General features: G+C 30.3%; 7 protein-coding genes across 13 annotated transcripts; 2 read left to right on the forward strand and 5 right to left on the reverse strand.

Moving 5' to 3' along the window:
* The first annotated feature begins 4979 nt into the window (after positions 1 to 4979).
* LOC101507882 (uncharacterized) lies at positions 4980 to 8599 on the forward strand. Of its 2 annotated transcripts, none has more exons than XM_073364416.1 (6): positions 4980 to 5125; positions 5227 to 5422; positions 5543 to 5672; positions 6765 to 6965; positions 7078 to 7245; positions 7863 to 8599. In XM_073364416.1, exons 2-6 carry the CDS (start codon positions 5289 to 5291, stop codon positions 8307 to 8309), a joined length of 1080 nt encoding a protein of 359 aa, XP_073220517.1. In that variant the 5' UTR covers positions 4980 to 5125; positions 5227 to 5288; the 3' UTR covers positions 8310 to 8599. The 2 variants fall into 2 exon arrangements, with proteins under 2 accessions (XP_073220517.1, XP_073220518.1); XM_073364417.1 differs by having other exon boundaries at positions 5243 to 5422.
* A 567-nt stretch (positions 8600 to 9166) lies between these two features.
* On the reverse strand, positions 9167 to 12509 carry LOC101508195 (nudix hydrolase 20, chloroplastic-like). Its single transcript, XM_004512891.4, has 8 exons — positions 12126 to 12509; positions 11953 to 12017; positions 11589 to 11763; positions 11404 to 11484; positions 10981 to 11106; positions 10737 to 10816; positions 9885 to 10121; positions 9167 to 9440 (listed from the first exon to the last, which is right to left on the reverse strand). Exons 1-8 carry the CDS (start codon positions 12348 to 12350, stop codon positions 9371 to 9373), a joined length of 1059 nt encoding a protein of 352 aa, XP_004512948.1. The 5' UTR covers positions 12351 to 12509; the 3' UTR covers positions 9167 to 9370.
* Positions 12510 to 16092: 3583 nt separating this feature from the next.
* On the reverse strand, positions 16093 to 19647 carry LOC101508520 (strigolactone esterase D14). The gene is made up of 2 exons (XM_004512892.4): positions 19172 to 19647; positions 16093 to 17001 (listed from the first exon to the last, which is right to left on the reverse strand). Exons 1-2 carry the CDS (start codon positions 19588 to 19590, stop codon positions 16563 to 16565), a joined length of 858 nt encoding a protein of 285 aa, XP_004512949.1. The 5' UTR covers positions 19591 to 19647; the 3' UTR covers positions 16093 to 16562.
* A 5558-nt stretch (positions 19648 to 25205) lies between these two features.
* LOC101508833 (fe-S cluster assembly factor HCF101, chloroplastic) lies at positions 25206 to 32261 on the reverse strand. Its single transcript, XM_004512894.4, has 15 exons — positions 32105 to 32261; positions 31841 to 31993; positions 30456 to 30598; positions 30323 to 30373; positions 29922 to 30077; positions 29332 to 29475; positions 29103 to 29245; positions 28788 to 28857; positions 28241 to 28336; positions 27514 to 27603; positions 27321 to 27374; positions 26950 to 27073; positions 26741 to 26865; positions 26288 to 26410; positions 25206 to 25613 (listed from the first exon to the last, which is right to left on the reverse strand). The coding sequence occupies exons 1-15, from the start codon at positions 32181 to 32183 to the stop codon at positions 25560 to 25562; spliced, it is 1605 nt and encodes a 534-aa protein (XP_004512951.1). The 5' UTR covers positions 32184 to 32261; the 3' UTR covers positions 25206 to 25559.
* A 1576-nt stretch (positions 32262 to 33837) lies between these two features.
* Positions 33838 to 42207, reverse strand: LOC101509374 (VIN3-like protein 1). The gene is made up of 4 exons (XM_004512895.4): positions 41956 to 42207; positions 37058 to 37667; positions 36382 to 36686; positions 33838 to 35782 (listed from the first exon to the last, which is right to left on the reverse strand). The coding sequence occupies exons 2-4, from the start codon at positions 37501 to 37503 to the stop codon at positions 34578 to 34580; spliced, it is 1956 nt and encodes a 651-aa protein (XP_004512952.1). The 5' UTR covers positions 37504 to 37667; positions 41956 to 42207; the 3' UTR covers positions 33838 to 34577.
* A 3512-nt stretch (positions 42208 to 45719) lies between these two features.
* LOC101509903 (uncharacterized protein At5g01610) lies at positions 45720 to 49267 on the reverse strand. Of its 2 annotated transcripts, XM_004512899.4 has the most exons (3): positions 48703 to 49267; positions 46142 to 46165; positions 45720 to 45960 (listed from the first exon to the last, which is right to left on the reverse strand). In XM_004512899.4, exon 1 carries the CDS (start codon positions 49178 to 49180, stop codon positions 48710 to 48712), a length of 471 nt encoding a protein of 156 aa, XP_004512956.1. In that variant the 5' UTR covers positions 49181 to 49267; the 3' UTR covers positions 45720 to 45960; positions 46142 to 46165; positions 48703 to 48709. The 2 variants fall into 2 exon arrangements, with proteins under 2 accessions (XP_004512956.1, XP_004512954.1); XM_004512897.4 differs by lacking the exon at positions 46142 to 46165 and having other exon boundaries at positions 48703 to 49264.
* An 11836-nt stretch (positions 49268 to 61103) lies between these two features.
* Positions 61104 to 70103, forward strand: LOC101510668 (uncharacterized). 5 transcript variants are annotated; one of them, XR_190309.4, is made up of 16 exons: positions 61105 to 61318; positions 61498 to 61667; positions 63522 to 63583; positions 64058 to 64145; positions 64249 to 64310; positions 64403 to 64499; positions 64633 to 65016; positions 65729 to 66044; positions 66116 to 66354; positions 66445 to 66609; positions 66706 to 66810; positions 67021 to 67104; positions 67617 to 67827; positions 67924 to 67969; positions 68354 to 68553; positions 68670 to 70103. XR_190309.4 is itself a non-coding variant. In XM_027337286.2 (15 exons), the coding sequence occupies exons 2-15, from the start codon at positions 61569 to 61571 to the stop codon at positions 68484 to 68486; spliced, it is 2082 nt and encodes a 693-aa protein (XP_027193087.1). In that variant the 5' UTR covers positions 61104 to 61318; positions 61498 to 61568; the 3' UTR covers positions 68487 to 70103. The 5 variants fall into 5 exon arrangements, 4 of the variants coding, with proteins under 4 accessions (XP_027193087.1, XP_004512957.1, XP_004512959.1 ...); XM_027337286.2 differs by having other exon boundaries at positions 61104 to 61318; positions 66706 to 66807; positions 67623 to 67827; positions 68354 to 70103; XM_004512900.4 differs by having other exon boundaries at positions 68354 to 70103.
* Positions 70104 to 72089: the final 1986 nt, after the last annotated feature.

The following is a 72089-nucleotide window of genomic DNA, read 5'->3' on the forward strand; positions in this document are numbered from 1 at the left end:
TTACTTTCATCATTGCTTGAGAGTTTGTAGTCCAACACCAACTTGAAATCATCCATATTTTTTGGCTTAACAAATGGGGGGAATTTGTCTTCACTATTGTTACTTGGATCACTATCTTTATCTATATATAATTCTTTTGTATAGTATTCATCCTCATATTTTACTGTTGATAGCGATTTCTGTAAATGTATTGAATTGTTGCAAATAATACTAAAAAGGTAAAACTGAGATTCGAACACAAATGTTGTGTTATATTAACGGATTATGTTCTAGTTATTTAATTGAACAAAATATTACGATTTAGTTAAATAATTATCGAATTGACAAGAGTAAAAATATTGAACTTTATAATGATAAAAGAGTTAGGGACGCGTTTCACTTCAAATTCAAAATTTAACTACTAATTTGATCCCAATTGTTGAAATCTTTTATTGAATTGTTACCAAATTCTCTTAATTATTCTTGTTCTAATTTCATAGTGACAAAACTTTTAATCCCAAGATAATCCCTAATTCTTTAGTGAATTTAAAATTAGCATTAAGCATAAATGAGCAAGAATTTTAGTATCATAATATGTCCTCTACAAATATCTCAACTGGTTTCATGCATCTGCATATATTCCTAAAGCACAAAGCCATGAATATTTCATCTTTAGCATTTTAACAGTCTAGTTCCATTTCAAAATGAAAATGATAAATTAATTTAGAGATGATCAATCGATAAATAGCATTAAGCACAAATATGAGGAAAAATAATTCAATTAACCAAATAGGAAATGAAACGGTAAAGGTTTTCATCTTAACAATAGAGAGGTTAGCTACTCATTCTGAACAAATTGAAGTACATGAGATGAAAGTATTACACATGAAAGATCAAGAATTGAAGTCTAAATCCAATTTTCTAGGTTGAAGTCTTCAATTTCAAGCTCTCTTGGTGCCTCAAAATGCTAGAACCCTATTACCGATGTAAAATTTTGCTTCAATCTTGCATGTCACATAACGACATTGCTTGATGAGATGCTCAAGTCGCCAGATAAAGATATGCAGTCTCTGAATTCAATGTTGAAAATTCGAATTTTCGTATAACCAATATGATTCGTCACCAAGCAAAAACCTAACAGTGGCAAACAACATATTAATTTAAGATTAACTCGCACAACGAGCTAGTCTGGTCACCAAGTGATATTTGGGAATGATGGACACCCTTCCAAATTTTAGTTAGCTTTCTTGGCAATATGGGATATTCTTTATGCAAGATTATGTAGAATTCAAGCTCTCATAAATGTCTCCAAATTGGTGTTAGCTCTCCTACATACTCAATATCCAATCATTTGAATACTATGAGTTCCAAAAGTGAACGTCCAAAAATTCCTAATTATTATTCATCTTCAAAATATCTACCTAGTATCAAATCAAACACTACTACAACAATGTTTCTAGTTAGAGAGAAAATACATCATTTTTACTCACTTACTCAATGGCAATGAAAATAACAAAATTAATCTAAACTATGACTTAATTAACTAAAAACTATATTTCAATGAGTGAAAATGACAAATAATCAATTGTCCTTATCTTTCTCTTTTTTCCAATTAGAAGTTCATCTTTGCCAGATTTTTTTGATTCAATATATTTGCCACATGAAACACAATCTTCCTCCTCAGTATGGGCCTCAGACTCTGTTAGGTTAACACTTACTATACCTTTTTTTTCCGACCACCTTTATTCTTCTTCTTTGCACCATCAGTTTTTTCAATTTGGGCCTCATTTGTTACACTAGTTTAGGCCCTAAAAAAATACCATATGGCCTCATTTGTTACACTAGTTTGGATCTAAAAAAGTACACAAGTTTAAGACTCAACCTCAAAAACAGATTGGGCCTCATCAAACTCGTTTAACAAATTAACTCCAAACTCATTTGTGCCTCATCAATATCATCATTTACAATTAACTCATCATCAAAATCTTCAAATGTCAAGTTTAAAGTACTATCAACACTATCTACACATTCTTGCTCTTCATAAATAGTTTCCTTCTCATCACCATGTTGTTTCTCATAATCATTTAAATTGTCAAAAATTTCAGGTTGGGAAACAGGATGGACTAGATACAAATGGCATTCCCTTTAGTCCCGGCCAAATCCACCATTTCAATGGCACCAATCATTCAACAACTTCAATTCACTACTAAACTCATACAACATCCCAACATTATAAGGATAACCAATCGTCTTAGTCAACCTAAGAATCTCAAAGTAGCTCAATCTATCAACATCAAACTTCCATGATGGAAATTAACGTAAAAAAACATCCATTGTACAACCTGTCAAACACAACCCAACACTCATTTGACTAAAAACCATATATGTTTTAAAAATAGCAAACACGAGTATTGATATCTCCACAAACAATACATAAGGGACCACTTATAGTTATCCTTTACACACCACACATTAAATATGAGTTAACCTTCACCACTACTCCCCAAGTTAAAACAAACACGTACTACGACCACATGAAAACAATGACTAGAAGAGAAGGGGAAAAATTCCATAAATGATCATCAATAAGCTAAGATAAAAAGTTCCTTAGTAAGAATGATGCTTGATGTCATCGAATGCTCCGAAACTCCTTTTCAACGGAACCCTAATTCCTCCTTCTATGAGAATCGCCACATAAACCTACACTATTTTCCTAATTGTATTTCTATGCACAAATGAATAACCCTAATTTCTTTATTTGAGAAAAAAAAATTATCATAGGAAAAAAGTGTAATGGTTAACCACCTAGTCCCATTAATGCTACACATAAAAACTAACACACACATGATATTTTTTAACAAAGTACTTAAAAAATGTATTATTGTTAATGGAGAATAACTTTAAAGTTTGCATTGCACACAAAAAGTAACATAAAGAGAGAAAAAAACATATATTCGTGAACTAGGATAAACTTAAAGGATCAAAAGGCCAAAAATAATAGGATTTAATGGGCATGTGTTGTCCATGTAAATTTTACACTAATTGTCAACATAAGTTGTGGATTTGGTGGTTATTTTATAATGATAGTTACAATTATTAAGTGTCGGTGTAAATTTGATTTACACAAACAATGCACAATCTTTTTTCTAAAACAAATACTCTCTCCGTCTCACAATGAATGTCACTTTAGTAAAAAGAATTTGTCTTAAAATAAATGTCATTCTCAAATTTTAATACAACATTGATTATTTTTGTTCCTATATTATCCTTCAATTATTATCATGTACACAACTTCCAAAGTATTATTGTAATTTATATTAATGATAGTGAAAAATATACCGATAGTAAAGAAAACTAATTTGGTAAAATAACTTTTATCGTTCTTCCAATTATTATATTTCTTAATATGTGTGCAAAAATATTAAACGACTTGTATTGTGAGACGAATGAAGTACTAAACTAGTGGATTGTTATGAATTACGATTTTAAAAGACAATTTGCATAAAAAAGAGATCATGTGGGTTTTAAAATACTATCAAGATTTGTAATTTGGATTTTAAATAGTTTTTATTATAAGAACTTATAGGATTTGAAAAGATTTTAGGGATTTATAAGATTTCACAAGACTCGGTGAATTTTAAGCAATCATTGAAGAGAAATGATTACAATACACTCTAATACAATATTCTCAATACACGTTTTTTTATTTGTTAAAATTAAAATTACTTCCATAAAATTCAATTTCACATATTTAAAGTCAAGACAATCATCATTATTCTACCAACATAATCTCCAATGATGTATGTAGAGAGTAACAATTTATTTGCATTTTGATGATCGTTACACTTATATGCAACATTTTCATTGCTATCATCTCTATTACAATGTTTTAAGCATGTACGAAGTAGATTAATAATTTATTTTTATTTTAAGAACTATTATCATAATATATAATATCTTGAATATTAGTTATACTAGTATTCATTGTGCATTGAGAATGTTACCAACTCATTTTTATTTTGAAAGTCATTATGTTGATACACATTACATTGTATATTATATATTACACACTAAAATTGAAATATCATACACTTTAAACTAGAGCTTAAAATTAATGTAATTTAAAAAATTCACGTTCCACTAATTTTTTTACTTATTATATATACAATATACATATTACATGAGTAAAATAATATAAAGTGAATCGTTATATTAATACTTACAAGATAACATAACAACTAATTTACTGTCTATAAAAAAGATTGTTTACTTAATAAAAAATAAACAAAATTATTTTGATTCTTTGATATTGTCTTTATAATGATTCTTTAAAGTATCATTCGAAAATGTGTTAAGAGAAAACACACACACGCACACACACACATATATTTGTAGAAATGAAAAAACGTGAAAAACAATAATCTTACTAGTGTCATGAAAACACATCAATGAAGAAAGGAGAGAGATAAGGAAAGAAGAGAAATATGTAAATGCATTCAAGCACTAAAGAGGAAAGGTGACACCAGAGGAGAAAGATAGTGGCATGGACGTGTTTCGTGGTCAGGGGAAACATGGTATGAGGATCAGGGGATTGATGTAGGTTTGCTAGATGAGTCGAATATGGTTATTAGAATTAGAATCATAATCATTTGAGTCTGGTTTGGTTTGTTCGTCGTTGTAGAGTTAAATTGAGTTGAGTGTTAAGGGATGTCCTAAAATCAAAGTCATTTGAGTCTGGTTAGATTGTTAACCATTGCAAAGTAAATCGAGTTAAGTGTTGTTGATAGGAGATGAAGATCCCAAATAAATAAATAAAATAAAAAAAATAAAAAATTTATATAAATCTAAACGTTATGGAAAAATACTTCTTCATACTAAAAATTCACTTAAGTATTTGATAAAATCTTACGAGATCCATTTTAAAAAATAATTCATCTAAATTTAAAAGTTTTTGAACAACTCAAATTTAAATTTTATATTTTAAATTATATAATCAAAATTAAAAATCAGCATTTTGTAGAAAAATAAGAAACTATCTCCATTCCCGCAAACCCTAGCTACCCGCCACCGCTTCGACCTCCCCGCCGCGCGATCAGAGCAATTTCTCTCTCTCTCTCTCTCTCTCTCTCTCTCTCTCTCCTCTGCGGTAAGAACTTTTCCGAGCGTTCTCTTTACAAATTCCATTCAGTACCTCTATTTTTAACCTGAATTTTCAATTCATCTGAACAATCAATTCTAATTTCAAAGCGAAACAACATATCAGAAAATTCCAAGTATCAAAGAAGATAAAAAGAGATTAAAATCTAGAAATGTCGAGATCGTTGGTTCAACCTGTAGGTCAAAAGAGATTAACAAATGTCGCAGTTGTTCGTCTCAAAAAGCATGGAATGCGCTTCGAAATCGCTTGTTACCCTAACACCGTCCTTTCGTGGCGTTCCGGCGTGTATGTTTAATAATAATCTCTTATTTCTTTCATCAATTCTATTTTATTTACACCTAATTTTTCAATTTTCAATTATGATTATGTAATGTTTATAACCAATTAATTGATGATGATTAACAGAGAAAAGGATATTGATGAAGTGTTGCAGTCCCACACCGTTTATTCCAACGTTTCCAAAGGTGTTCTTGCTAAGTCTAAGGATTTAAATGCTGCTTTTGGTACAGATGATCATTCCAGTATATGCTTAGAGGTTATTGCAACAACTTAATCAATTCAACACTAGTTGTTTATACAGTCATACATATTTTTTAATATGCATAGGAAATGAATTATTTGCATAAATGATGCAAATAATTATTAACTCAACGTTGAAATTAGTTTTAGTGTGTGTTTGGTTTTGCGGTTACTGAAATTGATTTTGAATGAATTGATTTTGTATAATTGATTTTAGGTTAAAGTGAGTTGAATGTAATGTGATTCATGTTTGCATATATTTAGGTAAAAGTTAGTTGGATGAAAAATTTCAGTGTAAAAATCATGTTTGGACTTAAAAGCTACAAATCTTAGCTAAGCTTCAAGCTATAATCAAATATGGAAACAAAGTCTATTCTACTCGATAACACCCAAACAAGTCAAAATCAATTTTGCACCTCCAAAATTGATTTTGACTCCCCCAAAAGTGGAACAAAACATGCACTTAATGTTTCTCTCATGCATTTGGGTTGGGTTATGAATAGCTTATTTGGATAAGTATTGTCATATTGTTTGAGAGAACTTATGAAAATAGTAGCTTACAATATTGTCTATAAGCTTATCTCATCTTTTCTTAATGAGCTATTTAGGATAGCTTGTGGAAACCTCATACAACTTTATATGATAATAGTTTAATCACAGTTTGTCTTTGATTATAGAAATCGTTTATACATCAGCATATATATGATAAATGTTTAATAAGTAAGTGCTTACTTAATTTGTTTACCCAAATACACCCTAAGTGAGTGTGTTTGGAAGAGTTTGTTTACAACTTATTTGAGTTTATCTAATATATAAACACGTGTAAGTATAATTTACGACATATTCATAAGATGTGTTCAGTTTATTTTAGTAAGCTCTTTTCAGTATAGATTTTGAAAACAACTTATGACTTGTATGACAACAGTTTAACCACATTACTTTTTCATTATTGAAGAATCACATGTCTAATTATTTGAATTGTTATGTTCGTTGAAGTTAGAAATTAATTCTAAACTGTTTGTTGAAGGTATATGTGTATAATACTTAGTTCTTTTACTGTTTGTTGAAGACATGTATGTGAATGTTATGAAATGGTTTTCTGTTGCAGATTTTAAAGAAAGGGGAACTTCAGGTTGCTGGCAAAGAGAGGGAGTCAATGCTGTCTAGTCAGTTTAGGGACATTGCCACCATTGTAATGCACAAGACTTTTAATCCCGAAACTAAGCGCCCTTACACTATCAGCATGATTGAGCGTCTCATGAAGGATATCCATTTTGCAGTTGATCCAAACAGCACATCAAAGAAGCAGGTCTCTCTTCCAGTCATTTTAAATAATTCTATATAAATATAATGATTGTCTCATACAACTGTTATGGCAATTTGATGATAATTCAACTAATGAAATGAAAGTTATATTATAGGCTCTGGAGTTGATTCAGGAGCTTCAGAAGCACTTCCCTATAAAACGGTGTCCATTGAGGGTACGTGCTGCTGCCTCTGAGGAGCAAGTACCTGCCCTTTTAGAAAAGCTGAGTGAGTGGAAGGCAGCTGTTATTTCTAAAGAAGGAACTGGTGCTCAGTTATCTGTTGTAAGTTCTTTGTGTTGTTTAGTTAGTTGTGAACTACTTTATTTCAGGGTTCCACTTCATTTTCGGTTTAGCAAGACTGGGTTTTCTGTTCTAGAAGCATTGTTAATATGTTATGGTTGATGATTTAAAGGGCAACTTTCTTTTACTGCATTTTATCTGATTATTGTATAAAAGTTTGAGAAAATGCTCATTGGTAAAAATAAAACTAGAATTAACACGACCAAATATTCATTTGTTGCTGTTAACTGATCATGTCTGATGATATTAGACATGCATTTTCTGTTTTATGTAAGTTGTGGCCAAAGTTCAATCTGCATAACAAAGAAAAGTACAAAATAATCTATGCAGAATTCAGATTCATTAATGGATTTCACCCCTCATTGCAACAAAATAACCCATAAAAGTGCTTATGAAAAGTCCATTTCTAATAATGTTCCATGATTCTTTCATTTCAAATGTTATTATTACTGGTGTTCCCTGTTTACAGTCAACAGTTGAAAATGTAAAAGTTGTGTCTGGTATGTCTGCATATATGTATATCAGCTTATGTATATGGTTAATATTGATTCTGCTAACATGTTCAGGGGAAATGATATTGATTTCTAATTGGGTTACAGGTTTTTGAATTGGAACCTGGTCTATATAAGGATTGTCATGACTTTGTTATGAATAAGATGCATGGAAGATTTGAAGTTCTTGCCCACTCTCTTTATGTGGATGGGGATACCCAAGTGGATCAATATAATGATCACGAAGATTTGCCTGCACCATTGCCCAAATCAACTCCTGAATCAGTGCTAGAGCTGAATGATAAACTTCAAAAGCAAACAATTTCGTCTGTAACTAGGCCTACTGAGGCACATCAACCAAAGCAAAACAAATGCAACACGTGTGATGTTTCTTTTGAAGATGCTAAGTTGTACAGGGAACACCACAAGAGTGAGTGGCACAAGCACAATATGAAGCGTAAAACAAGGCAACTCCCTCCACTCACTGAAGAAGAGTGCATGGCAGATTTGGAATTGGTTGAATCAAAATCTGATTTGAAGGACTATTCATTTTGAGTTGGCAATCAGTGTGTTAAAGATTTTTCTGGTAATCACTTTATGCCATGTTTTGCGTGTACACTTGTGCCTTGTTTGTTGCATAGTCTTGGTTCTTGTAAAATGATCACATGGAAATCCTTAAAATTTGAACTTAGTCTGGTTATTGTAAAATTTTGACATGGAAATCCTTAAAATTGAAATTACCTCAAATATACTCCATTACAAGTGACAAATATTAGTGATGTAATGCACAATTGTATATGAAACCAAAGAGGGTTGTTCTGCTTAATCAAGTTGATTGTGGTTTATGAGAATCAAGCAGCTTGTCTCCCATGTACTGTTTATAGGTATAATTGAATTAAATTTTATTCAATTTATGTATATTTATTTGGGTTTTAGAATAGATTATTCTCAAGGGAATCGGTTGTCATTCATGCACAGTTTAAATGAACAAACTGTGCATTTCGTCATTGAACTATCATTCTGTCTCCAAATTAGTCATTATACTTTAAAAGCTTCCAACCAACCAATCCCTAAACTATTAAACTGATTTCCATAAAGCTTTATAAAATTATCATTTTTATACTAATAAAATGGACATAATTTAAATTCATCAATTACTGATCAAAACACTTGAATTTTATCAAAATCAAATTTGACATGGGTTAAACTCAGATTTTAACACCTTCCTGTCACGAGCTTTTTGGTATACAAAACAAGTACAGTGGGGGTGGTGAATCCTAATTTTTTCTAACTTCACGTTACACATGAATTTGTCTTTTGGACCACAATTTACTGTTTTATTGAAATGTTTGCAACTGTAATATCCGACTGCAGAAATTCCAATTTACACTTCATGAAATATATGTCAACGATTTTGCAGGAAATAATTATTTGAACACAAATACTGTTCCAATGAAATTCCATTTCAACAACTCTTGGAAACAAAAAGTGAAAAATAAATAAGTAAATGCAATCTAACTGCATCAATATAGATTATAGAGAAAGAATAACAATAACCAAGATACTCGACAAAATAAGAATGTTTGGTTCAATGAATAGTCACGATGCTTTGTGTATCAGGAGCAATCTCCTATTCTTAAGCTTCTTAAGAGATCCAAATATCCATGATTTTCAGGAACTATGTATCTGCAATATCAGAACATATAATCGTTAAGGTTTCACTTTGCACCCTGCCGCGAATATGAAAACAAATGCAAAAGAAATTCACTTTTGTTACTTTGTATGATGTACTATTTGCAATATATGTTTCCTATATACATACTCACAAAGCCGTGAAATTTCAATTCCACTATAAACAAAGGAATACATCATGAGTTTCCATAATAGCACATGTGTTGTCAATCGCTGATCGTGAAAAAAGTCGGTTTATTTAAATTTTGCTACACAACAATGCTATAGTGCTGCTATAGCTTTTTTTGACAACATTTGTACTAAATAGTGTATCACAGCTATTTAACAGCGTTGAGTAGCACACTATTCAAAAATGTATTTTCATAAGTAGCAAATACCATATAGCTCTAAAAATAGGGAGGAAAATGTATGAAATGATGTTGACAAAGAAGGAAATACCCATGTCGAAACAGGAAGTCAATGATCACGATAGCGCAATTTGGTTTGAAGAATTGTGTCTTGCGTATGACTTCTGCAACTTGCTTAACAGGGATTAACTTGAAGCTTTCAACTTCTCCATCTTCATTTTTTGGCACAAAACTTTGAGGAAGTATCAAATCATAGCAGAATAGAACATCTCTCTTGTATCTATACCCGTCGATGTCCATATATGAAACAACACCAACAGGTTTAGCTCTGCAAGAACAGCAAAGAAGAGACATTTAAATGAGTTTTTTATATGGATTTGGACTTAGCCCAATAGGATTCTAAAGTGTTAGTTAGTTAGTTATGATTGTTCCTAAATTCTAGGGAAATCTGTTATAAGAGAGAGGGGAGGAGAGTAGGGAAGGCATTCAGAAAGTTGTTAGAAAAATAGTTAGGAGAAGAAACTCTCTGGTTATGAGCAGTTATACTCTGGATTAGGAGTTGTTGAACTTTGGTTTATCTTTTTCTGTTTTCCACCATTGTAGAGCTCTAAGCTCAACCTTTTACAATCAATAATGTACATTTTGTTTTCTTGAACTCACGAGTTCTATCAGTTTTCATTTCAGTAAATTGGTTGGAAAATAATGGTCTATTGAATAGCTCCTATGAAGAAGTTCAGTTAGCTCCTATGAAGTACTAACACAGACACATTGACACTGGTAATAATTTGAAAAAATTGAATATAACTACACAAGTCAGTGTAACACCAAACACACCTTCAATTTGAAGTGTCAGTGCTAGATAGATTAGTTCACCATCCTAGAAGAAAAATCAAAATTTGTGCACTAAAGGAGAAGGATGAGGGTGTGGTAGTTGTAAACTTACTTAATAGAGATGGACCTTGGAATTCCAGCTTCCTCTTCACATTCCTTTATAACATTTTCCTGACAATCAATTCCGTGCGGCTGCAACAATAGCAATAAAATCAGAAACTCGAGATGATAATACATATTAACCTAATAAAGAAAACACTTGATAGTAAACTGTTCTAATCTGCTGATATTAATTTCATCACTTCAGTTATTGCACATTATCAACACTGCAAACAGTTAAAAATGAAAGTACAAACCAGTCCTCCTGCAACTAGATGATCAAGCATTCCAGGATATGTGGATTTCAACTGACTTCTCTTCCCTATCCATAGGTGCTTCTGCCCATCTACCTCAACATAGCCATTCATATGGACTCCATAAGCCTATTCTTCAATCAGAAGAAAAAAGAAGGTTAACGATGATAAGTTATAACAAACAAGAGCTTTAAGAAATCAAGTGGTTGAACTCAAGTGGTTAACAAGCTTCAGTTAAGGTCAAATTGATTAGGAGAACTTGAGTTCCAACCCTCCCAAGAACAATCTTTGACCAGACTTTACTTACCATCTATCTAAACTCTAGATTGCCAAGGCCCTTTTCATCTAGAAACCGGAAGGCTAAGACAAAAAATTGAGCTTTAAGGATACAATGTGGATTAATCAGAGTATACTTTTTTCACATACCTTAATGCCAAAATAAGGAGCCGCCGCACGTTCTAGCGAAAAGAAAACGGGTTTGTCAAAAGATGATTTCACAGGGTATAGCTGTTAAAACAAAAACAAAAACATAGGTTATGTACTTAGGTATTATAAAAACATAGAATAGAATGATGAAATATAACATATTGTAAACTTATCATAACTAATACCTCATTCCGTATACCTGGAATATGTTCCTCTCCCAAGTGCTCTATTACATAACCAACCGCACTGGTTCTTTCCTCAGCTGTCTTAAGTAATGGATGCAACGAAACACAGTGACCAAAAGGTCCTTCTTTGGGAAAAACAAACACATCGCTAAAGCCTCTCAAATGATCAACAAACCTGAACAAATTCATAGTTTAACAAATAAACATGCAATTATCATTGGCCTAGATGCAAATGCAGCAAAACACCAAAGATTTTATTCAGCTATAATCTAACAAGGTTAATAAATGAAACATTTATGAATAACCAAACACGAAATGGCACAAGCATCTTATAAGAAAATTGAAGAATTGGAGTAAATTATACCTATTGTGAATGAATCCAGCATTGTGGCCCTCAATGACAAATGGAAGGAATTCAGATTGTTTGTCCTACAAGCAATTCCAAACTCAAAATCAATTATACGTAATCAATTAATTCAAAATCAATTTTTGTCACCGCAAAACCAAACAGAATTGAGAGATAAGTGAAAAACTCACAAAACCACGATTGCAGAGTTGAAGTTTGTGGAAGTAACCATGGAGATAAGAAGAAGGGTCCTGTTGTTGATGAGATTGAGAAATTTGAAAAACATCATCCCACGTGAGAGAGCACGTGGGAAAAGTAGATGAAGAAGAGAAAGAGGGAAAAAGGGATTGGTTAATGGAAGATGGAGAAGAGAAGGGTTTGAAACAACACAAGGTAGTTGTTGTACCTTTCATCATTTTTATTCTTTTGGGTAAAATTCAATTCAATTCAATATTTATATAATATCACAAATGATTAATGGAAGAAGATAGTATACTTCAATTCAAATTGTTACCAGATATAGGTGCTGATTTTCTGAATCATTAAAATAAAAAAACAAACTCTAAGTTCACATTCTAACCCAATAAATTATTTTAATTCCCAACCCAAAGTACCTCTTATTAACTTCAATTTTCTTCCAGATGTTTTTTTGTTTTTGTTTTTGTGTCCGAAAGATACTGGAAATATCAATATAAATTCACGTATAATTATGAGATTTTTGAATCGGAAATATCAATATAAATTTTCAAGTATATTTTTATGAGGTTTTTGAATTCGAAAAAATACGTTGAGCTTAATAATATTAGTATTGATATTTTTTTTTGTCTATAGTACTTGAGGACAATAAAAATGAGTTTCACTGTACATAATTTTATAAAATAAAATAGGTAAAATATATAACTGTTTGACTTAATTTCAAGTAATAATGTAGTTAATTATTTATTTTATTTTATTTGATTTTTTATTTAATTTTAAATAATAATTTGATTATTTATGTCTTAAATATCAATAATATTTTTGTTTAACATAAATCTAGAAATTGTATCATTTATCTTTAAACAAAACTTAGAAAGTTAGTAATCATCTTTAATAAATTTTTTATCTCAAATCTTCTAATAAATTTATTTTTATCGCCAACAACAATATCAAATTTATCAAATAAATAACTCACATTTTTTAATTCAAAGAATTATAGAAAGATGAAGATGATATTGTCTTAGTGATTTGGTGATCAAATAAGTATGAAAATTTTATTTGATAGATTTGACGTTGTTAGAGATGAAGATATGAGTGTATTTAAATATTTGATAAATATATGAATTTTCTAGATTTTGATTAAAGTTAATGATCAATTTTCTAAATTTATGTAAAAAAAATATTATTGATATTTTAAGACTTAAATAATCAAATTGTTATTTAAAATTAAATAAAAATTAAAAAAAAAATATATTATCACAATAAAATATTTTATACGGTTGACATATTAAACTTTAAAACTAATTATGAACATACAAATTAAATTCAAATATAAAGTATAAAAAGGACTTTTATAATACAACTTTCTTAAAATAATATTTTTTTAGTATTAAAAAAATTAATATATTCTGATTTGCTCAAATGTAATACAAATGGTGCAGCTGTAAACTCCTACTTGTGGTGAAATCTTTAGAGACTTTCAAAGATCGTTTCTTGAAAATGTTGTATGTCTTCTAAATAAACTTATAGTATTTGTATTTATGTATATTTATATTTACTTATAAATAGACACTAGTTCGAAAAATTACATAATTGAAAAACTATTGTAGTCGAAACAAATTATAAATAAACTAGTCAAGTATCATTTGTTGGATCTGTTTTGGTGAAAATGCTGCAAGACTTTAATAGTAAAGTTGTTGATGAAGATTATATGTAGCAAATTCTAAAGCGTATTGTTACACTAGCCTTTAGGTTCGATTTGCCCTCACCAATCAGATGCAAATGAGATAACCAGCGAATCCCCTTCATGGTACTTTGGAAAACCTTGATATGATTTGCATTTTCACACCAAGAGTATCTTTCAATAGTATGTTACAAAAGAATGATTCTTATTCTTTACTCATGCATTAAAAAAGAATAAGATGACTTAGCATGTAAGAATGGGTGAGAAAAGTGGATGACAATCACTAGAATTCGTGTATACATTTTGTCTAAAGTGACTCTATTTATAGGAAAAATAATATTACTTGAGAAAGAGTTGCAATTCTGGATTCTGCCACTGTTTTGCGAATGAATATATCCATATAACGTTCAGTTATTTATTGAAGCATTGAACTGGTTTGATGGTTGATTAGTGCTTCTTTTTGCCTGTAGTAATTTATGCAACATGAAAGCACTTGTAAGAATCAAACTCGGGACATTCCAGATTTGAATCTAAAACACAACCAATTGAACCAATCGTTAACAATGAAAAGATGAAGAAGAGAGACAACCATTCTAGAGTTTCATAACATAGAATGAACCAAACTTAAGTTAATAAGGTTACAATGAGTATATATAAAAGAATAGAAATGTCTAAAATACCCTTACTACTAATATATAATAACATTATCTAACACCAACAAGTAAATCATGTCAATTACCACCAATTATATATACATATATTCATAAATATTTTGGAAATATCTCACATCATTTGTTGTCAAAGAGAAATTTAAAATTGAACTTGCATTAATTTTGTGGAATTGAATGTTGCCTAATTAACTTCTATCTTAATTTTGGAATTTTGTTGCATATTATAGATTTTGGTTAATTCAAAATTAAATGAGAACATAAATAAAATCTGATTAAAGACTATTTTAGTTATAATTCAAATTCAAATTATATTAAATAATTTGTCTTTAACTAAATACATGATATTAACCACTTGGTAAATGTTTTCATTAGTTTAATGTTTATTATCTTGAGTTTGTGAACTAAATGTTATTTTCACATCAACAAGGAATTGATTGTCAAGAAAATGTTGTGAAGGAGTGTAAAGAGGAGGAGATCCATCTCTAATAAGGAAGTTTACAACGTTCACACTTTCGTCTTTTTTAAAGTTAACAAAGAACGAAACCACCTTAAAATTAGTTTGAAAATTAATGCATTGAATTTGATTCATTAATCAAATAATTCAAACATGTTCTAGTAGTGTCTTGATCACTAGAGAAGTTGAAAGCTTCAAGTTGATTCCTATTAAGCAAGTAGTACGGAAGGCACAATTTTTCAAACCAAATTGTGATCATTGACTTCATATATATATATAATTATATTTTATCATAATGTCCTTATAATATATGATGAGATATCAGCAAATAATCGTATAAATTTTTTTATATTATCAGTTGAATAAATTATTGAACTCTTTTTTTGTTCTCGAGTGACATTGAAACATTAATTGTTATATATTTAATATTGCATATATATATATATATATATATATATATATATATATATAATTATATTTTATCATAATGTCCTTATAATATATGATGAGATATCAGCAAATAATAATATTAAAACATATAACAATTAATGTGTCAAGCACTAATTAGGATATTTAAAACATTTAAGAAGCTTAAGTTTAATTTATAACATTTAAAACATATAAGTTCTGAAAATCATGGATATTTGGATCTCTTAAGAAGCTTAAGGATAGGAGATTGTTCCTAATATAAGTTCTTGGTTATTGATATCTAGAGGAAAGTTCAAACTTCAGATAGAGATGATTTTAATTACTATAAAAATTGGTTAATTTAATATTATCTTTATCATCACTTTTGATACATATTTCTTTTACATTTTATTGTTAATTGGTGAAAAAAAATCTTGTTGGAACATTAAATATTTTGTTCAAACAATAGCAAAATCTTTGAGATTTAGATTTCATGAAATAAATTTTGTGGCTGTTTCACATTCTAGTTGCAATTGCAACCACTTCAAAAAAGTGGACAAACTATAGTCCAAAAGTCCAAATCATTTGTCAAAGATTAATTCATTATTCAACCAATAATACATTCATGGACCAAAGAAAAAAAAATAAAGAAACCAATGATAAAGATTCATGTCAAGCTAAAGTTGAAAAATAAGAGTTCACCACCACACAATGTCCTTTCTTTGTATGCCAAAGAAAAGAGAAACTAAAAAAGACACTTCCTCAAATCTAATTAACATCACTATCAAAAGTACACACAATGATTAATTAATGATACCATACATACTATTTTCACACCATTACTAAAAAACCATATAATTATCCTACACTTACATCAAATTTTCAAAACAACTAAAATTAAGAGAAAATATCTAAATTAGTTCTTAAAATTGTAGAAATATACTAGTATAATTCTTCGCATTATTAATATTTTAAAATGATCTCTGATTTAAAACATCAAATAAGTATTTGATAACAAATTTAGACAAAGTGATGAACTTAATTAAAATTTTGCAATTTTAGAGATCAATTTAAAATTATTAATTATGTGAAGGATTCAATTAATACAATCCTACAATTTTAACAACGAACTCAGATAATTTATCTAAAATTAAATACGACAAAAGAAATCAAATCGAAAATAACTCTACACATACAACATCAGACATGGCTAAATTTAAGGGAGGTCAAACCCTAAAACACCCTTAAGAACATCAACTAATTGAAGTGGAGAAGTTAGCATAGGAAAATGTCCAATAGTGTCAATTACCTCTAATGTAACTTTCCCTTTAATTTTCTTCTCCATATAGAGAGCTACACTATATGGAACAACAATGTCACTAGAAGATTGAATTATGGTGCAAGGAGTTTCAACTTTTTCAAGTATATCTCTATAATCATTGCAAAACACAGTCTTGGCTAAGGATAATGGAACTTCACCTCTCATTTTTTTCAAACATTCTTTGAATTTGTTCAATGATGACTCATCATTTGGATCCACTACATTTAAGGAGAAAGCAGAAACCCAATTTTCAAAGTTGAATTCTATGTTCTTCAATAAATTGTCAATATCTGAGCTTGTAAATCCTCCCTCATAGTCATCTGTATTTATATATCTGTATGGTATATGCCAACAAGTTAGAAGGATTAAACTTTTAATATTAAGAATTAAAATGTATATATTTTATTAAGATAAACATCTTAGGTTTGAGTAAATAGTTGAAAAATTTAATGTATAAATTATACAAGAAAAAAAATATTGGGTGTAAACTAGATATTCTCTAAGCACAACTGAAAAAGATTTAAACAATCTTATTCAAAAGTTATTAGATAATACAAGAACTTTTTTTTCTTTATTTATATTAAATAGGTGGAATAAAATCAAAATTCATAAACTATATATATACTGAAATCTGTTTTTTTTCTCTCAAATTTGTACTAGTAAACATAATTTTTCCTATTTTGTACTACCTCTATTTTTTTTATTAAAGGCACTCATTATTTTTTTACATGTATTAAAAATATTAATAAAATAATTAATATATTTATTTTATGTGTTAATGTTCTTAAAATAATAAATATGATTTTTTATATTTCAAAATAAATTAATTGTATTACTAAAAGATATATTTAAAATAATAATTAATACATCTAATAAATAAATAAAAAATGTTCGTATTTAAAAACAAATTGTTTTCTTTATAATTAGGGACCTCTTACCTAAAAGGATCTTTTTAGATTTCTTTGGATTTATAAAAGGAAGTTAGTTAGCCGGCCACTTGGTGGTTCAAATTTCAAAAGCAGAATTTATTAAAAGTTGTGACGAAATAATTAAAGTGATGTAAGTGGTAGAATGAAAATGAAGTTTTGTTATTCTTTATTGGTTAGTTAATAGAGGCTATGTAGCATCACTCTCCACCATGACCCATTTCAATGCTTATTCTATCTATTTTTTATTAATTATTATCTTCAAATATTTTATAAAAAACAATTGAATTAAATAAAAATTAATAGATTTATTTTATATAAGTTAATATATCAATTTTTCTTAATTAATTTATAATTTAATTGTTTTTTCTATTTATCATTATTAGTTGTGAAAATGATGAATTGAAATATAATATATTAGTATAAAAAAGTAACTAATACTGTATTACTACTATAAATTGATAAATAATTTAAAAATAAAATATTTAAAATGAGATTGAGATAGAAAGAGTAATTTATGGATTACAAATTGCAAGTTGCCAAAACTAGTCAATAAAAGATTACAAGTTGCCAATTAGTTCATTTAGTATTAGCCTTAGGTATTGTGTGTTCTCCATCACAACTATATACTAAATATTCCTAGGGACTAGAGTCCAAGTTAGTACTTTTAGGGGAAAAACTATACCAATTTCTCTAAAATTATCACCAATATACAATATTACTCTACAATAAACTTTTTATTTATTTTGACAATAATTTTTTTAAAAGTCTTGATAATAATATAACAAGTGTCCACAAATAAAAAAATATATTTAAAAGAAAAATTCACTTTTGACTATTTCAAATAAATGTATAACTTTTAAGATTTTATTTTTAAATTTAAACTCTTAATAATACTCTAAAAAATAATATTTGTTAGTACTTTTCTATACTATAAAGAAATACTTCATTTCAAAGCTAACTCGAAAATGGATCCTTAGAGTATAATTTTTTTGCAGTAAAATCTAAACCACTCAGTTAAAAAGAAAATAAATGGTGGAGATTTTCACTGAAATTATATCTGTAAAGTACAATTCAGAGATGATGGGATTAAAGAAACACATATCATAGTTACAAAAAAAAAAAAGTGACATGTTTTTTTTACTAAAAAATGACTATATGTTAGGAAAGGGAAATAACTTCATATAAAAAAGGATAAAGCTGTAAAACTTATATAGAAGAGAGAAAAAAGAGAATTAATCATCACCAAAATAAAAATAACTTCAAAATTCATAGAAGAAGAATTAAAATATTTTCTAAACAAATTAATCTACTAAAAAAAATATTAAATGATTTTGAAAATTTTAAAGCAACTATCCAAATAACAGTAACAAACAAGAAAAAAAATACTCTAGAAAATGTAATTCAATGATACAAACTAAAATACCTAAAGAGTATTAAAAAAGAGAATCAGTGTTTGATTTCTAAAAAAAACAAGCAAATAACATATTTTTTGGAGAAAAAAATAATATAATAATAACAACAACAACAACAACAACAATAATAATAATAATAATAATAATAATAATAATAATATACCTTGGAGAAGCACCAAGGAGAATAAGCCTCTTGAAAAGTTGAGGTCTTTTAATGGAAGCTAAGCAACCAATCATACCAGACATAGAATGACCAACAAAGTTAACAACTTTAATCTCCATTTCATCCAATAAATTAATCAATTCATCTGCAAAAGCTTCTAATGAAGAATACTTTAAAGGGTCATAAAGATTTTCATCTTTCACAGTTCCAGAAAAAGGCCAATCAAAAACAACAACACTACTATTATAATTTTTCTCTGTTAAAAAAGGTGTGATTTTTTCCCATATTGATTGGTCTGTTCCATAACCATGAGCAAATACTATTGTTTCTGTGCCTGATCCTATGATTTTTGCATTTAGAAGAGTTGAAAGAAGGTTCTTTTTTTCTAACATGTTTGGTTTAGGATTGTTCAGTTCCATAAAGAAAAACAGAGGTAAGTGGAATTATAGAATGTGTGGTTTATTATTATGTGTTGCTTTGGAACATATTTATTTATATATTCATTTCAATGGCCTTTTTTGTAAAAACATATTAGTTGGAATGCAACTATTGTCATTTGTGTGGGCACATGTGGTTGGTCTTGTTTAAGCTAATTATTGTGATTTTTTTTTCCATTTTTGATAGTTTCTTTTTTTGAAAAAGATTTGTTTAATCCCAATTCGCAAAAAAAGATTTTTTTTGAGAAAATTAAGTTTAATTAAAATTCAATAAGAATAGTACAATAATTCATAATTATTTGGGTGATTATAGCATTTTTTTTAATTCTGTAAGTTTTTTTGATTAAGTTAAATTTTTTATATTATTTTAGAAAAGAATTTTTTTTATAAACAAATATTAACATATTAGTTGTTATGTTATTATTTTGATTTTCTCTTCGATTGGAATTTAAATTTAAATTAATTGAGCTACTCAATAATGGGAAAGAAAGTTAGTTAATTAAGTTTATAATATTATAATTATCAACTTAATTTTTTTTCTTTCAAATTTATCCTTAAGGTTGAGAGAAAGAGTTTATCTTTACTATTAAATCATTTATTTTTGCTAAAAAACTGTAATAAAAAGGTATTTTAAAAAACAGTTAATCAATGCAAAAATTTGGATAGGATAGAATTTTATAGGAAAAACTACACTTTTGACCGATCAAAATTTATAATCTAACAATTTTGATTTTATTATTTTAAAAATAATAATTTTAACTATTTTATTTTCTTTTACAAAAGTCAACCGTTTAATTTTCATAGAATATAAACTCATTTAAAAAATATATAGACGTAAATGTGAAATTATATATATATATATATATATATATATATATATATATATATATATATATATATATATATATATTATATGACATGAAATTTTTGTTAAATAGAACAGAATGAAAAAAAAATTACAAAATAAAACTTATTTTTGTTGATTAAATGCTAGTATTGAATTATAAGGATTAAAATGTATTAAACAAATTCCCAATAAATTAAGAAAATCTCACAACCAAAAAAAATGAAAAATATTATACTCCATATTTTAGGTCATAACTTTTTGTAATAAACAAAATCCTTATTACTAGTAGTTTGTAGTAGATTATATATGGTGTAGTAATAAACTAAATCTAACCTAATCCAATGAATAAGACTAATAATAGTATAATAATATAGGATTATGCTTAATGGTGGGGGTACATTTAGAAAAATAAAAGGGTTAAAAAAGAAAGTTGGGACCATGTTGGGTTATTTCCATTAGTCAGAAAAGGTCCCATTTGTCGTCTTATGTTTTGATAGCGCCGTGACACGTTCATATATGTCCAATGCCAACCTTTTTCCACCATTCAATTTTTTAACTATTTTCTTTTTATTTTTATTATTAATATTAATCCAAAGAAAATACCATTCTTCCTTTACAATCAGGCAACTTGGTCCAGGCACATGTCATGTAGTGGACAAAATACTACAAAAATATTATTAACGTAAAACAAATAAGCAAAATTGCACATTAATATATATCTATATATAATTTTATTTTCAGTTTTATCACAATTTTTTTATGGAACTCTCTTGGTCGTGATTTTTTTTAAATGGCAATAATTTATTTTCATATGATATAAGAATGATTTAGCTTATATATACAAGTATTTAGTGGCGAAACTTCAATAAAAAATTTGAAAATGTAAAAAATTTAAATTTTTAATGATAAATTAAATATAATATTTTATTATATATTAAAATTTAAAATTGTATATTTAAAAGTATGTACTTAGTGGATCCTATGAATACTCATTATTCATTTATAATTTTTGTGTGTACAAATATATCTTATTTTGGTGCAAATAATTTGTTAATGTTAGTATCTAATAAATATATTTAATCCCTTCATCTCAATACCTCATAAGATATTACTAAAGGGTGGATCTTACAATAATTTCTCATCATTATATTTTAATAATATTTATTTATTTAGTAAAATCTATAATATATAAAAAATTACTAAACACTGCATTTTTCAATATCATAATGATAGTGTTGATCTAGGTTGATGCTAAACTTAGAAGAAACTTATGCTCTAAGAGTTTAATATGAGTTTCACTATATATATATATATATATATATACAAAGTCATCAAGAGGAGTAAAGCATTTTCTAATTTTTGTTAAGAATTAATCCCAATCTTATAAAACAACAATCCATTTAAGAAAATGCATGCCGTCCACTTTGTCCTTTTTGTTTGCTGATACACCAAATTTATATGGACAGGGCAAAAATGACACAATTTTTTAATATGAGGAATATTCCTTACCCCCTCACTATGCAAGAGTTACAATATTGCTATTTACTTTTCTTTTTCTTTTTTCTGTTAGAAGTTTTTTTTCCCCTTTAAAATAGATGGTAAATACTATTTTAATTAATTCATACTATTATGAGATATCGATTCAAATTTAGAATATGACGTTCAATCTAATAATATCGATATTTGTCAATTGAATTAAAAATATATTATTAGCTAAAAAAAATACATAATGGTCTATAAAAAAAAATCATATAATTTATCCTTAAAATTTGGGTCTAAATAAATTTGTGATCGATATTTACTAATGTAATATTCATATAGTTGTTATTATGATTTACATTTGTCACTATTAATTGTCATAATTACTTGACATTCTTCACTATATAGTCATTGCAATCATGGATGATAAAAAGGGTTGGAATTGTTGGATTAAGGTAAATCCATTTGTTTTGGAGTAGGCTAAGGGCATCAGTAGAAATTAATATACATGCCAAAAATTCCTTCAAGAATATGGTGAAAATTGTATAATTTTGATCGACCATAATCTATCAATCAAACTAGATCATTTGTACAAAGAAAACATTATTTTCTATTAAAAAAATAATTACATCGATGTGTCTATAAATAATTAAGGTTTATCCCTTCGATTTATTCATATATTTAGTGTTGGTGTATTTGCAGATACAATACAACCTTTATCAATGAGCTGATGTCATAGTACGCCATGATAATCGACACATCTTTCGTTTACTTTGACCATCTCTTTGTCCACCGAGATCCCACTTTTTTTGAATGGATGGATTGAGTTTTGATATGTCAATTCATTTTATATGTGTTTGACCTAAATAAAAATGCATCAATTAATAGCATTGACGAGGATGAGTTTGATTTAAATTTTCCCAATATCATTTAAATTTTCACAATAGCATATATTTGTTGACTTCAAATATAAATAAAATTAATTAATTTTATTTTTACGATAATCCTACATTAATTCTTTAATATTGTTGGAAAGTATTACAATAATTTAGTGTAGGTTAATAATTGATTTTTTTACATAAAATTAAGAAAATTAAATAATTTAACTATAATCTTAAATAAATGTGAAGTTATATAGGTGAGCAAAATGAACTAATGCAACAAAGCTTAATGGCATAGGGATTGTTACAAAGAATGTCACAATCACACCATAATAAATCAACCATTTAATGTTACAAATTAAAACTTGTCTATCAAAGAAGTTGAAAATTGACTAACATTTAGGTAGGATATTTAAAGCTACATAAATGAAGAAAGGTGAGTTGTATTATATGTGTGTGTGAAAATGCATCCAACCTTCAATATGGTCCTAGAAAAATCTCATACTATATCTATTTTCATTAATTGGACGGTTCCTAATTAATACTAGTATACTTCAAAAGTGAGCATTGAAATGAACAACATGCTCTTTAATGTTTTCTTTTCTTTTTGTTCCTTTCCTGAAAAAATGTTCATAATTATCTACACCCCAAGCATTCAATGGGCTCATATGTGTAAGAGCTTGTCCAATAAATGTGTATGTAATTTGGATAAGATTGAGTTGTAACAAAACTTCTAAACTAACATAAGTGAGAGCAAATCATTAAAGGTATGTTTGGCAAGGAATTTTTTTTACAGTTAATAGTTAATAGTTAATAGCGTTTAAGTTAATAGTTTTATTTTGATAACAAATTTATTCGTAAGTTTGTAGCATTTTTTTTAAGTGTATTATATTTTTTTGAGTTAATAGTCTTATTTGGTAATAATTTTTACTCACAAGTTTATAGTTTTTTTTAAAAAAAAAAAGTTTATTACATTTTTTATAAGTTACTTCGAGTAGCATTCGAGTTTATGTTTTGTAACTTATCAACTTTGTTTCAATTTTACTTTTAATATCATAATTAAAAAAATAAAAAATATGTTTTCATGTTATTAAACACTACTAATTCAATAAGCTAACTTATCTACTACAAAATTATCAGTAATTCATCCGCGATCAACTAATTTATCTATTATCCGTTATTTTTATCAAACAAAACTTAAGTACTATATCTAGAAGATAAAAAATGAAAGGAGAAGAAAATTAAGTGAAAATATAAAGAGTTTATTAAGAGAAAATAACATAATTAAGATTTCTAATCTAATTCAGCTCACATAATTTGATTGGAATTATAATTTACTCACTAGCGTTATAATTTAAATTCAAATTTAAAATTCTCTAATTAGTAAATTATACTCAAATTTTCATCAAAATGGTGGTTTTTTCTAATTTTATATGAAGTTGTATCTCCTCTAACCTCATTTTTTTTTTAATTTAGCAACATGACACCCATTAAATTTAAATACATCTGACAAGGTATCCCAATTTGAAGTATTTAGCTAGTGGTCAGTTTGAAAAGTTCAATATGCAAAATAAGATTCAAAGAGGACAACTAACCTAGGGTACACCTAAACAATAAATTAGGACCCTAGGGTTGTTAAGACCTTTAGCCAATTAATATGGTCCACCATACCCCTAGGGTTGTTAAGACCTTTGAACCACAAATATTTCCAATCTTTGTTCATTCTCATAACCATTTTTTAATAAAACATAATTAAAATTCCTAATCCCTAAACACAGCCTTATGCATGTTACATGAGACTCAACAGACCAAATACTAACTCTAGAACATGAATTTCATAATTATGATGTACTGCTTGAGATCTTGACTATAAATAAAAATATCATTAATTAAATTCATTATTTTTCAATATTATTCATTTAGTTAAAATAATAATAATACATTTCAGGATTGAATATCATCAAAGACAATTTTCAAAAATGCACTTACATTTATGAGATCTAAAAGATCAATTTCACCTAATTTAATTTTGAAATAAGTGTGAAATTGATTAATGTTGCTTACAAGTTACAATAGCCTCTTAGGAGGTTCTATTGCATAGTCACAAAATATTTACTAACTTAGATTTTACATCCGTGATGGTCACACATCTCACTTAAATTCTTTATATATATATAAACTTTACTTAATTGAAAGACTAATTGATATTCTCAATTAGGATCCACCAAAGTAAAAGTAAATCTACTAAAGTTTTGACTTTAAGTCTATCAACAAAAAATCATTTGTCGTTAGTTTATTATAAACAAAAAGATCACATATATTGAACAAAATGACACGTATTAAAATTTATTTAAAACCTCATTAATTATGGTGCAAAGCTAGCTAGTGTGTGGATGGAAATGACTCGTATTTATGTGAAATTAACATATGAGGTTTCACATTTGAGAAATAAATGCTTTACACAAAGGAAGAAAATAAAATACAACAAACAGAAAATAGAGAGAAAAAAAAAACTAGAGTTGCTTAGAGAATTTAAAGGCCAACCTATAACATACAAAGCTCTCTTAATTAACTCTACCAATATATCTGCCTAATGGTTGAAGGACAATTGAAGAACTATTGAAGCTGCTATCATTCATGCATTGATTTCACCATTCCCAATAATTAGTAATTTAGTACATACATCAATGCAATGCAACAATATGATGCCAAAATATCATGCTTGAAGCTTGTACAGTTGGTTTTTAAGAAACACCAACTAGCCTTTCCAATGTCTGCAGCTGATCATAAGGAGCAATCTGCATCATGTGGTAAAAAGTCAAAATTAACTCTAGACTACCACTAAAAAATTACTATATTGACTTGTTCATTAAATCACGAGAATTATAAAAGTTGGTAGTGTTATTAAATTTGTTGACAAGTGGTACTGTTTTATATGTTTACCTTTCAATAGAGAGAATTGGTTTATGTTACTGACATAGTATTTATTGTTGGTTGCAGAAAAAGATGTCAAATAATTATGAAATATAGGTAAAGAAATAATTATTGTAGTTGAAAAATGAAAAAGAATCTTATAACAAGGTCGACCCGACTATGGTGAATCTTTTTTAACAAGTTTGAAGGTTCACCGCAGATGGTATCGACCCAACTGTGGTACACACTATACGGCGCTCAACACCATCTGATGTTTTGTAGTTTGATCAAACACGTATTTTAGGTCCGAATCATGGTTTTAAATTGTGGCCGCAATATTGCAGATTTTGAAGTTGCAGCAACGTCATTGCAGCCACAATTTAGACCGCATTTTTCCACAATATAAAAATTTGCAGCATAGGCTATTCTTTTTACATAGAGCTTAAGTCCAAACCTTATTTCTAGCTAAGAACAATTGATATGCTTATGCTAATGCTAATAATATACAATTTCCAGCTTTCTTTTTCAATGGAATTGTCCAATTTTATATGTATATTACCTGACTAAACCCATCAGGCCAAGTTATTGAAACTGCATAATTTCCCATTGGCCTAATTTCTTCAGGTTGAATATCTTCAGGAACATCAGTATACTGCAATTTCTGCTCCCCTGACCATTCATCCTGTTTAAAATAAAATCAGTTCCTGATGAGATCGATGAACAACTTTTTTCGTTTTGCTGGACACTGACACGTGTTGAACACTGACCACACCTTCGATCAAAAATGTCGGTGCAACAGAGATTGTGCCACCAATGCAATACTCTCAATAGAGTGTTGTATGGAAAATGAACACTTTACACGTGACATGTCGTCGGAATTTGAATTATGCCATGCAAAAAACTTCAAATATATTCTTTTCATTTTATTCTTATTTCATCTTTACTTCTCATCACTTATGAACATGTCATGCAAAATTTCAAACTGAATTGTTTTTCTTAAATATTTACATACCACACTTTGAGCAGAGCGGTCGTTCCGTCTCACTGTTGCAGGATGCAGAAAGAATTCCTCATCTGAATCTGGTACTTTTACTTTAATTGCTTTGATTGATTTATCATAGGTTACAGCTGTTGAAACTGAATTGAAAATAACAAAGTAAGTTCAATCATAGAAACTGCATGAATTTTCTTCTCAAATACCATCAAGCAAGAATATAATACCTTGTTGGCGTATTTTGGCACACTGCTGCACAACACATACTCCTAGTTCTTGGAATATCCTCGAAACATCGCCTTGAGGATCGGCCACGACTTCAGGCATTCCACTGTCTCCAGAAGCAGATAGCTGTGACAAATTGTTCAAATAAACTTAGCTTGTTGTCAAATCTTAGTTTGCAATTAGCAATATAGCAAGAAGCAAAGAACATTGAGACTGGCATAAACAAAATCTTCAATGAACTAAACAAAATCTTCAATGAACTAAACAAAATCACCACGTACTGTATAATTAATCATTAATGTGTAACAAAACAGAAATTTCAAAGGATGATGAAATGTTTGAAGTATATAAGATGAAGTAACATGAGACGTACCGTCGGTCGAATAGGGAGATCAAATAGATGTGGTATTCCAAACTGCTGAACAACCTGCAAATATGATCAAACAGTCAAACATGTGTCATAGACAGTACATAACTGTTTTATGTTAAGTATCATAAATATCATTATCTCCTTAAGTATATGAAGAAGCAAACAAAAATTTAACATTCAGAGATGTTATCCATGCCTGAGAACCTGAACCTCTACCAAATGGGTAGTATCTTTTTCCATCAGCATCAAAATGACACATGTTCTCTACAACAGCTACACAAGGCACCTATTGCATTAACAGAAAAATAATACATAATGTTAGAACAACAATCATAGTTCAAAAGAAATAAGAAGCGAAAAATGCAAACAAATGACGCACGAGATTTTATCACAGAATTCGGCGCCAATTGTGTCTCTGCTTCCACTGCAGAGCGGCTTCACTACCTTTCTATTAAGACTCAAACTTAGAGTTTAAATTGTATAACTTGCGTTTAAATACTACGGTCCAGTTTAGATAGTATTGTACTCGTTCCCGCTCGAACGAACTATCTACTTATTAATATGAGCCATACCCTACACATAAGTATCAAATGTGAACAGTGTTGTTAAATGGCAGCCATGGTGCCGCCATTCCTCCATGGCATGGCGGATTTTTGGACAATTGCCATATGCAATTTGTAAAGGAATGGCCGTCATGGCGACACCACTGGCCGCAATGGCAGGTTTACATGGCGGATTATTGGCTTTCCGCCATCGACAACACTGAATGTGAATCGTATCAAGTTATAACTAGCAAACAATTTTGGCAGTATTTTTAAATAAAAATGTCAAACATCGGAAGGATAAAAATGAAAAGCAGTTAGTTAACAGAATTAGATTGAAAAACATGTAATAGTTATGTCTTGAAGTTGTAGAAGAATCACCTTAAGCTTTGAAAACATCCGAACTCCTTTTGCGACATCAATGAACGATAGCTTTTGAGGAGTGGTAACAATTACAGCAGCAGTTAATGGGACTATCTACAAAAATTATGCAATCAAAGTCAAAATGAATGAAAACTGGAAACAGTTAAAGAAGTTACATTATAAAGGCTTCACAAGAAAAATGTGATTGAGCTGGCCATATTTCAGTCCGAAGGTGATGAGGATGGCCCAAATTTCAGCTCGAAGGCGATCAAGCTGACCTGATTGAATTTTCTAGTTTTTGCCTAAAGGTGATCAAGCGAGCCAAATTCATGCCTACACAACAGTTAAAAGAGAACATCTTTTTCCACCTCCAAACTCACTTCCAAAGTATACTTCCTTAAAAAACAATGTTTTAATGTCGACCGGAAGCATACTTTGGGACAAAAACAATTTTTTTGGGTCAGGAAGTATACTTCTGAAAACATGTATGGTTTTTTAGAAACGTCAGCGAAGGTCTCTAGCGAAAATGCTATGTGAACAAGCTAAAGGAATGGCAAGTAAGAACCTGGCATAAAGTGAGTTGAATATCTCCAGTTCCGGGAGGCATGTCAATAACAAGGTAATCCAGCTCGCCCCTACATTGTGTAGAACAAACCAAGACTGCATATCAAGCATAACCTATTTGGTTTTCATCTAATCTCTTGAGAGAACTAAAGTAAACATGATTTATTTTCAATAATACTCTAGGTGGACCAATAAACCTCATGCAAAGTCCTATTAAATCATGACATGGTTTGTTAAACCAATATAGCATGTAACTTTTTCTCTATTTTCTGGATAGTATACTGATATACTCTTTATGTTTTTCAGAAATGCATACCACTCAGTAGTAGTCAGAAGTTGGTTAATGACTCCAGAAACCATAGGGCCGCGCATTATTGCACGTCCTTGTCCAGCGAATCCAAACGAAACTAACTTGACTCCCATGTATTCAGTTGGAATTATGGTCTTCTTTTCTGGATTCTGCAGCAATACTATGAACAATTATTTTTACAGCACTTCACTAAATTATATATTAAAAAAAAACAAAATGGTTTATCATAAATTACCATTTCTAAGATTCGATTTTCGGGAGAGACCATAGTTGGTAAGCTTGGACCATAAACATCTGCATCAAATATACCAACTCTAGCTCCCATATCAGCCAAAGTATAAGCAAGGTTTACTGCTACAGTTGATTTTCCCACACCACCCTGCAAATTTTGATTTTTGACATAATAAAATGCATTCATGAGCCGTGGCACGAATCGCAAACCATGGTAAGTAGATTAACTAATAACTCTAACTAGCAAGTCTTTTTAGATAGCTCAAAGTCTGAATCAAGTGGTTGGACTCAAGGGGTTAATGAGCTTCAGTTAAAGACGAATCAATTGGCAATACTCGAGTTCGAATCCTAACTATAACAATTATTGGCCAGACTTTACTTACTTCTCGGTTGAACTCCTAATTACCAAGGGCTATTACCCTTGGGAGTCGGTGGGTTAAGGCAAAATAAAAAGATACCAAGAAATTTTAAATTAAGAGGAGCAAAGCACAAATTTGTGGAAAATACAATATTGACAAGAAAGCAACCCAAATTATGGTAAAAACTTGATATGACCAATATGATGAGAAGAAATAACATTTCAAGAAGATCAACCTTGCAACTAGATACAGCCACAATATTTGAAATTGTCTGTAGACCTGCTGGAAGTTGGTCTGCAAATAAAGGCTTCGCGGGCTGTGCAGACATCGTGACATTCACATTCTTGACCCAAGGGAGTATTGCCACCACTTCATTTGCCTTCTGCTCAAACTGTCACACATATATATAATCATTTGTAGTCTCAAAAAACTGCATCAAACTCAAATATCATATGTAGAAACCGGAAATAGGACATAATCAAGTAGGAAGCATTCGTGTCTTTATTTATCATGGAAAATATATGCAATGTTTCATTTTGTTATCCTTTCAATATGTAATGAGTTTACAGAACAAAAAAGTCTACCACTCTAACCTACGTCAGATATGGCTCAAACAATGGCAATTGTGTCATTTACCACGTCCTTGATCGGACATGCTGGTGTAGTGAGCTCTAACCGAAACGACACCTGAGATTCAAACGAAATGTTTTGGTAAGAACATTATAATTCACATATGTTGCTCGAAGTTTGAGGCCTACGATTTTAAGACCTCTCCAAGAGCTTCATTGATCTGCAGATCCTTCACAAATCCACAAGTAACAATATCTGTTCCAAAGTCCGGATCAATGATCTGAGACAAGGCTTTCAGCACATCATCCTCAGCTGTTCCGGTTGATATCGAGGAATTTCCAACTGCATATATTAGAAAGCACTAAATGAAACTGAAATGAAGTTACAAGTATTCAATCAATAAACTAGTTCTTGGTTATTTGATAACTAAAAAACTTTATGCATATTACTGTCATAGCAGGCTCTTATACATTGGAATCTTCAAACCTTTCCAATATGGTAACTTTTCGATATACGCATCCAAAAGCAAATAGCTTATTCATCATAAGCTCTTGTGCCATAAGCTCTCATCCAATTATGCCATAAGCACTTACATACGTTGTTTGTCCAAACAGGGTCTAAATCTTCACTTGATAACAATAACAGATATGAAAGTTGTAAACCTTATTTAAACCCACACTATACACAACACTAGCTTTTAGAGGAATCAGCAGAGAAAAAAACCCAAACTTTACTGCCCAAAAGAACATAAAAGTCTCTAGTTATTTTCATTTATTCCCAAAATAGAAGTATTTAGGCCCCGTTTAATTTGTGAAAACATTTTCAATTATCATTTTTTAAAATTTGTGTTAAATTTACTTACTAACAAGGAGGTAAAACACTCTCCTGAAGTGAACAATTGTCTACATTTCTAGAAACAATGAAAATGTCAAAAAATGGCTTTTATTATTTTCAGAAAATCATTTTCATTAACTAGCATTAAATCTTCTCTCCATAACAATGGTTCACTTCGAGAGTTTTTCATCAAAGTAAAATGAATACACATTTTAGAAAATAAAACAATGTTTTCACAAAGTAAACGGTGTCAAATTGTGCTTATTTATCAATCCAGCCAACATGTGATTGATGACTATTCAACAAAACTCTCATCATCTTAAGGTTGATATCAAGCATTGGATTTACATCCATACATACATACCCATCTTCCTAAACCAGCTCCAAAAAGCATACATACATTTATCTATACCTATATATAAAGGTGATATAATATTTTGGTGTAGCCTTTATTTTCTTCTAACTTTACCCTTACCACATTTACAAATTACAAATAAAAAAAAAATGAATGGAGCCAATTGAAATTTGCAGACAGCTTCACTCCAACTGCAAAATCAAAATATGTTACTTTTATTTTCATATTTCTTTCTCCTTATTAAGCTAAATCAAGTATGAAAAAACCATATCACTTTTTCACTACCCAAATTATCCTTATTTACAAAACATTAAAGTAATTATCCTTGTTTACAAAACTAAACTTTTGCATAATTCACATCACGCAGAGACAGAAAAAGGAATAAAATTAATTACCTTCAACAGAAGCAGCTTTAGCAGAACAAGAGCTTTTCAAGATGACCCTTTTATGAGAATTCCATAATAACAAACTTTGGTTCCTTTGGGAATGAAGAGAAAAATGAATAGAAAACAAAGGTGAAGACTTTACATTCATAGAAGCAAGAAAACCTGCAAAAAAATCAAAACAAAAAGAAAATATGATGAGAATTGAATTCATATATATATATATATGAAAGGGTGGTGTAAAGAATGAATAAGGGGTGTGAATAGAAATAGCACATGTTGTAGTTGAGTGTGGTGGTTTTGAGGAATAGATAGAAAAGTGTGGTGAAGATGAAGAAGCATTTACAACTTTCATTTTTGATTTGTGAGAGAGAAATCAGTGACAGTTTCTTAGCCTCATGTTTCTGTTGGGACTATATTATTATATAAATGTTTTTTTATTCTAAAAATTCAATCCCCTATGCAATTTTACAAGCTAACAATATTCAATTTTTTTTATATATTTTCGAACAACATAGATGTATATTCCATCCTTTTTTTTTAATTCTCATTTTTTTTAAAACTTTTTACGTATATATCTAGACAATTAATAAAATTTATCACTTTTAATATTATTTTATATATATATATACATATTTCTATAATAATTAATTAAAGATATTATTGACAAATCAATAATTAATATTGTATTAAATTTTGAAAATGACACTTGAATAAGTACAAAATTTTGCTGCAAATAAAACAATAAAAAAAAACACATGACGTATATTTTAAATAATTCGCCATTTTAGTATTTGAATGTGTCAAGTAGCATCAATATAGTCCTTCGTATGTGTTCAAATTACAAAAATATCTCGAATGTATCTTTTTTTAAATTAATTTAATTATTAAATATATTTTATGTTAATTAGTTTATTTCTAAATAAGTCTATTGTTAGTCAGTTTAATCTATGATATTATTAATAAAAGATATAAAGATATTTTTTACTATCTATTTATAATATATTAAAAGAAACTTCAATTCAAGTGAATGACACCTCACATGTTTATGCGATGCATCATAATATTTGTGTCAGATAACATATATTCTTATGTGGCATCATTAATGCTCTTCTACAATTCATCTTACACTTGTTATTTTTCAATTTAGTTTTTGCGTCTCACACATCATCATATACATATGTGGAAAACTCACACACAAAAGCCCATCGTGAAAAAAATTATATCCTACATATTTGTTGGTAATAAAATATGTCATACCAGTATTATCTCATCACAAATGTTTCAATCATCCTTTGCTAATATGTCTAATCTCATGAAGCAATCTATGTACATTTCTTGAAAAATTTGTGACTCTATCGATAAATTTCTCTTTGCCTTTGAAATTAACTATAAATTCTCCACACAATTAGACAAAACAACTATATATATATATGTTGTGTTGTGTTTTGAGACATTTTATGAGTATCAAAGACAGAGAAAAAAAAATTGAAATTGAGGCATCTCAATACATTTCAAAGACACATATTTTGAGTTTGGAAAACTGAATTTATATGTAAGAAATAATTCAAGTATTTGCATTTTTCTTTCATTCTATTGTAAATATTTTGTGAGTAATAGTTTAGCCTTTCACACGCAATTTAGATGTAAACATCAAAACACTCTCAAAGGTTTATATATTTGAACATGACAAAGCAAATAATTTGGACATTTAACATCTTGACATTATAAAAAGTTTAGAATTTTACATTTATAATGCATGTTGCCTCACATCTTGGTAGATACGTATTTTAGAAATGTCAAGTAATCCTTAAACTTGAAACCTTCCAATTACATTGGTTTATGCTACATGTCAACCTTAGCCAATCTTGATATATAATTTAAGCAATCTAAAATATAATACACATCAACACCATAATGCCACATAGGACTTTTCAACGCAAGAAAATGGAAATAAAAAATAAATTTAAGAGTGTTAACTATTTGAAACTTAAAGAACAACTCAAAAAGAAAAGAAAAAAATGATATAGAATAATTGAGACATTAAAATTTCACGGTAGTAGAAGTATGTTGGTAATCGCATTGTTAAAATATTACGATACAACTTCTTCAACTATTAGCTCAACAGTGGAGTGAGTGACAAAACAAGATAACGATGACATAAATGGATTAATACAATAAGTGATGATATAATGTTGCTTGTCAATAAAGGAAAACAATACAGTTGAACACTAATTAATATCTTCCATGATTAAATTTCATGATTGAAAAATAAATTGCAATAATTTGCTAAATAGAAAGAAAAAAAATGCCTTCTACATCCTGAAACTTCAAGTCCAAAGATCCTCCCCTTCATATGAAAAATGAGTCACTTGTCTCCAAAGTCATCAATGCAAATCCAATTTTAGCAGGACAATTAACTTGTCCCAATAATAATGAATCAACAATGAGTAATAAAAAATGCCTGTACAATGAAGGCAAAATCAATCATGGTGATTTGTTTTGGTGTGTCACTAATCAAAGGGATACTACTAGTAGTAGCTACGAATCAAATAGAAATCTGAATTCGGATTTCGTGTAGTCAGGGTAGTCAGGGATCCTACATTCACGTAGTCGGGACATCGGGGGCCATTTGATCAAGATTGGACAGTACAGTCCGATCTTGATCGAACAGCCACATATGTTCTCACTACATGAATGCAAAAAATCCCTGACTGCGGAGAGTAACATGAATCAGTTCACGCCCTTCTTAATTTATTGCCACAGCCTTATTATTGAACCCATTTCTTGGCCTCTTGTTGGATATAATATCAGAAAATGAGTCAACAAGTTGACCTGCCAAACTACTCGGATCATCGATCAGAGTCTGAATGAAAGTATTAACCACCCTACGTTCTTGTTCCGTCGACCGCAAACTAAACCATGTCAACAATTTCAACCTAAACTCTTGCTTGATATGGCCCTGACATTCTAGCCAACGAATTACTTTAACACAATACTCAAAGTTCTCGTCTAAGGAGAACGAACCATCTGATACGTGTAAAGGAGATCCGTTTATTAAGGTGCTGTCACAATCGTGAGCCTCTTCATTTGTGCTTGCTACCCTTTTCCTACTTGCATCTATGACTACTCGGGAGTCAACGGCCGGAACTTCTCCTGTTAGTCCATGGTTCCATGTTTGTGAACCACCACTACCATGTGGTCTTGCTAGGTTCTTCTCTAAATCATGAGAAGCAGCATCATCATCTGCCTCAACAGCCTGCTGCAAAGTGCAACCGTTATCTTCATCCCTAGAAGACTCAAAAGGAGGAGTGAGTTCTTCATTTAAATCAGGCACAGAAACAACATTCAGATCAAGGTCTCGAGAAACCAAAGGCACTAACTTCTCTTCTGGGTTGCTAGGCTTGATTGTTTCACTTTGACCACAGCAATTTTTCATATCAGCTCGACAAAAGCCTTCAAGGCAACCTTGTTCTTGAGCCCAAGCAAGGTGCAAAATCTTTCCAAGGTCTCGAACCTTGAATCCGGAGTCTGCCATTGTAGGATCGGGCTCAGGCTCCATTTTGGAGCCAGAAGTATTGCCTACAGTTTGAGTATTCTCCTTTTTAGTGTTCATGTCAACCGATGAACACGGATTCTTTTCCAATATCTCAATGCTCTTGGTGAAACACTTAGCCTCGGAATGACCAAGGTCGCCGATATCTGTATAAGATACGATCCGAAAAGTATATTCGGTGCAAGGTTGGAGATTGGATATCAAAATCCTCCTCTGAGCTTTAGGAAACACACAAACAGGATCTTGTGTGTGTGATTCCACTCTACTCTTGTAATACCAAAGCTTGTATCCCTTAATGTCCTCAGAAGATACATTTGTCATTTGAAGTAAAATGATTTTGACTGAGGAAGCTGTTACCTCCTCAAACACAAACTTGCATGCAGCAGGAAGTGAACCCTCTGTGAGTCAAAAGAAGCTCATCAAATTAAAATACCATATAAATCAAATTCCATGGCTAGAAAAAACAAGTTATACATCAAGATTAAACAGTCATTTTGGTCTCTAAGTGTGTGAGGCAGTGCCACTATAGTCTCTGGTTGTATCAAAATTACAAAAACATCTTTTGAGTGTATGTTTTACTAGTAATTTGATGAATCAAATAGACAAACATAAGGCATGTTCGAGGAATGAACTAACTAACAAAAAACACACTTCTTTTTTATAAATGAAATTTAGGGTGAATGGATGGTGCCCCAGATCAAGGAGACCTTAGGGCTCACTGAATACTTTACAAATGGATTTACATTTACCTCCCTCCATTAGCACTAGTGGGGATCAAACCTCCAACATGCGGGTCCAATACCCGTTTTTTTACCACTAGACCAAACAATTAGAGTTAAAAAAAAACACATTTGATGACCAAACTGAACAACTATATATGTATTTGAGAATGTTTTTATAATTTTGAATAATTCAAGGACTATGACACCAACGCCCGACATATTCAAGGACCAAAATGACTATTTACTCTCAAGAAAAAGAAAGAAATAGTTCCAACCTTTGGATTCTGGATTGTCAACCTTAGCCAACCACTCATCAGCTTTCTCGATAGCAAGAGAACATAATTTCTGCACGTCGCTGGCAATTGGGAGTCTGCTGACAATGCCACGTACCATCTTGGAAGAAATGCCATTAACAGGACCAACTTCTTTTTCTAGTTTAGCCTTTGCCTCTTGAACCATGTCATGCAATTCTTTAAATCTCAAAGTTCCGTTCAGAAGCCTGTAGCTCAAATATATCCTGTAACATAGTACATCCACACGTCGAGCATCTCTCGCTATATTTAGCTGCTTCTTCCAGCATCTGCCATTATTAAACATGAATCACCAATGTCATCAGCATACATCTAAATATTTAGTCGTCAACAATTTAGAAAACACAAATGGTTTATATCAATTATGCACCACGATATTCTATTTAAAAAATAAACCATGTGGAATTCATTTCTTTTGGAAAAGATGCATAAAGGATAGCAAAATCTGTTGTAGTGAATGATAGATAGGAAACAAAGGAAAAAACTTACGGCTTATTTGGAATGACATTTTAATTTTTCTACTGGCATAAAAAGCACTCATGAGACTGTTTGGTAGAGCTTATAGCTTATGACATACATAAGCAGTTACATGATAGCTTATAGCTTATCGATAAAACAACGGGTGAAGAAAATTACTCACCCGAGTATCCCGGTAACTTTGCCACAGGAGGCACAACAATAACCACCATCAAGTTGCATAAGTTGTCCATGATCAACAACTCCAACTTTTTCATGTTGAAGTGCACACTCAATATGACAAGACAATCCACAAGAGTCCCCTTGAGAAGATTCACTGCATACCAACCAAAGACTAGGATCCTTGTTATCATCGAAAAGATGACAAATACAGCAAGAGCACCTTCTACAGAATGTGTCATCTTTGGATAGAACTGCTCTACAAGCCGAGTTTTTACAGATCCACGAGTTTGAATGTCCATAATCAGGAGGATGGTCAGCAGCCGGCACGAATCGAATAGGGTTTTCTCCCTTGCGATGTTGCTTCCTCGAAGCCTGATTGCCGAGGCCGGAAACTTTTTTCGAGTCCTGTTTCTTGACGATCTTACTAGCTGACTTAGTTTCAGTCATCCTGCTTTTATGAAGAATTTTTTGTTGGTAACAAAGCACGGTTCAAGGAAGTTCCTTTTTTTTTAACCGGATTTCATAAACTTATGAAGGAATTAAGCACTCGTTGAGGCATCATCTGAATGGCCAATTCTTGTTGGAGTATGAAAGGCTTTGAACACCAGAAACTGCACAGAAACAACAATGTAAGAATGCGGCCGGAAACAAAAAGATCAAAGTAGAGTAATCGATGAAACCTAAACACTAGATATCAAACAACTGAAGTAAAATAGCAGAGTAGCCAATTAATCCCAAATAATAAAAAGAAAATGCAACAAATAAAACAAACAAATTCAGGTTCAACCAAAGAATTATGAATAGAAGAGTAATCACAATGCAATTCAACTTTCACTGAACTTCAGCCTTTTATAAAACACTTAATTCTGTAGACAACCAAACCATTAACAAATGATTCATATGCAAAATCCAAGAAAATTCGAAAACATTTGCAAACTACACGCAGATAATGGTACATAAAGCTGCTTTGACTCTATCGTAAATCTAAGCCATTTTGATTCAGAAGTGGCAGCCTAAAGTTAACTCCTGATTACAACAAACTCATTTTCTTCAGAAACATTTCTTCTATTGTATCAATGTAAACAATGTTGAATCCATCATATCAACCATAGACCTTAAAATCTTTGAAACTTTTCAAACATCAATCTCGAAATTATGAGTGGACTCTAACAGCATGCTAAATCAAGGAATCAAGTTCCTCCAATTGAATTACACAGATCTTGAACAAAGAATCAGATTATAAAGTTATCATAAAAATAGGATTAATAAAAGTGGAGCTAGCTACACTGAATCAGATTAAACTATCAACTATATCCAAAGTACAATCGAAACAATAGATATCAAATCTTCTCAATAATTCGCACACAACGGCGCATCAAAAAAATGCACACGTCATTCTTCTCAAATAATTCAAAAACCTAAAAGAAATACCACAAAAAAATAGAATACCTCATACGAACCAGATCTTCCCTAACATAGAAAAAGAAAAGAAATATCTTGACAGAGTTGAAACTAGCCTCACTATAGACAACAATGTCGCTGCTTCCGGAGGAGAATTCAATGTATAGGTGCTAAGAGTTTGGAATAACTCTTATATATACTAGACTATGTTGATAAATAGGAGTAACTGTTAAATCTTTAATTTTTAATTTATTATGCACATCGCAATTGATACCGGTGCAAATCTTACTACACAAGTCACAAACCATTCAAAATATCTTCAATAAGTGCATAACTATAAAAGTTAATAATACTTTATGCATAAAAAGTATAGTGCATGCACATCTTAAATATTTTCTTGAAAACAATTATATTTGGTGGTTGTAGTCTTTGAATAAATACAAATCAATTGAAAATTAGTATGAAATATTATGATCATGATATAAATTATGAAAACTGATTATACTAGCTGTGAAATTTTCTGTATTAAAAGTAATTCAATGTGAGTTAATATACAATAACAACATATAAAACATGTGCATCAAAAAGTAACTGAATAAAACAAAATTGAATCAAATAACATCCACAATAAATTTTATGTTTTGTAACTGATAAGACAACAGAATCATTTTTAATGGAGACATTTAAACAAGGATTAAATTCAACAATCACACTCGCCTCTAACTATTAATAACAAGATCAAGTTCTTTGTTATTTTTTTTTTGACAAATAACAAGATCAAATTCTAAAACACATAATTGGAAAGATTATATGTCCTATATGCTACATAATTATACTTTATACATAACAGAAAAACACATTAATGCATTATTATTTCATAATGGCTTATGAGAAAAAACTGATCACTGATAAATCAAAATTTATATCACCAAGTTTTAGTGGGATAAAATAACTGAATTTAATATTGTAAATATACATTCAGTCAAAAAATATCTTGAATATACATAACAGGAAAGACCAAAAAACATATCCTGTTAAAAAAGTAACCAAAATTGGTTTTTTGGACAATCTTCATAGCTTTGCTTAATTTATTACTGGAAATTTGAATAAATCTTGTACCACATAATTTATCATTATTATTTTCCTTATTAAGGTACCACGTAAGGTTCACAAAGTAAAACATTTCCAATTTCATATAAGAAAAATAGTATATTTATATTTTAGTATAATTTTGGTCCGCAAAATTTGATTTTGATCCCTGTAAAATATCTTTGTTGATTTATTCCTCCAAAGTCTAAAATTATTGTTTTTAGTCCTCGTAAAATGAGCAAATTATGGCATCACATACATTAGTAGGCGCCACTTGGTATTTTGTGACACATAAGTAGTTAAATGACGTCATATGACGATAGGGACCAAAAATAGTTACTAAATTTTTAGAAAGCCAAAAACAAAGGGAAAAAACAGCAACAAAAACCGAAATTCACTCATTTTATAAGGATCGAAAACATATTTAACTCAAACATGAACAACATCAACTTAAAAATCACCTCCATGTATCCCATAGTTACAATTACTTTCCAAGACTATGCCACAATAAGGGGAAAATAGAACAATACTAGGAATAAAACAATAGACTATACATAAATCAATTACTTATCAAATGCGTCATTTTTATTAAATGCTGAAGAGATAGGGTTACAATGTAACTCTATCTGTTCGACATTTAATAAAACCAACAAGGTTTTTCTTATATAAAAACATTGATCCTTCACTCTTAGAAGACTGCAAAAATGCAGATTTGATCCCAAAGCATATATACTTACAAGGCATATCATAAAATAACTCCATTTTAAGCTCGTAATGATAACATGTTGCATTATACGACACAACAAATTTCACAATTGAGCTAACAAAAAGGAAACAAATATCAATCGTGCACTCAATTAAAAGTTAAAAGGAAACAAACCACAAGACCATAGAGTGAAATAATGATATAAAGGGGAAAAAAAGCCTTCCAAAAGAAGCACTATATAACAATTCATTGAATTGAAACTATACATAAAATTAGCTTTTACCATGGAAGAAAGCAAAAGAAAAAACACATTTAAATTAAATACAACAATGAAAAAACCAATTTCATCTTAAGCATCTTTTCCAAAGTCCAATTTCATGATCATGCTCATGTTTCAGTCGATTAACACAACACAAATGAAAATAAAAAACACAATAGCTAACACTCAGCATTACATATTCGGTAGAGTTAAGATCATCTCCATTTGTCATAAAGTATGAAGAGGTCAATTACTACACTTTTGAAGATATAAATTTCACTCTCCACTATATATATGTCATAAATATTCCTTTACTTCTTCAAAAGTATAGTAATGAACCTCTCCATTTCACATGAGAAATGGAGAGAATCTTTTTGTATAAACAACCGAGAGGATATACAAATTGTAATTACTGAAAGAGCAGACTCAAGAAAAAGCTAAAAGCAAATTGAGAAACAGAAATTAACCAAATCTGCAACATAATCAATAGCTAGCTTAGTGTGCAAATTCTAATTTCAGAAAAAGATCAAGAACTAACATCTATTATCAAACACTTCAATCAGTTCAGTTTTCTCTTCAACTATATTTGCCGTAGGGCGCAAACACTGTTTTTCTTACACACAATTATAGAATGTAACTCATAATTTGAGTACTAAAAAAAGCTACATATACATTATCATAATGCAAACTAGCAACTATAAAATTAAGTGATTAATTAATTAATAAACCCTCAATTTAGTCCTAACCAGACGGATTGTGTTAGAATACATTAGACACTAAAATATGGAACTTGAAGAGAGAGTGACACTTCAAGACTAAATTGAAAGGGTTTATTCTTAATTGATTGACAAATTAATTAATATTAAATTAAAAAATAAACAATTAGAATCAAATATTATTCAGACTCCAATAAAACTGGATAATTTTGCCAATGTGATCCACACCTACAATATCTCATAGACACAATTCAAATTAATAAAAAATTAAAATAAAAACTATTATTATCATAAGTATTTTCTTTAAATACATTCCAAAACAGATTAAAATAATAATAACAATACCACAATTTAAATATATATATATATTATATATGACAAACTGCACATAAAGACAAAATCAAAAGCAGAATATAAGAAACACACCACACGATTAAACCACTCTTTCATTAAGCATTGCACATATCAACAAAATTGGACAAAAAAAATATAAAATAATTTTAATTAAAAAAATCGAAATAAATAAGAAACTAAACAAATAAGGGAAAGTATAAAACAAATAAAAGCACATATTTGTGCAAAAATTATGAAGAGACATGGAAAGGAAACACAAGAACAAATCTGTAAATTAGAAGAAGGAAAAAAGGAATAAAAATAAAATAAAACCCCAAAAACAAAAACAAAACAAAATTAAGGATAAGAATGGAAGAAAATGAAATAGTTGTTACCTAATTAAGGAGAATGAGGGTTTAACGTTACGAATCTGAAACAAAACAACAGAAACACAAACTCGGTGGTTGTTGTTAGTTTATGTTGTTGTTGTTGTTTGTGATTTCGATAGAGAAAGAGAAAAAAGGGTTTTTAGTTTATTATTGATTGATTTTCAACTTGTATTGTACGAGTTGAAAGATGAGTAAGGTTTCACGCGCGCGAGATGGCGCGTGTTGAAGTTGTGGTAGTTTAAAGAGAAAAGTGAAGCGAGTAGGGTTCGGTTTTTGTGGTTGCATGGCATTGGGTAGTCAGCTTCTTACTGCTGCTACTTGTTTTTTCAGGTTTTAACTTTTAAGTCACTTTATGGACATTAATGCCCCTATTTTTTAAAGATTATAAATTTAAATATTTAATTATATATTATTGGGATTTGTCATAAAGTAGTTTAATGCTATTTGTTAAAAACTAAATATTTAAATTTTGTATTGAAAAAGTTGAAATATGAATTTCAATTAACTTTTATTTGACTATAAAGTTGAAAATATAAATTTTAATTAATTTTTATTTTACTTTTTTCATTAGTCTATTTTTATTTCAGTCAAAAAGATTTTTTTTTGTTGGTATTTTACCTTAATTTCAAGTTTCAATTTTATTTCTTGTATTTTTAATAAATATATATTTTTTTTTGTGTTATTTGTTTTTAAATCAAATTATGGGATTTGAAAATTGTTTAAAATATAATGATAATTGTTGTAGTCTTTAGAAATAAAAGATTTTGTCATCTTAATTTTCGAGATTGTGTCTATGACGTATTCAATATTCATTTATAAATATGAGTTTAAATTTGAAGCACAAATGTATTATTGCTCTTGTTTTTTCTTAAATTGACTCGGACTAGATCATTGTCTCAATCATTACAATAAAAAGGATCGTAAATTTACAATTTAACATTTAAAATTATGTTGGCTACGATGAGTAAATAACAACGGATTGATGATTTTTTAACGACCAAAGAATAGATAATCAAAATTGGTTTGGTCGAAAAGAAATGGCATAAAAAAGACCCTTCACATTTGTGTTCAAGATAGATCCAATGTGGAACCTATATGTGCATTTATCTGTGTGTCAATAGAACACTAAAATTTGCACCACTTAGTTAGCTCTGTTAAATTATAGAGATTGATGAATGCAAGTATCAAAGTCGAACATTCTTTTGAATATTTATTATTTTCCAAAATAAAACTCAATTTTTATAGGTTTGTTGAAAGAAACTCTAGATCAATTTGGAAAAGAATACTTATATGAAATAAGACTTTATGGTCTTTAGTCCAATTTGAACAATTATACATTCTCGTGCTCAAATTAACAATAAAAACTTTAATTATAGTAGAAAAGACACATGTCGTCTCACCCTAAAATAATATTTTATTTTTATGTATAGAAGTTAAAATGTTAAAATTTGAAATAATAAAATTTGAAAACTATTCTTAAAAGAAACTATTTATGAGAGAAAATGTAGAAATATATAATATGAAAATTATATTGATATTGAAAATGTTAATTATATCAAGAGTTACAATAAACAAAACTATTTGGGAAATAATATACTCTGAACTCTAATAGCCGATTTGTCTTTTCTTCAACCTAAATAGGTGATTTGGACCAATGTAAAAACACCTCACTAAATTGTATTTTTCTCTTTTTTTATTTATATTTAAATAAGTGATTTTCACACCTATTTTGTTTTTTTTTTTTGTATCTTTTATGATTTCACCGTCTTAGTGCGATATTATTTTTGTTCGTTATTTTGGTGCAGTATTTTTTTATTTTCTATCATGTTGTGGTGTTCGATTACTTCAGATTGACATATCAACTTTGATATAGTGCAAATTCAATCAATGATTTTGACGTCTTCAACGTTACAACGTCAAACGTATGATTATTCTAGACACTTAAAACTTGTGATATTTGTAGGCTTTTATCACATTTTGTAAATATTTTACTGTTTTATGCTATTAACACGAATTATATGAGTTTATTCGCAAATTTATTCTTTTTTGTCTTAACAACCTTAAATTATATGGTTCGCGATCGGTGTAATTTCTATCTATTTAAATGAAATGAATACTATTTTGTTGTGATTTTATCAATTAAGTACGACGTTTTTTTTATTTTTCGTCTTAGTAAAACGATTTTTTCCATTTTGATGCTATATTCGTTTTCCTTCAAATTAATAAATAATTTTAATCAATTATATATTTCAATCAATAAATTTGACTTCATCAACATTATAAATTCAAATACACGTGTATTTCAAACACTTGTACTTTATCATAAATCGAATTTTTCTTATGAGAATTTTAGAATAACTTAGGTTATAGATATAAAGCATGGGTGGATAGGGTATGCCCTGCAACAATTAGGAAAAAGTACAGAAAACAGTAATCCTTTCTGGCGTGACGTGATTGGTAGGTGTACTTTCTGCGCTATCTATTGCGTCTTTTTCTCATACTAATAATCTTCTTTTTTTACAAAATTTGATGCTAATAAAATAATAATGTGAAAATTACTAAATTTTATTCATTCAATTTGGCGGAGACAGAAAGCATCGTAGTGGAGAGAGACTGGTCAATCACGAGATCGTGTTTCATAATGCAACGTAGATGCATAAATTGTTTGTACAAAAATTGAGGAAAAAAGTTATTCACGATATAAAATAATTTAATATTAATATCTGGTAAAAATAGAATGGATTTAATTTACATATATAAGTAATTTATACATTATCAATTAATTATAACAGTTAAATAATAATATTTATTTTTATTATAACTATTTATATCATCCACATTATTAATTATGATTGACACAATGTAAGAAATTTACAAGAAACAATACGTATAAATTAAACTCCTATAGAATATAAGATAATTTTTTTAAAAAAATTATTACAACATATATTCACATATTAAGATGAATAACTTGTATCAGAGTGTTAAAGTGCATGATAATTATGCTAAAAAAATATATATAAAAATTGATGTTCATATTATTTTTTTTATAAAAATCGATGTTCAAATATCAACAAAATATAATGGTAGTAATCTTTAAGATAGCTCTATAATGCATTGTAGGGAAGTCTACGATCTTTCGTAAGATGTGTAATGATGAATTATTATTATTTCTATCTCATATTAAGTGCCAATGTTTACGCAATCCCTTAATTATAGTAGCCACATGGATTTGGATTCTCCCAATAACCCTTTCTCTACAATCTCTCCCCTTTCTATCTCTCATCAATTCTTCTCTCTCTTTAATATTTTTTTTCTTTTATCTCCTTCTTCCATTTGGTGGAGAAAATTCATTTCAGAAAATAATAGAACAATTAAGATGCCTAGTCCAATTCACATCTAGAATCTCACCTAAACAGATTAGGAATAAAAATAGATTAGATTGAATTTGACTTTGCAAAATTTACTCTTTTAAAATATTAAGTCTAACCTATTCCCTGTCATAGGGCATAGGCCTATTTTAATGTCTGAGTTGATCTTTTTTATAGCTTAGTTCAATGTAGTATAAACAAAAAAGTATTGGATAATAGTATAATACTCAATACACCCCTCAATTTTATTCTTTTACTTTTCATCTTCTCCAAGCAAATCTTTAGGCCATTATCAACCAAGGAAAATGCGAGGGATATTTGCATATACTCTTGACTTAGAAAAAGCAAGTTACGCTACTATTGCATCATATACACTCCCATGTTAATTAACAGAGAATATATCAAATAAAAAAAGTTCAAAGTGGCCTTATTAAGAGTCCAACAAGTAACGTGACCATGATAAACAAGTGATATCAAAGTAGATTCGTTGTAACATGAATAATAAATTCCATTACATGAAAGCACTAGTAGAATAATAAATATTACACAATATGAGAGGCTTCTAAATTATCTTCACTTAGTGGAACTGGATTTTATCGCATTACTTACATACACAGGCTGAGAATAAGTAGCTAATACCCTGCATAAAAGAGAGAATAAAATGTCAAGTATATGACGAAATCTAAGTTAATTAATCTCCACACACACAAAAAAGGTAGTTAAAAAGAAAAGAAGGCCTTGAACTTCCCTAGTTAGCATAAAATAAATATATCATCATGAGTCTAAGTCAACTAGCATAGATTCTGGTACACGAAAACAACCTGTTTTATGCATAATGCATGCACCTAGAAAGAAAAAAAAAACATAATAAGGATATATTTTATATTAAGAATGAAAACATAAGGTCAGTTTGGCAAGCTCAATAAACAAGCTTATAGCATTTAAGCTAATAGTCATATTTGTTAACTGTTTTTTCTCAAGCTCAGTGTTTTTTTCAAGCTTATAGGGTTTTTTTATAAGTTATTTGAAGTAACATTTGAACTTATGGTGGTTCATTTTTTTTTTTTCATTTTTACCCTCACTATCTTATTAATTTTTTTTAATATATTAATTAAAAAAATATTTTTACTGTCATTTTATACTTTTTAGTTAGCTCAACCACTAATTTTACCGAAGATTTCACATTAAATCAGGTAGCTTATCAAACCATCTTCTATCAGCTAGCTTATCCGTTATTCGCTATAAGTTCATCCGCTATCTACTATTTTTGTCATACAGAGCCTTAGCTTCTCACTCTTCTACTCTCAAAAGAAGTAGGAAAATAAATATACAACAAACCATAGTGCATGGCTTCAGCATAAAGTCTTCTTGTAATGACATCTGAATAAAACCCCTCACCGAAGTTGCAGCAAAGTTGTATACTTTATTTTTTTGGCTCACTAAAAATTTGAGTAAGGTTAAGTTGGCTCACTTTTTGATGTGATGAATACCTCCAAGCCATGGTTAACAATGAACAAAGATTGCAAAGAGACAAAACAAGACATTTGGAAAATATCTATGGATCTATGCGAAAATGTTCACATACAGAACAATTCAGAGTTTAACAAAAAAGGCTTCACACTTATGAAATGCCAAAGAAGCCTGCAGTATTAGTGACTAAGAGCCAAAACTAACTTATGTACCTAATCAAATAAACTAGTCAGCATTATAGAAACCTAAGCAACTCGACTTCTAAATAACAAGTAAAATAACAGAACAATGGTAGTAAATAAAAAATGCAGTTAACAGATTTAGTATCTTGTGTGCTAATAGAAAGAAAATAAGGAAATAAATAAACATTAAATTCTCCTAGTCCACATGAATCATTTCAGTCAAATAGTAGTAACAAGAAGGGCCAACTAAGATTAGTCGTGATTAATTATGAAAAAACATTGACATTGTAACAAAATATTTTAAAACAGTAAAAAGAAATAGTCAAATCCACATTCTGATATATTTAATACAGCTGTAAAAAAGCTTCTAAAGAGATAGTATGAAATAAGATTTCGAGGATAACAGTGGTAATAGTGACAACAGAAGAAAGCTACAATTAATTAAACGTCTAATATCAACTAATACAAAAGAGAAAAGAAAGCATAATTTTGAGCACCACAAAAGTCTTAGCCAGCCTAAGCAAAATGCTTGACATGGATCTTTATGTTGAAGAAAGAGAAAAACTTGTCCACAGAAAATAACCAACGAAAAACATTTGTCAAAAGCTTAGATAACAAGTACAATCATTTATAATGATTGATATATTTAATACAAATCTAATTATGTTGCCTATGTTCTTTATAGCTCCATGATGATATTGATAACAATATGTCCCAAAAAGTGAAACCCAGATAAGAGACAAATGTTGGCTTGTAGTTGGAACGAGCCAATATCTACAAGCCACAAATCATGCAGATATTAAATTAAAATCCCTGAAAGCGAATAAGATAAAGATGGAGAAGAGATTAGATCTCTATTACTTTCTGGGACCCATGCCATTGTTTGCCTTTTGCAATGTAACAAGACATAGTGGAACAGCTCAAGGCATGAAAATGAAAGCACAACCAACCAAATGGTTAGGTTCAAGTGCTTAATGAACTTCAGCGAAAATCAACTCAATTGGGAGCATCCGTTTTTGATCCTTGACAGAAACAATCATTTAGTCTGGTTATACTAAACTCTCTGTCGAACTTCAGATTAACAAGTCTCTTTTCCCAATAATCAAAGAGTTAAGAAAAAGAAGAAAAAAAACTCTACCTAATAGCATATCTCTCTTTTATCGTTCCATCCATATCTAAAACTTTATACTCATTTGCAACACAGAAACCACAACAAGAAGTTTAATTTTAATACATGGTCAATCGCAAAAAACTTAAACCATAAATCAATCACAATGATCTTATATGTGACTTTTAAAGTAGTTAAAATTAAAATCAAATATTTTTAATGGGTATAAAAAAATCTTTACACATAAAGTGGAATCCAATGAACTACCAAATGTGAAGATTCTCAAATAAAGCTTATATTATATCGTTCACATCAAACCAATTAGATTCTCGTGCAACTAAAAATCAAAACTTTTTAATTCCTCTCATAGAATCTAACATAAAGGTATTCACGTGGATGGAATTTCAACTGAAAAAGTGAACACATATAGCCTTGAATTAAGCACCAATATGGTAAAAAAAAAAAAGAAAAACCATAAATAGTGAATCAATTAGGTCGTTAGAGTTAGTTATTTTGTCATCTCAAAGTCGGTTTGACGGAGGTAAGACACCACCTCCGTCAAACTCTAATATCCGAGATGACGAAACTAACTAAGGAATTATTTTTCTTAACAAACCCTAACCTTCTTCTCATGAAGCAGAGTGCTGACCCTCGCAAGCGGGGCTATCATCGAAATTCTTCGAAGGATACTTCGCGGTGACCATTCCAACCTCGAAAACAACATCATCACCGGAGGATTTAATTCCGGTGATGGACCACCACTTAAAGAAAGCGCGAACTCTAATTCCATCGAGCTCTGCGATTTTACCTTTCACAATTTTCCCTGTGATGGTATCGGAGTAGGTAGCGACGTAGTTATCAGGAGGGAGCGTGATTTTACACGCGCCACCGAGTTTAACGGTGAAATCACCGGAAGTATGGTTAATAGCATGACCTAAGACGGTGGTGGCGGGAAGAAGACCAATGGGGAAGCCATAACTGGCAAGCTCTATGTGTGCCGGTGATGGTGTCGATTTGGGGATTTTAGGGTTAGGGTTTTGGAACGATTTTGATATGAGATTCAGAAGAAGAACGAACACGATGAGAATTTTTTGATCCATGGCGTTTTTTCGTTTCAATTCAAATTTTTTTTTTTTAGATTTTTTTTCTTCACTCTCTGATTTTTGCTGTTATATATGTGAAAATGAAATTGATATTTATTTTAATTTTATATTAATATTTTTATTTGTTAAATTTTGTGTATCTGTGTTATGAGTGTGACACGATGAGAATGACGATAGTGGATGAGGATCTTCCACGAGTATAACGGAAATAACGACTTTCTTTGTTGACTTTTTTCCTTTATATAATGGGCCTAGGTTTGGGTCCAAATGTAGGCCCGTTTGTTTGATTAGCCCAGCCCAAAGTTGTTCTTAATCATTTCAACTTTGCAAATGTAGTGTGAAAAAATCAACACGAATCACCAATATTAAGCGTTTGTCTAGATTAACTTATCTTAGTTTATTTATTTTTTAACAAAATTTTAGTTTATCTACTTATATAAATATTTATGTTTTTTATTTGTATAATATTTTCAATTTATTTTCATAAATTATATATGATTGTTTATGAAAACAACTTATAAAATATATTATGAAAAAAAGTTTAATTTTATTATCGTTTGATATAAATATACTTTATATATAAGCACATGTTCCACAAGTGTTTATAATGTAAATATTTAATTAAGCTACCAAAATATAAATTGATATGAATGAAATTAGTTGAGAGGAGAGATTCTTAATTTCACACTACACTTTGATGATTGATATGTAAAATCAATATATTTTTTCCTTGGTTTACGGTTAAAAATTCCCTATTTATGTTTGATTTTTAAGTAATAATTTGCAGTTAAGTTGTTTAGGAAGGTGTTCTAATAATAGACCGAACAAATGTTGAACTTTATATTATAAGCTAATTTTGGTCACGTGACAACAAAACAGTCAAATAAGAATAACTTGTAATCTAATAAAAGTGGTTGTTATGTCATAATTCATTAGAGTTATCCACTTAGTACATAATATTTGAATCATTTTCTCGAGTACTCTGATTCATCATCTATATGCTACCAAAAGATGTCATAAGGAATACATGTTTCTTACTCAGACAAGGGAAGGGCAACATAAACACAATAAGACCAAGACAGGGGTCGATTATTCGAGGTGGAAAACTCGCTCTTGAAATGAAAAAGGAGGAAAGTAGTTCTACTAAAGAAAGGAAAATGACTTAACAAATATAAGAATTCAGTTAACTTATGATCTCTATAAATAGGCAAGACAAAACCTCAGAAAACTTAAGTCATTAATTCACTATTTTTACTCTAAACACCCTGACTTTGATCACGACTCATTGTCAACAAAGTCTACTAAAAATTCAACAAATACACCCTGTTGTCTTGATCATATACACCGCCGATAAGCCTCAAGTGAAAACAGTGGCATATTATAATAAATGGATAGAGTCTATATTTGATGTAAAAAAAACAAAAAAAACCTTCGTGTTTCACTTGCATACTATTTTTAGAAAACTTACGCCTAATTAAATCTAACAAAAAATTTGTTCTAATAAATGGGTCATGATGTCACCTCTGTTCATTCATGGCATAAATTGGTAAGTCTTAAACGTTTTTTTTTTTGTTGAAGAATTATTAGTTTTCAATTAGAAAAGGTGGAAAAGGAGGATCATAAATTTAAACCACGCAAATATGATGACAATGAATTCTACATTTTGATAAATGGCCACATGAGATCAATAAATTTCTCAAGCTCCACAACAAACTTAATATATATAGCATTCTAAATATATTTAAAGACATTAAAAGAGTATATATTTAAAGACATTAAAAATATAATTCTTTATTCATTGATTTTTTCAAATGCGACAACACTATATATAGCATTCTAAATATATGCTAGCCATGAATCGTAATATAATAAATTAAAGGGTTCTAAGAGAATACTAAATACATAAGAATTTAATATAAAAACTAATATATCAAAATACTAAATTAAATATTTTAATAACTAATAATTCATGGATGCAATTACTATTATAAAAGATCACTAGCTAGTGCCCAACAAGAAGAGTTTGAAGTCAAACATAAATCACTCAGAACTCACAATCTCTGCCCTTTTCACCTTAGATATCCTTTTCAAAACTTCCGAAGGAATAATGTTTCCCATAACAACTACGCGTTGGTTGTTTATATCCATCGTGCATGAAGTCATACCTGTATATACATATATCATATAGTAACTAAAATGTTATTTTATATCATATAGTTAAATCAAAATTTTTAAATTGTCATTTATGCTATATAGTCGAATTAAGCTAAAAACATGTTTTATGATATGATAAAAAAAATGCAACGTGCTTACCTTTTAACTTTGAGATTCTTCTCCAAACTTTTTTTTTACATCCAAGACAATCAATATTCACCCACAAAGTCACTTTCTGTATATTTTGATATGATATCATATTAATTCATAAAAACTATATAACATGATAATTCCAAAGTTCGGTCTAGAAAAAAATGTTTAGTTAATGATTATTTCAATTAGGTTTCGAATTCATATCCTAATGATTGATTTGTCCTTAACTAAAAACCTATTAATCACTTGAGTAGAACTATTTCGTTTATTTATTTTCTTTTTGGAAAGAGCAAAGAAGAAATAATGTTGGATATTAGAAACATGAAAGAATGACTTACACTTCGTATTTGATCATTTACACGATTATCACTATCAATCGAAGGACATCTCTCAGGTTCATCTTCACATTCAATTGAGTTCATGGAATCTTCACATTCAATTGAGTTATTGGAATCTTCACATTCAATTGAGTTATCGGAATCTTCACATTCAATTGAGTTCTCGGAAGAATGAGTTTTTGAAGAAGCACCAGAAAGAGATTTGAAAATTTTTTTTAGTATCCCCATTCCAATGTCCTAAAATTTGAGCTGAATTAAGAGAAGATGTTGGTAGAACCAAAATTATGCAACCTTCCACACAAGTCTCAATTTTAAAGAAGAGTTTCCTAATATATATAGGATCATAACAAGTGAGATGATATTTTATTGTGAGAGGTGAGAATATTAAATAATAATTATTAGATTTTAAGGAACTATTGTGATTGAATATTTATTTAATATGCGTGTTTCCTTTCATTTATTTCCTCCCATGCGCTACTTAACTTCATCATGTTTCTTTTGAAACATGAAATTTTTTAATGAAAAAATGGAAGAAAGAAAGGAACTACAAAGAAGTTTTTATGAACCAAAAAGAAAATAATAATAATAAAAACCAATCTCAAAGCACAAGAAATCCTTTGAAGGAGAAAAAAAAGAAATAAATGAGGAGTATAGTTTGAGAGAGAAGAGGGAGAAAGCTAGTGTTAGCAATAAATGCAAAATTTATACACAAGTTTAGATAAGAAAACGAGACAAGAGGTGAAATTGTAAAGAGAGAAAGAGAATCAAAATTGTGCCTTCTGATCTAATAGTTATTAGTTAATACTCTAACTTCTTACAATAAAACATCCTTTCACTTGATATGAATTATATATATATATATATATATATATAAAAGATGGAGAGAGGCGGATTTAGATTTCCTGCAATATCGCAATTGAGACATCTATGAACATTCGATTGAATTTGGATGGACCAAATTCAAACTTGATATTTTGAATTATAATCTTTTTTAAGATATCTAATTTCGATCAAACGATCATCGATGTTTCAAGTGTATAAATGCAAGATATCTAATTAAAGAAAATTCGAATGTCGGGAGAGATGTGAAGGGAGTATGAAAACAAAGAAACTTTAGGTGAATTTTTACTATGGAAGCTAAAAGTAGCACATGACTCAATGAAGTTTATAAGAAATAATAGTAACACTAGAATGTGAGGTTAAAAGTTTGTCATGTGATGAACCATCCATCACAAGACCAAAATAAATAAAGGATGTAGCTTGAATTAGTGACATTAAGTGTCACTATAAATTTATGGATATTGTATTAATCACAACTCTCAAATCTTGATTTATATTGAATTGTATTTTGTTTATGAATTGATTTGAAAATAAATTAATTTTGTGATTCAATATGCTACAATAAAGTTTTTTCACTACTATTTAAGAAGAGGGGTTGCCCCCTTAAATTTCAGTATATAAAAAGATTAATTGTTGACTTACACATGCGGATATTCTCTTGTTGGATATGACTCATAGTTTATTGGTAGGTGAGAAATTTGTTCGACCCGATTAATAATATTTAAACACAAATTACAATTAGTAATCTTAAGTTTGAGTAAAAGAAAATCACTACAATCACTATGCAGTCAACAACGTAGGTACAATTGGTTGAACCCTGTAATTAAATCTTGTGTAATATTTGTTTCCGATTTTTGTATATACATAGAGAGAAAACCATATGTATTAAGAGAGGAGAAACTCGACTCATATGATCATAGAGGGTAATTAAGCAATGAAATACTATTCTGAAATGAAATATAAGCAAAAGTAGTATGTAAAAAGTTGATATATTTGATTTTAATTTTTGATTAAATACATCAACTTTTCAAATATTCTATTTTAGATATACACAACGCTGCATTGTTTTTTAAAATAACCAATATTAATAATTAATTGTTAATTTTATTAGAAAGATTCATTAAACTCATGAGTTTTTTTTTTCACTCTAACCCAAATTACCTTATAACTCTCAATATGTAAATGTACATATATAATCCAAATTAATGAACTTTAAGCATGGAAAAAAGATCTAATATAAAATCAGTGTGCCACATATTCTTAGAAGTTGAGACTATTATATTGGTTCCCTAAGGGAACATGTTGATACACATTCTCATATGTACCAGTTGTGCATAGTGCTTAGTGGACAACATGGATTAGTTAAACTATTGACAAAATAATTTAAAGAATCTTACAAGAAACGTGTGACAAATTCTATTTAAAATAAATTTACTTAATTCTAGGCTTTTAATGCTTAACATTTTAAATTATGTCATTAAAGAATTTTGAAGAGCTTACTTTTGAGTTTTGATGCTTTATAGTGTAATTTATTTCTTATTGTTACATTATTTTTTAAAAAAATGTAACTATATAGTGTTAAGATGTCATTTGATGATACTATAATTTAACATTTTATGTATTGCAATTATTATTATTATTATTATTATTATTATTATTATTATTATTATTATTATTATTATTATTATTATTTAAACTATTTTAATAATGTTAACACTACAAGAAAAATTGTATATATCTACGGCAGATTTTATCTTTACCCACGACATGTCTGTAGGTAATTAAAAATTACGCACGGATTACCCACGAACACAGGTTCGTAGCTAAATCGCTCGTAAGAATATATTTACCGACGGAAAAACAATAGGATACACTCACTTAAGGATTGTCCGTGAGTAAACTTACTCATAGATGTTATGTGGATAATGTCGTAGATAATTATCGACGAACATGTCGCAATTAACATTACCGACGGACCATCTATGACAAATTATATTGTTTTATATTTGATATTTATAATTTTATCCATGACATGTCCGTGGGTAATGAAAAAATGATTTAAATCTTTTTTTTTTTTTTTACAGTTTGCTGTATTTTTTTAAGATATGTTTAAAATAAATTATAAACATATTAAAACATCGTTGTCAAAACAAAGTGAAATTTTATATAAACAGTGTTTTTAAAATACACATCATGACTGCCACAAGTTTCAAAATAAGGACAACTTACACTACCATAATTCTCAAAGTAAGCACATTGTCACTAGCATAAGTTTCAAAATACACATAACAACATTATCGTAAGAATATATATAGATAATGCCTACAAGTCTAAGCAAAATATGTAGTCATAACTACTATACGAAACTGACACTGAAATCAGTACTACTCATCGTCGTCATCATCGTTAGACTTATCCTCGTCATAATCTGGATGACGACGACGACAGGATGACTCAACCTGCATGGAAGCAATACTTTTTGCCAGTGTCGCTAGCTGTATCTGGAGCTCTATAGTGCGCCGCTCATCCTCTTGTCGACGTTGCTCTGCTTTCCTTAGTTCCTTTTGCGCCTCTCGTGCCTCGTGTTCTGCCGTTTTTGCTCGCTCTTCAAATGCTGCTATCTGTGCAACTATCTTGTTAGAGTGCTGAGATAAGACATTGGCGCAACCTCTAGATGGACGAGAATCTGGGACTATACTTGCGACACATGGTCTATAAAGCGAGGATCTATCTCCAACACCATAGATCCTCTCTTTATTCTTCCCCCAACAAATTGGACCCATATGTCTAAGCGAGCTTCCGCATTAACCACTTGGCTACAACTACTAGATGTTTCCCCATTTTTGGAATCTTGATGCAACTTACCTTAAAATATTTCCTACTCAAATAGAAAATAATTTAACATAATCAAATTACTTTTACAGGAAATACAAATGAAAGAATGAATGGATGATTTAATGTTTCTTATATATATATTTTTTGCTCTTTCATCAACCCAAGAGTTGCCCTTCTTCTTACTATGAGTTTTTAAAAAGACCTCATCTAATGTGGGGTCTCTACCTAACTCTTCAGCCTTACAAAAAATAAAAAAACAACAGAACCGTGAATAAAATGAGAGGCACATTTCAGCAGCAAAGGAAAACAACAAAATATTTCAGCAAAATAGCTCTATGCATTTTGAAAGAACAACACAACAAAACAATAAAAATAGCAAATAGTAGGCATGTCCTTGATATAGAAAGTGTACCATCCGAATGGTATGTTCAACAACAGATATAGATCCACCAGTATGGAGAGCTCCTCCTTTAGAAGAAGCACAATTTTTCTTAGCTCGATTCAGCAAAATATGTCGAAATATGTCGAAATAGTATAACAACAAAATATGTTACTACCTCTAATTGTTGTCATAATATGTCGAAATAAAGCTAAGATATGGAAGATTATATTAACATAATTCAGCAAAATAACAAGGAACAATCAACATATAGAAGCCTTCCTTGAAAGTCAAGGTCCTTAGTGACAAAATTTAATTCTTAATCACATCAAATCAATAGCACTAATAATGATAAAATCCCTTATCTTTTAGCAATAACTAAACTATAAATCAAATCAGTAGCCAATTATCATGTGTCTAACTCCTTCTAGAAATCAAATAAGTAACTAAACTAATACTAAATAATCAGCTCATGTGTAAATATATAGCAATTTGTTCTTCAATACTTACTAGTCCATCTTTCAATTTACGTTCATTACGGAGGAGACCACATAATAAATGAAAAGATCTAATATCCATACAAAAGAGTAGACAACATCAAATAAACCAAATATGGTAAAGCCATACCTATTGGAGATCCTGATCAGAGACACTATGCTTAACAAATGTTTGAATTGCCACAGGTCTTGAAGAGCACAAAAGGCGTCTAATCTAGTAAAGGCAGCAAGAACAATGACTTGTAAGAAAGAAAGTAAACGATTTTAATGACAAATTAAATCAAGAACCAAACAACCAGGAACATGAACAATTTGTATAACATTCACTACAACACTATTAACTACAACATTATGTAAGAAAAACAAAGAAACAGATATAAAGAATATGAATAATTTCGGATTTGAAGGAAAATGGTTAGGGTGTTAAATAAAAATTGGGGCTTTTTTAGACAATAGTAAAGAAAGTCTAAGCGCATATGGCACAAAAAGGAAATACGATTTCGGTAAGACTCGATATGAATCGTAGTTCAAATTCAAGTCAGTTCAGTGAGGGCGACCGCGAAAACCACCGAATGGGTCAGTCTTTTCCTTTAGTGAGGGTGACAGTGAAACTCACTGAACGGGACCATGCGAAACTCACTAAATCGAATGACTTCTTTGAGCACTGGAAGAGACCCGGGACCAGATGAAGTTTGAGAACGATAAAAAGGAAGATAACTAACCCTTGAGAGAGATCGATCAACAAGGCGGCATCCAGAGTGGTCAGAGTCGACGGAGGGAGTTGCAATCTGGAGGAGGTTGGAAGAAGAAAAAGAAGGGTTTAGGGTTGTCTAGGTTGTAATTTTGAATGAATGAGTTCTTTCTGGTGTTGAAAATGAACATATTTTGGGTTTTCACATAAACATTTTTTTATAAAACTCAACACAAAAATTTTCTAAAAAAAAAAACAAATTATCTATGCAACACTTTTACAACGGTTTTTATAAAAGTGCTGTAAATTGAAGCGTTCTCCCATAGCTTTTACAACGCTTTAAACATAAGCACTGTAAAATGTAGTGTATAGTAAAAATAACACGAATAAATCTCACAAATTTAAGTGGGTTGCGCTTTTTTTTCTCTTTACCCACATACTTTTTTAATGTTACCTACGGAATAATCGTCAAAATTAATTAAAAAATAAAACAAATTATTTTTTAAACAATACACAAGGTTTTTCCGTAGAAAAAAACTAATTTATTCACGGACTAACATCTGTGGATAATTTTTCCGTAGGTATACAAATGTTTTCTTGTAGTGTAAGATGTCATTTGATGATACTATAATTAAATAATTTGACTAAAACTATTAATAAATTTTAATTAAGAATAAATCGGTTAGAAGAATCCCATTCAAATCATAATTGAAATAATATTTGATTGAACTTTACTTACCTTTTAAGTTACCTTTATATTATTAAATTTTATTTATTTATTTTGACATAAAGATATTTTTTCCTTGTAAATTGGAAGATTAGGAATTTTTTTATCATCGTGTGTACAAATTAAATTATGGATACAATAAATTGAGTCTCAATTTTAAAAGCTAGCTTAAGGAAAAGAGACAAATTGGTAGAATAAGTAATTGAGTGAGACATGAATGAATATTGGTCTTCATCTTACAATATAATGAAAATGCAAAATTTGACCAGTGGTTATGCTTGATTGGACTCCATGAGAAAACTATGGTTTCCAAATTATTGAACCATCGAACAATTATAATTGTGTTAAGTGAGACTCTTTTTTCTACACAGGTTGGTCCATGTGACAGTGGAACCTTTCAAATTTCAATGGTAGTAGAAAAAGAAGTTTGAAAAATAAATTCTAATTCTAATTCTAATTCTAATTAGTCATGTTAGGTTGCATGTCACTCACATGAGCTTTTCTTCTATATATGGATAAATAAAATTATAGTAAATATTAATTCATTGTGTTGAAATAATGATTTAAATAATATTGATTTGGTAAAATAACAAAAAAATAAATATATATTTTGTATTGATTTGAAATGAATCAAATTACTATTTTATTTATAAAGACAAGAAAAATTAATTATGAAGTATTTTTTTTAAAAGTATTGTTGACCATCGTTAAATTTTCCGTAACTTTTAAATATTAGATCATCTTAGAATTTACTACTAAAACAAATTACTCTCGTAAAAAAAAACTAATTCTATCCAAAATCCATAGATTCTACAAGGATTTTTTTATTTTTATTTTTAATTAAGATCCAATTATATCTATCCAAAATTCCAAATGCTTGTGTCACTTGAGGAATTTAGGAACATGCCTCTTTTTTAGTCTCAAGCCAACATAGTTTGTTTATGCCAACAAACCAAAGATAAAGCAAGATATCTTATTTTATAATCCTATTGAGCCTTAGCCAACAAAGTGTGCAACTCACATGACCATGTAACATTATTGAATACCACATTCTCCACTTAGAAAATGTTGAGAAAATGAATGACTTTACTTATTCTCTTTGAAATCATGTGAACTCCACCCAAAAATTAGGATGTTGTTCCTATATCAATAAGGATGTCTTTAATTAAAATGTTGTTTTAAATGCATCTAAACTGTTTATAGCAAAGTGATTTCTACACTTGGAGAATTTCTAACTAAGAAACCAATGTAATTAAACTCCATTATAATTATAATGTATGTTTATATAAGTTGCTAATTTAATAATCCATTTTACGTCTACCCACTAATTTGAGAAATCGATTTCCATAGTCAACTTCATTAAATCATATTGAATAGTTTTAGATATCAAAATTTAGTTCTCCAATCACATGTCTTTTGAGGAGATTATTGAAATTATTTTTACATTAATGGACTTCGATATAATAGACAATAAAATAAATATTTTCATATATATATATATATATATATATATTAAGATTGATACTTTCCAATATAAATGTAATACATTTGAAATTATTTTCGAAAGACATGCATTATTATCAAAGGAAATATGCCATTATTTTTATTTCCACGCACATCCATTTAATTTAATTAAATTATTATTAATAACAATTAGCATGCATGTTTAATAAGTTGATAAATTCCAATAAACATTTTGTTCAAGGATATGCCATTATTTTAATTTCCACACACATGCATTTAATTTAATTCTTATTAATATCAATTAACATGTTTTTAATAAGTTGTTAAACTCCGATAAACATTTTGTTTACCACTACATAATCCTATGATGTATACATCAAATATTATCTTTGATATAATAAAAATCTTTATCTTTATAAGTCAACATCGTCGTATGTCAATGGATGGATGGACATGAAGATAAAATGCTATTCAATGTATAATTAGTTTCTTGGATTATATATCTTTTGAGTCTATCAATAAACTAAAAATTGTCTGCATAATAACTTTACAAAAACTAAAAAATATGTTTTTTTTATAAATACTAAACATTAAATTTTAAAATTTTATAAAAATAAAATTATTTTATCATAACATTTATTTGTATTGTTTTTGTTATTGACCCGTGTATCACTCGACTAATTTTAAATAGTATGATACATATATATTTTTTTTACTTCAAGAAAATCCAACTATATATATTTTTTTTACTAAAAATTCAAAAAAATTAATCCCAACAAATCTCAATATTCAACTTCATATTCATCTCTCTTTCAACCCACAAACCCACAAGCTTTCCTCATTTCAAAGAAATCAAATGCCTCTATATTCCTCTCTTATTTTCTCTTCTAACCACCATAACATTTTAATAAAATTTGAGAATAAATAAAATTACAACACCATCTCCTTGCCCATTTGCTCATAGTTCCATTGGCACATTTGATAGAAAAAGCCACCAACACCTTTCAACAACAAACAAATAGTGATCTACTTTTACATAGCTACCATGTGTTAACTCATTGAAAATTAGCCACCTCAACCTATAATAAAGACACGTTTTAATTTTTTTTTGAATTTTGCAAAAGTATAAAAAAATATAAATTATAGAGATTAAAATTAAAACTATACATATTTATACAAACAAAAACATATTTAAGTAAAAAAAAAACTAAATATTGATTTAATTGCATTTTTAATCTTTTTTTATTAATTCACAAAATCAGTTCATCTATTTTAAAATATGACACTTTTGATTGTCAATTTGATTTTTTAATTAAAAAATAACGATATGACATGCTTTAAATAACGCGACATATGATACAATGATATAAAATGATAAATACCCACATAATCGCAATAAAACCATCTAACAACTTAATTTTCAAGAATTTTTTTATATATATAGTTTAATTAATGGCATATGAATAATTAATACATCTAAATAATTCTACAAAATAAAATTGTATACCACATTATTTAAAATAGATTAAATCATAATTTTCTTGTTTAAAAATTCAAGAAACAGACTAAAACCGATAATTTTTAAATATAAAATCAATTTCGTAAATTATAAAAATAAATAAACTAAAATTATAATTAAATCAAGTCGTAAACTGCATAACCTTTAAACCATTCGATCGAGATCGAATAATCTTAAATTTAATTTAAAATTTAAAATTTAAACCGTCCTATAAAAATCAACGGTTTAAAATGTTGGCTGAACCTAAGTGCACGCATATATGACTGCACCTAAAACCTCTCTTCTCTGTCTTTGACTTGTTCAAAGCCGTCATTTCATATCTATAGACTACATTATTACACATTACTCTCTCTCACCTCTCGTTCTTCCCTTTTTCGTTATTTTTTCTTTCTCCTTTCCGTTTCAGTTATGCTTGCGTGATTCATCTATCTTTCTCTCTTCAAATCTTTCACCGTAATTAGAAAAAGAAGCTTCCAGAACTTCAACATTCTAACCGTTTCTTCTTCACTTCCTATTTCCATTTCATCAACTTCTTAGGGTTCACTTCTCAACCTTCTTCTTCATCTTCAATTTCGCACAACTCTTTCATTCTCAGATCTACCGTTTTCTCTTTCTTCAACAAATACTCGATTTCTTCTTACAATTTTTTTGAATACTTGATCGTTGACTTGAATTTGACTTAACTCCAACGTGCGTTTTTTGTTTTCTGTTTTTCAGTAGCGCAATTGAATTGCGAGGTTTTATTGACTTGTGATGATTGGAATCGCGTTTGAAGTTTGAAGTGAAGAATGGCGAGTCGGTTGAGAGAAGATGAGAAAAACGAGCGCGCGATTCGAGCTCTTCTCAAGCTTCAACCTAATCGAAGATGCATTAACTGCAACAGTATGGTAAGGTTCTATCAAATGTAGAAGCAATTGCTTTTGCTTATAAAAACTAGAGAAGAGATGATTTAGTAAAATACTATGAAGCACTATTAGTGACATGAACACCAGATAGGATACTGACTCGTCACCGATAATAATTTTAGAAAATGAATTAATTGAATGCATTCAATTTGTTAGTGTCGGACACCGACGCATGTCAGATGCCAGGACACACACGCATTCGATATGTGATACTCAAATTGAATGAGAAAAATGAATTAGTGTCATAATTATTATGGTTAGTTGAATGTATAGTGGTAGTTACTAGTTAGTTAGTCTTCTAACTAACTAACTAATCAAACTAAAACAAAAAATAATAACTAAGTCATTAACTCTAAACTCTCTATTGGGTAATCGATTAGTCTTTACTTCATTGAGCTTGTGAATTTAATTGCTTCAAATGAATTGAAACTAGCTAACTTGGTAGAATGTAGAATCAGTATGATATGATTGTATTTTCCCATTTATGCAATGTGAAACTAGACACAGTCTTTATATTTTTGGAGTAAATGGTTGAAAATTGGAGTTTGGGGGGTTAGATATGTATTTCGTTTAATATATTAAAAATGTGAGCTCATTTGAACTTATCTCTGATATAAGATAGGCTTTAAAAATAAGTTATGATAGGTTCGTAGGTTGTTTTGGTCTTATTTTAAGTAGTAGTTCACTGGGGCAAGCATTTGATAATTCTTTATAGTAACTCATTGAAGAAATGCCTAATTAATTACTATACCCAAACATGTCTATGGTGTTCCGATTCACAATTTGAATCTCGACTTGATAACAATGGTTGATAAAAACACAATTTCGTTATTAAATCACTTCCATTTAAAGCACTTCTAATAAAGATATTCATATTAGATTTTGGGAATGCACTCTTATATAGAGTTATTTGAACAAATCTTATAGCACTGTTTCACAGGGAATTTGAACAATGTCCGCACTCTTTCATACTACATAGTGTTATTCTTGAAACAACGTCCATAATATTTTCTAGTGGAATTTGAACAAATCGCTATTGTTCTACGATAGGCTACGGGATCTACGATTGACCACACTGTTTTGGCTAGAGGCTGCTAGCAAGGCGAAGGGTTATCCATAACCCTCATATTTCTTGTGTTTCTTTTGAGCAACTTGGGCTTACCGGTTCTGTCATTTGAAACCCTCTCTGATGAACACTTGAACTGTGGTTGTCAAAACACTTCCATTCCAATATCAGAGACTGATACTGTGACCTTATACCCTTTCGTTATTTTACATTGCTTTATGAGAAGAGTTCTTATTAATGATACTATTAAGGATACTGATTTCATTTTAAGAAGCTTCAAGAACAAAAGAGTGCTGGAACTATTATTGGGCTCTTCTGGAAAAGCTCTCCGCATCACCTCACCTGCATAAATGGCCTTTTTAACAGCTATAATTGCGTATATGACTATTGTCATTGACGAGGATTTGTTGTGTTTGAGTAATTTTGTCAAAATATTGCGGGATATGTTTCTTATTGCTCATATTGACTTGTACTTTAAATGATATTACGGAAAGCAACTTATCAACCAAAAATATTGGCCATTTCAATTTATATACATTCTCTAGATTCCATGGAAAACAGTATCCTTGATACAGAGATAAATTTGAATCTTTGCTTGAATTCTTTTCATAGGCATATTTGTATTTGTAGACTTTTAAGTGTTTTAAATTTCTAACCTCTTTTTAGAGCATTTTTTTAATTGCATTCTTCAGAACCAAGCATGAAAATTATTGCATTTGATGCTATTACAAGTCTATTACATTAATTATTTTCTTTCATATCTTTTGAAGGGACCACAATATGTGTGCACAAATTTCTGGACGTTTGTTTGCACTAATTGTAGTGGAATACAGTAAGTCCTTACAAGAGTTTTGCATATTGTAGTGTCTATATTTCTACCCTGTGATTTAAGTTGAATACTTGTTCTTATGGTTCATGATAGCCTGCTTTATCTAGAAGTATTGCTGATGCTGATTTTTTTTTAATGTTTCCATTTGTTTTGATGTTTTGTACGCTGATGAATGTATTCTCAATGATGAAGCTTGAAACATATTTATACTGCAAATTGTGTATTTTTTTTTTAGTATATTTTTTTATTGTTGTTTGTTATGGATTAGAGTTGGCAAAATGGTATACCTGCGAAAATCTGACTTTCTGTTGGCAGTTACTAAATCTCAACTAAGTCTAATGTGCATGCTCTCATTTGTGTGTATAAAGTGTGAACTGTATCTTGTTTAAAAGATATTGTTCTGTACTTGGCAATTACATTTCCTTTCAATTGCACACTTCTCTTCAAAACTCATGTGGTTTTTGTATGAATTTACAGCCGTGAATTTACACATCGTGTGAAATCAGTTTCAATGGCTAAATTTACTTCGCAAGAAGTTACTGCACTTCAAGAAGGAGGAAATCAAGTATTGATGTCATTTTGTGCTAAAACTCGTGCTATATATCATTTCATTCTGCTTGATATCATATATTTCTTAAGTTGATTTCAGCTTTATCTAATACTTGCAGCTTGCAAGGGACATTTATTTTAAAGAATGGGATGCACAGCACCATTCTTTCCCTGACAGCAGGTAACTACTTGCTTGTAAGTTTGCTTGTAAGTTTTCATGTATAGTTGCAGGGTGCGTTATTCATTTATTCTGATTGTCATATTTGGTGCCAGTAATGTTAACAGGCTCCGCGACTTTATTAAGCATGTTTATGTGGATAGGAGATTCACCGGAGATAGGAACTCTGATAAACCACCAAGAGTAAAGGCCGTAAGATTTCACCCTTCTGGATTCACCGTTTTAGGCAAATATCAGTCAAGTTGCATGCTATTGCTTTAGAATTGCTAGAATTTGTTTGCCAATTTTAACTTTAGTCTGTGCTCTTATGATGCATGTTGTTCAGGGTGACAAAGATGAGTCCTATGAAAACAGGAAAGTTGAGGCGTATCAGGGAGGATCTAGAAGCCCTCCATATAGTGACAGGTCTAGTCCTGGTGGAAGAAGTCCTGGATATGATCAAGAAAGTAGGCAATATGGTGATAATAAGAGAAGTCCTGGCCGTCCTCCAATTGTCAATGATTGGCGTCGTGAAGATCGTAGAATATCAGATGGAGATCGTAAGGTGGAAAGCCAATCTCCTGAGCGAGCTAGAGATCTAGGTTCTTCAAGCCCACCTGTGGTACGGCCCGTTAGAGATATTTTGGGAGAAAATGTAGTACCTCTTCGGATAAGTGGACCCCCCAACCCAAACAGTGGAAAGGCTGCTGACGCCTCAGCACTGACACAGGTGAAACTATTACTGTTGCTGATGTTCCATTTTGTCTGTTTAAGATGTAATATATAAACCAACAAACCATTTATATGTAGTTCATGACGTAGTATCAAAGCTTATAAACCAAGTGTCTTAAGCTCCATCCTTGGCACTCCCATTAGGCATTGGCCCATTATTTCAATACAAAATTGAATTTCAGCAGGTGTGTTTGTGCATTCCATGCCTGAAGACCAAAATGCTCTTCTTGAGGGAGTCTGTTAAAGAAATAATAATGTAAAAAACATTCATATTTCTTCACATAATAGTGTAAACTTTTGGGAGTTTTTGTTTATGACCTGGTTTAATCACCTGAGTTTTGAATTTTTTCTGTGAAGTTGCTTCATTATATCTATGATATGTTTATTACTGTTGCTGTGCTATAACAAATTTACTGTGTATTGTTGGTCGAAGCTGATATTTTTAGTTATTTCTGTAGAGATGTTTTTTTCTTTAGCTTACTGTTAATTTTATTATTCTCCTTATATTCATTTAAGTTTTTGTGTAAGCATTTAATGAGCAATGACAATCTAGTCAATTTATAAATTACATGAACAATACCTGCTCATCATGTACCTTGTTAATTTTCCATGAAATGTGGCTCACCATTTACTGTTTACTTTGTTTGGCATAAACTGCTTTGATTTTGAAAATTAACTATACGGCAATAACTGACTGTTCATAATTTCAGAGAACTGCATCCTCTGGTAGCTTGGTATCCAGCAACGAAAGCCCAGTAGATATTAAGCTTGAGACTACTACGAGCCTTATTGATTTTGATGCTGATCCTGAACCTATAGCTCCAGCGATTCCTCAAGCCCAACAAACTACTGTGCCACAACCTGTTTTGCAGTCAGGAAATTCCGCTGATGACAATTGGGCCTCTTTTGATGTTGTTTCTGAGGCGAAAAGAACTCCAAACACCTCAAATTTAAATCCACTTGAATCAGTATTGTCCCAATTGTCTGTGCCAGCATCCTTACCTGCTCATGCTTCAGGAGTCCAAGGTGATACGCATGTTGTAATGGTAGTGTGATAACATTACCAAGAAGTGAGGACTCATCTGTTTTACCTGCAGGACCTATTCCAGAAGCAGCTCCTAGTTCTGCTTATGGTGGTGCAAGTGCTGGCAGTTTTGCAGCTTTCCCACAAAGTGGTGCTTCAGTGCCATATCCTGGGCCGGCAACTGTATCACCTCTTAAAAATGCAGGGCAGTGGGCCAGTTTGCAGCATCAGCAACTAATGTTCCCTGCTGCATCTAGTCAGTCTGCCGGTCAACAATTTCCACAGTCAGTTGGTGGTGCTGTAAATAGTCAGGTTTGGCTAATGGAGCTGTCATGTCAAATGTATTGTCTGTTTATTTCTGATGTAGTATTCTTTTCACCCTTTCCTAAAAATATCTTGCAGCCATGGCACGTACCTTTTGTATCCACAGGACAGGGGCATCCGAGTACACCAATGCCACATGCATACCATCATGCTTCAAAGCCTGCCAATGAGGCTATAAACAGTGCTGTTTCTCAACCGTCTGCTGTAGAAGTAAAACCAAGTGGAAGATCAGAACTTCCTGAAGTAATTGGGACTTTTATTTTACTTCAGAATCTTTGTATTTTGTGTACACTTGCATGTGTTTACTGTTTGTCTTACAGTTTGTTGTGATTGGTGCAGGATCTGTTTACTGTAAAACACTCGGCCTTCCCTGCTCCAGTTCTAGGTTGGCAAATGGGTCTTCCTCAGGGCATGGGCATCTCAATGCAATATAATAATATGGTGGTACTATCACAATCCAGAATGATTTTCTTAGTATGCGATTGGATTAATCTTATTTGTGGTCCAAACAGCTTAGGATTAATATTCACAGAGAGGCCCTTTTTTGTGTGTTAAAAAGGACATTTTTCCTCAGAAAAAATGCATGTTTTTAATCTGTGGCTAGTACAAAAGTTTGAGTGTTTCTCTCATATAAATGTATCCCCGCTGTTGCAGCCGGTGCCAAGTTTTTCGCAGCCATCAAGGTCGACAAATCCATTTGATGTCAGCAGCAAACCAACCCCAGATCAAACCCCAAGTGTATGTGACTTTCATTGATTTATAACATTAGTGTGTTGTATCATTGACAATAATAGTTCCTACTCTTGTCAAGGTTTGGTGGATAATGCATGAGTACAAGTTCAAACCAGTTATATTTAACATTGCTTATTGAGGAATTTGCTCTTTTAAATTGCATATTTATGGAAGATAAATGATTGTTTGGATTTTATCCACTGTTAACTCATAATAAACTCATGATTAACTTGTGTTTCCATTGGAAGTTAATTAACTGTACATTACTGCCTAAATATTGCATCTTGCATTTTAGCAGAACTATATTGATCAATAAGAATAATGGACGTCTTGAAAACTGCTGTCTTTGTTTTCTTCATGATATCCTGTCATTGAAAAGGTTTGAACATTGAAGTGCAACATACTGACTTTTTAATATGTTGATTCATTAGTTAAATCAGACAGTATATACTGTCTTTGTTAGGGGAAAATATAAAAGGAAATTGCGGTTGTTGATTTTTTGGGTTTGTTTTCCTTAGATGCAGTTTCCTTCCATGTCATCCTTTCAAGGTGCCTTGCCTAGTGTACCACCATCAGTTGCACTACACCCTTCAAGCCTGGGAAATCCGTCGCATGCATGGACTCCACCCTTGCGCAATCCATCCTATGCCTGGACTCCAGCTCCATCGTCATCATATGCATCAGCCCTACCTCCACAAGCACAAACTCATGCATCAGCTCTGGGACCAGGTAATATTTATCCTTTTACCATTCTTCAATTAACTCACATAAGCCTATGGTCATTTTCTTTTTATCAGTATCCTGAACCATGTTAATATATCTCAGGGTCTTATATGGGGCAACAAATGGCAACTAACATACCAATGCCAAGGTAAATTTCTCTTCAATTAAAAAAATATTTATTACTTGCTCAGGCTGTTGAAGCTTATTAGATTTTATACTTCCTTTTGGAAACTCATATTTGGGTCTAATCCTTCATTTACTTCCCCATCCATGCTGTGTAGCATGAACTTCAATGATATGGGGAGCTCTTTATTCATATAAAACAAATTTTAACATCTCATTCTATAGTTTCACTGATGTTGTTCCTTGGCTGGACACATACAAGGTGGGAACTGCTGAGTGTTTTTAGTTTTTCTAGCTTATGAAGTAATATGTGATGGGGACAATTTATCATGGATAAAATTGATGATAGGAGATTGGTGTTCAGCATTACTTTGCCGCTAAGATTTTAACTAAATGTGCACGTGTGCAGGCAAGAAGTTGGGAATTTTGGAACGGAGGGATCCGTTTTCGGCTTGTCAAATCCAGAACAGCAGCTGACTGATAGGCCGTCAACCACTCCCACCTCTAACTCATTCCCTAGAGGAGGGAACCCATTTGGATAATGTAAAGAATTGTTCACTTAGACTTGTAAATTCAAACATCAACTCATTGCACCCTGTACAAATATGTGTAAGTTTCGGTTTCTGTTTGTGGATTGAAGTTGCACATGCATATGAAGGATTTGTGATGACCGGCTTTAGGTTGAAGTGATATATTTTGGCCGTGTAAATTGTTTATTGATATAGGATAGGCCGAGAGGGGGGAGACTATCTACTTTCTTGGAAGAGGGGCGTTAGAGGACTGAGATAAAGACCTAATGAATGAAGGCGTTGCAGAAAACCTTTCGATCCTTTTTTTCTTTTTAAGTTTTTGGGTGCGCCCATGTCTTCATTTGTAATTGTAGATTGCATAATGAGGGGCGTTAGAGGACTGAGATAAAGACCTAATGAATGAAGGCGTTGCAGAAAACCTTTCGATCCTTTTTTTCTTTTTAAGTTTTTGGGTGCGCCCATGTCTTCATTTGTAATTGTAGATTGCATAATGAGGGGCGTTAGAGGACTGAGATAAAGACCTAATGAATGAAGGCGTTGCAGAAAACCTTTCGATCCTTTTTTTCTTTTTAAGTTTTTGGGTGCGCCCATGTCTTCATTTGTAATTGTAGATTGCATAATGAGGGGCGTTAGAGGACTGAGATAAAGACCTAATGAATGAAGGCGTTGCAGAAAACCTTTCGATCCTTTTTTTCTTTTTAAGTTTTTGGGTGCGCCCATGTCTTCATTTGTAATTGTAGATTGCATAATGAGGGGCGTTAGAGGACTGAGATAAAGACCTAATGAATGAAGGCGTTGCAGAAAACCTTTCGATCCTTTTTTTCTTTTTAAGTTTTTGGGTGCGCCCATGTCTTCATTTGTAATTGTAGATTGCATAATGAGGGGCGTTAGAGGACTGAGATAAAGACCTAATGAATGAAGGCGTTGCAGAAAACCTTTCGATCCTTTTTTTCTTTTTAAGTTTTTGGGTGCGCCCATGTCTTCATTTGTAATTGTAGATTGCATAATGAGGGGCGTTAGAGGACTGAGATAAAGACCTAATGAATGAAGGCGTTGCAGAAAACCTTTCGATCCTTTTTTTCTTTTTAAGTTTTTGGGTGCGCCCATGTCTTCATTTGTAATTGTAGATTGCATAATGAGGGGCGTTAGAGGACTGAGATAAAGACCTAATGAATGAAGGCGTTGCAGAAAACCTTTCGATCCTTTTTTTCTTTTTAAGTTTTTGGGTGCGCCCATGTCTTCATTTGTAATTGTAGATTGCATAATGAGGGGCGTTAGAGGACTGAGATAAAGACCTAATGAATGAAGGCGTTGCAGAAAACCTTTCGATCCTTTTTTTCTTTTTAAGTTTTTGGGTGCGCCCATGTCTTCATTTGTAATTGTAGATTGCATAATGAGGGGCGTTAGAGGACTGAGATAAAGACCTAATGAATGAAGGCGTTGCAGAAAACCTTTCGATCCTTTTTTTCTTTTTAAGTTTTTGGGTGCGCCCATGTCTTCATTTGTAATTGTAGATTGCATAATGGTGTCTGCATATTTGGTACCCTTTAGCTGTGCTCTTTTTTGATTTTACAATATTGTAAGATTTTGTAATCTCGCAATTTTAGCAAGGTCTTTTTTATGTGGAAAGTGCATGTTATCAACTTATTACAGCCTTTATAGTTCTATGCCTCTTTCTTTTTATTAAAGATAATTAGCTATCTATTATTATTAGTTTAGTTTTGTATTATTTTAGTTTGACAAAGTCTTAGACCTCTATTTTATTAGGAGGTTTGGTTAGGCAGTTAGACTGAATTCTCTTTGAGTTTTCATTCTTATTTGGTTGATTTTCAATATATATAAAATGGGAAAAATCAAATTAGAGAAAGAGAACTTTCTAATTAATAAATGAGGTATCCTAGAAATATTGAATATTTGAGTATGAATTTCACTAATATGGTATCAAGAGCAAAACACATAGTGCATTCTTGCTTATCTCATTTATTTTGCGCTTCTCTTTGATTTCTTCTTCTTCCACAGTGCCCTTATTTCTTTTTAATTGCGATGGATGAATTAGATCCTGAAACTTCTTATTCTTCATCTTTTGATGACTAATCTCAAATTCATCAACATATCAAGAAATCCCCAAATCGCAATCGCCACTATCAAAATGATATGCTCAATCCCTACTTCATGCATCCCAGTGACAACCCTAGCTCGCTCTCGTTTCTCCACCTCTTAACAACACCAATTTCCACACATGGTCTAGCACAATGCTTGTCGCTCCAAGAACAAATCGGGGTTCGTTCTTGGAACCCTAAATGTCATCCTGATTTAGACCAGCTTTCAATTGCTTGGGATAGATGTAATACCATGGACATGTCCTGGATAACCAATTCTCTTGATTCAGACATTGCCCAGAGCATAATGTGGATGGAATCTGCAACTGACATATGGAAGGAATTGAAAGATAAATATTGTTACGACGACGTCTTCCGTATCTCTGATTACTGCACTATTACTAACTACTTCACAACTTTAAAGAAGTTTTGACAATAACTTGACAATTTTCGTACTCTCCCTACCTGTTCATGTAACCCTAAATGTTCTTGCAACTTATTACCCAAAATTTGTGCTTATAGAGACAACAATTATGTCATTATATTTCTTAAAGGTCTAAATGAGCAATATTCACCGGTTCGGCCTCAAATAATGTTGATAGATCATCTTCCTAACATTACCAAAGTTTTCTCTATGCTCATCCAACAAGAAATGCAGTTCTTTAATCCTAGTGACGAAGTAAAATCTATTGCTGTCATTTTCTAACTATGGTCGTGGCTCTATTCCAAGTGGTGGACGTAATTTTGGTGGTCGTGGCTTTACTCCCAATGGTGGACGTAATTCTGGTGGTTGTGGACGTGGCTACTAGGTGTGCAATCATTGGCCATATTCGCCTAACTATCCGCCTAACTATCCCTTGCCATATTTTGTCACTTCAAACAATTGTTCCTTTGCTAATCAATATTCTGATATTGATGATCATGCTGATGAATATGATAATTTCACTGTTGGTTCACAAAGTTTCACGTTGGATCAACAAAATGCCTTACTCGCATTACTACAAGCTTCCGACGCTTCTACTTCCAACACGGTCAATCACTTTCAGAACTCTTCTTCATATGTTTTGGGTAATCCTTCATCTCATCATGTTTTGAATTTATTTTCCAATCATTCTCGGCTCCTCGACATAGGTGCCACTAATCACGTATGTTTTTCTGCTGATATGTTTCAATCTTTTAAACATATTCCATTCATTTCAATAAAATTGATTAACGATTCCATGATTATTGCTCAGTTTTCTAGCACTGTTTTTTTTTTAATAACGTGTTTTATCTTAGTGATGTACTTTACTTACCTCAATTCACTATCAATCTAATTTTTGTTCCTAGGTTAACTAGTTCTCTTAACTGCAATCTTATTTTTCATGCCACTAATTGTGTAATACAGGACAACATCTCCCATCAGATGATTGGTATAACTCATATTCAACATGGATTGTATTTGCTTACTTTTCCCAAATTACACGTTTCTTCTGTTTCTTGTAATTTCTATTCAACTTTGCTTTCTAGTATACAT

The sequence above is a fragment of the Cicer arietinum genome, chromosome 8 (assembly GCF_000331145.2).
Source record: "Cicer arietinum cultivar CDC Frontier isolate Library 1 chromosome 8, Cicar.CDCFrontier_v2.0, whole genome shotgun sequence".
NCBI classification, from domain to species: domain Eukaryota; kingdom Viridiplantae; phylum Streptophyta; class Magnoliopsida; order Fabales; family Fabaceae; genus Cicer; species Cicer arietinum.

Excerpts from the sequence above, each read along its gene's own strand:
- LOC101507882 (XM_073364416.1), top strand. The coding sequence starts at position 5,289 with ATGTCGAGATCGTTGGTTCAACCTGTAGGTCAAAAGAGATTAACAAAT. Across the intron at positions 5,423-5,542 it reads CTTTCGTGGCGTTCCGGCGT|AGAAAAGGATATTGATGAAG; the intron begins GTATGTTTAATA and ends GATGATTAACAG. Across the intron at positions 5,673-6,764 it reads ATTCCAGTATATGCTTAGAG|ATTTTAAAGAAAGGGGAACT; the intron begins GTTATTGCAACA and ends TTTCTGTTGCAG.
- LOC101508195 (XM_004512891.4), bottom strand. The coding sequence starts at position 12,350 with ATGATGAAAGGTACAACAACTACCTTGTGTTGTTTCAAACCCTTCTCT. Across the intron at positions 12,018-12,125 it reads AACTCTGCAATCGTGGTTTT|GACAAACAATCTGAATTCCT; the intron begins GTGAGTTTTTCA and ends AATTGCTTGTAG. Across the intron at positions 11,485-11,588 it reads TTCCAGGTATACGGAATGAG|CTATACCCTGTGAAATCATC; the intron begins GTATTAGTTATG and ends TTGTTTTAACAG.
- LOC101508520 (XM_004512892.4), bottom strand. The coding sequence starts at position 19,590 with ATGGAACTGAACAATCCTAAACCAAACATGTTAGAAAAAAAGAACCTT. Across the intron at positions 17,002-19,171 it reads CTCCTTGGTGCTTCTCCAAG|ATATATAAATACAGATGACT; the intron begins GTATATTATTAT and ends TATACCATACAG.
- LOC101508833 (XM_004512894.4), bottom strand. The coding sequence starts at position 32,183 with ATGAAAGTTGTAAATGCTTCTTCATCTTCACCACACTTTTCTATCTAT. Across the intron at positions 30,078-30,322 it reads CATGTCCGATCAAGGACGTG|TTTGAGCAGAAGGCAAATGA; the intron begins GTAAATGACACA and ends TATGTGTGACAG. Across the intron at positions 26,411-26,740 it reads ACCGCTCTGCTCAAAGTGTG|GATGAATGGTCAGGGGAGCA; the intron begins GTATGTAAATAT and ends TATTTTAAACAG.
- LOC101509374 (XM_004512895.4), bottom strand. The coding sequence starts at position 37,503 with ATGACTGAAACTAAGTCAGCTAGTAAGATCGTCAAGAAACAGGACTCG. Across the intron at positions 36,687-37,057 it reads AAAGTTACCGGGATACTCGG|ATGCTGGAAGAAGCAGCTAA; the intron begins GTGAGTAATTTT and ends TAATAATGGCAG. Across the intron at positions 35,783-36,381 it reads TGACAATCCAGAATCCAAAG|AGGGTTCACTTCCTGCTGCA; the intron begins GTTGGAACTATT and ends TTTGACTCACAG.
- LOC101509903 (XM_004512899.4), bottom strand. The coding sequence starts at position 49,180 with ATGGATCAAAAAATTCTCATCGTGTTCGTTCTTCTTCTGAATCTCATA.
- LOC101510668 (XM_004512900.4), top strand. The coding sequence starts at position 61,569 with ATGGCGAGTCGGTTGAGAGAAGATGAGAAAAACGAGCGCGCGATTCGA. Across the intron at positions 66,045-66,115 it reads TCATGCTTCAGGAGTCCAAG|GACCTATTCCAGAAGCAGCT; the intron begins GTGATACGCATG and ends TTTTACCTGCAG. Across the intron at positions 67,970-68,353 it reads ACTAACATACCAATGCCAAG|GCAAGAAGTTGGGAATTTTG; the intron begins GTAAATTTCTCT and ends GCACGTGTGCAG.